The 67,943-nt window shown below is 55.8% G+C and overlaps 4 protein-coding genes across 8 annotated transcripts in view; 3 read left to right on the top strand and 1 right to left on the bottom strand.

The window, feature by feature from the left end:
• Positions 1-6,033, top strand: part of LOC144948451 (G-protein-signaling modulator 2-like) — a 47,051-nt gene extending 41,018 nt beyond the window's left edge. For all 5 annotated transcript variants that reach the window (XM_078877936.1, XM_078877937.1, XM_078877938.1 and 2 more), the window contains 3 exons: positions 1,647-1,812; positions 2,612-2,925; positions 3,589-6,033. In XM_078877936.1, the coding sequence (XP_078734062.1) occupies positions 1,647-1,812; positions 2,612-2,925; positions 3,589-3,744 (636 nt within the window). In that variant the 3' untranslated portion in view covers positions 3,745-6,033. The remainder of the gene's footprint in view (positions 1-1,646; positions 1,813-2,611; positions 2,926-3,588) is intronic.
• Positions 6,034-8,913: 2,880 nt separating this feature from the next.
• Positions 8,914-22,733, top strand: PMPCA (peptidase, mitochondrial processing subunit alpha). Its single transcript, XM_078877932.1, has 14 exons — positions 8,914-9,013; positions 10,707-10,909; positions 12,150-12,229; positions 12,675-12,757; positions 13,289-13,383; positions 13,901-14,001; positions 14,538-14,721; positions 15,023-15,102; positions 16,275-16,367; positions 16,579-16,697; positions 17,491-17,581; positions 18,066-18,128; positions 18,974-19,118; positions 19,762-22,733. Exons 1-14 carry the CDS (start codon positions 8,952-8,954, stop codon positions 19,929-19,931), a joined length of 1,569 nt encoding a protein of 522 aa, XP_078734058.1. The 5' UTR covers positions 8,914-8,951; the 3' UTR covers positions 19,932-22,733.
• A 1,958-nt stretch (positions 22,734-24,691) lies between these two features.
• SURF4 (surfeit 4) lies at positions 24,692-35,401 on the bottom strand. The gene is made up of 5 exons (XM_078877933.1): positions 35,179-35,401; positions 31,499-31,685; positions 30,619-30,739; positions 29,836-30,022; positions 24,692-28,838 (listed from the first exon to the last, which is right to left on the bottom strand). Exons 1-5 carry the CDS (start codon positions 35,227-35,229, stop codon positions 28,572-28,574), a joined length of 813 nt encoding a protein of 270 aa, XP_078734059.1. The 5' UTR covers positions 35,230-35,401; the 3' UTR covers positions 24,692-28,571.
• A 10,803-nt stretch (positions 35,402-46,204) lies between these two features.
• On the top strand, positions 46,205-67,873 carry LOC144948349 (uncharacterized). Its single transcript, XM_078877776.1, has 14 exons — positions 46,205-46,564; positions 49,562-50,406; positions 52,596-53,610; positions 54,902-55,033; positions 55,405-55,509; positions 56,326-56,541; positions 56,682-56,852; positions 57,036-57,218; positions 57,415-57,555; positions 58,131-58,238; positions 61,294-61,414; positions 63,851-63,978; positions 64,562-64,632; positions 64,922-67,873. Exons 2-14 carry the CDS (start codon positions 50,198-50,200, stop codon positions 65,286-65,288), a joined length of 2,967 nt encoding a protein of 988 aa, XP_078733902.1. The 5' UTR covers positions 46,205-46,564; positions 49,562-50,197; the 3' UTR covers positions 65,289-67,873.
• Positions 67,874-67,943: the final 70 nt, after the last annotated feature.

Below are 67,943 nucleotides of genomic sequence, written 5' to 3'. Positions count from 1 at the left end.
GCGCTCGTCTGCGAGAGATCCCGATCGCTCGGCGAAGCAGAGGTCGACCTTTTTGTTAATTTGTTCGTGAGGACGCTTGCACACTTGTAACGACACGTTCCGCGCTGCTAATGGTTTAATAGCCAATCGCTTGCTGCTGCTGCTGCTGCTGCCTCGAATTCAGATTGTTCAGTGTTAATTGCGTCAACGCGATAACGAGCATCGCAAGATTTTAGTTAAATAGTTCGTCAGGGGTGATCTTATTGCTGTCCCCGCCCGCTTGAAAGGTAAGTGGTTTTTAAGGATTTAAAATGTTTGCAACTCGATATGTGCTCATGCATTAGAGTGTTTGGGGCTGAGCGTTGGCGCAGTGGTTAGCACACTGCGCTCTGAACCTAACAACCCGAGTTAGATTTTCTGCCACCGTTAACATCGGTGATGGATGGCATCTGAACCAATCCTGGGTCCTGTCTTCACCAAGCCGCTCCGCCCGGCGCGATGAAGGTTGGTCAGACAATCGCCATGACCGACACGGCATGGGGAAGCCTCCTTCACCCAGCAGTGGATTGACAAAGGAATGTGATTTTTATAACGATCTTCTTGGGGTGTTAACGCGGCCGTGGCTAATTCGGCCATGCAGGCGCGAACTCGGCGAGGACACGGTGGATTTATTCCGCGGGTAAGCACGCGTCCACCAGGGTTGGGGGGGGCATTTTGGGCGTGTGCGTGCGTGCGAAAGGCAGGAACGCATGAGCGTGTTAAGCGAGCGTGCGAGTGTGTAAGTGAGCGAGCGTGCGAGTGTGCAAAAGTCTGAGTGGGTGAGCACGTGAGCAAGCGAGTGAGCGATCGAACGAGAGAACACGTGAGTACTCGAGCGAAGGAGCGAGTGTGTGAGTGGGAAAGAATCTTGAGTGAGTGAGGGGTGAAGTGAGTGGGTGAGCACATGAGCAAGCGAGAGAGTGCGCGAGCGATCGAACGAGAGAGTGCGCGAGCGATCGAACGAGAGAGTGCGCGAGCGATCGAACGAGAGAGTGCGCGAGCGATCGAACGAGAGAGTGCGCGAGCGATCGAACGAGAGAGTGCGCGAGCGATCGAACGAGAGAGTGCGCGAGCGATCGAACGAGAGAGTGCGCGAGCGATCGAACGAGAGAGTGCGCGAGCGATCGAACGAGAGAGTGCGCGAGCGATCGAACGAGAGAGTGCGCGAGCGATCGAACGAGAGAGTGCGCGAGCGATCGAACGAGAGAGTGCGCGAGCGATCGAACGAGAGAGTGCGCGAGCGATCGAACGAGAGAGTGCGCGAGCGATCGAACGAGAGAGTGCGCGAGCGATCGAACGAGCGAGTGCGCGAGCGATCGAACGAGAGAGTGCGCGAGCGATCGAACGAGCGAGTGCGCGAGCGATCGAACGAGCGAGTGCGCGAGCGATCGAACGAGCGAGTGCGCGAGCGATCGAACGAGCGAGTGCGCGAGCGATCGAACGAGCGAGTGCGCGAGCGATCGAACGAGCGAGTGCGCGAGCGATCGAACGAGCGAGTGCGCGAGCGATCGAACGAGCGAGTGCGCGAGCGATCGAACGAGCGAGTGCGCGAGCGATCGAACGAGCGAGTGAGGGAGCGATCGAACGAGCGAGTGAGGGAGCGACCGTGCCTGCTCGCCCGCCCCCAGGTGGACCCTGACCTTGTGGACGACGACGGGTTCTTCGACCTGCTCAGCCGCTTCCAGGGAAACCGCATGGATGACCAGCGCTGCTCGCTGGGGCCCGACTACAACGGCGGCGAGGGGGCCGGGGCTCGTGGGCCCTCCACACCACCACTGGCCGACCGGCGAGCCGGTAAGTGTGTGCTATGTGTTGATGGGTGATTGTGAGCTGCGTGTTGATCGGTGAGCCGGTGATTGTGAGCTGTGTGTCAATGGGTGAGCCGGTGATTGTGAGCTGTGTTAATTGGTGAGTGTGGGCTTGTGTTGATGGGTGAGCCGGTGAGTGTGTGCTGTGTGCTGATCGGTGAGCCGGTGATTGTGAGCTGTGTTAATTGGTGATTGTGTGCTGTGTGTGGATCGGTGAGCCGGTGAGTGAGATGTGTTGATTGGCGAGTGTGGGCTGTGTATTGATCGGTGAGCCGGTGATTGTGGGCAGTGTGTTGCCTGAGTGCTCGCATCACTGCTGGCGCAAGAGCCTCCTCTAGAAGGAGCGCGAACGAACCCCACATCAGATATTTGGCCTACGACTCCGTCAGACACCTTGGAAGAGGAGGGAGTACCCATGGTTTACCCCACCACCCACGACCTTCAGCCTGTGATCCCCCCATTTACATTGCTGGGTGGACAGAGGCGGGTGGGGATTTAAGAAATTTGCACCGTGGTTTCAGCTACCGCGCCAGTGAATGGAATCGAACCGGCAACCTCTGGATTGCAAGCCCAGTGTGAAAGCCATCACTCCACGGCAGCGTCCAGTATTACATTAACTATAAATAGGTCACCGTGTGTGATTGCATAGTTTATAGTTATTGTGGATCGTTACCTGGGTAACAATCGAGGGATCTGTCTGTCCGCCCATCCCTCCATCCGTCCCTTCGTCTGCCGCGGTGCCATCTACCGCCACCGCCACCACCACCGCCGCCGTCACGCGACAGGCGCGCGTGCCCTCGTGGCGTCGCCGCAGACGGAGGAGTTCCTCGATCTCCTCGCGTGCTCCCAGAGCCGCCGCATCGACGACCAGCGCGCCAGCGTATCCGACCTGCCGGGCCTGCGCCTCACGCCCAACAACAGCGGCGCCGTCTCGGGGCGTCTCGCCGCCGCCGCCGCGCCTGCCGCCCCACGCGGCGTGGACGGCGCCGCCGCCGCGGCCGCGGCCGCCGCGAGGGCCGGGGCTCTGGCCGCCGCCGCCGCCGCCATCTCTCACGAGCACGAGGACGAGGACTTCTTCGACATGCTCGTGCGCTGCCAGGTGGGGGGCTGCTGGCGCCGTGGTCGCAGCGCCGTCTGTCCGTGCGGCCGCGCGTGATTCAAACGATTTGCGCGTTTGGCGTGCACGCCGGTCGCGTAGCGCGAGGTTCTCGTCCAGGAAGGTGCTGCTGTGTTTCACCGACCGTGGTAGTTTCACGGGCGATGTTGCTGTGTTTCCTCATTAAGTAATTTGTGGGAAATCTTCCAAATTTGGACCACGATGCCGGCACACGACGGTCCTACTTTTTTTCGATTAGTGCCACGGGATTTTTTATTACATCAATACACCCGGCAGCGTTAACCAGGGCAGCCGCGGGGGGGGGCTCGAACCGCGGCGAACGCGCTCCCGCTCGGCGAGTGTTGTCGCACCTGATGGGCCGGGACCCGGCTCTCTCTTGTCGCCAGAAGTCGCAACCGGGTACCCGTACCCTATCCGATACCCGGCTACCCGGCCGGGTATGGGTACGGGTAGCCGTTTGCGACCCTGGTGCGGCCGGGTACGGGTACGGGTAGGCCGTGAGTCACTGGTGAGTAACCGTTTGTCACTCATTTCGGGTAGGGTACGGGTAGGGAACGGGTACGGGTACCCATTTGCGACCCTGGTGCGGCCGGGTACGGGTAAGGAATCAAAACCCGTTTGCGACCTCTGCTTGTCGCCCCGCAGAGCTCGCGCATGGACGACCAGCGGTGCGTGGCGCCGGCACCGATGCCGCGCGGCCCCACGGTCCCGGACGAGGACTTCATCAGCCTCATCCAGAGGGTGCAGGCGCGGCGCCTCGACGAGCAGAGGGTGGCGCCGCCGCCAGATCTCCGCGAGTAGCGGGGACCACGGCAAGACGGGGCGCCGTGCAGAAAACGAAACGCGCGCGATTTTCAGAACGTCGGTGCTGCCGTCAACTGCACTTCTTTACTCGTGAACATTTGGAAATTCCCGTGGCGACGGAAAGCGCGTTATTCTACGGGCGTCGCTGGTTTGTTTTTTACTCGCAAACGGAACGCGCCACGTCCTGACGCCTCAACGCATTCCCCGATTCTCCCGCCTTGTGCGGTCAGCCCTTGCAATTAGGTGTGAAGTTGCCACGTGGTGTTTTTAAAATAATATTTTCGGTCATCTAATCTTCGTTGACAGGAAAGATGAACGCTAAAGGTGCAGCCCTGCAATGTGTTGCTCTCGCCACTGCTGGCGGAAGGGCCTCCGCTAAGAGGGATTTGTAGAGATCACCACTCAAGGGTATTTGGCCTGCTCTTCCACACAATGGCCAGACATTTTGGAACAGTTGCGAGTAGCCGTACTTTACCCCACCTACGTGACCTGTCAATCGATAGCTGCCGTTCATGGTTAAAATGTTCTTTTTAAACTAACACATTTTAGCACGTGTTTTTTTCACCTCACCATTAACCTCTAAAAGGGAGAGGGGGGGGGTGTAGGTTCTTGTGAGCGAGCAGTGTGTCTGTCCGCTGAGTCGATGCGCTTGAAGCTGGTCAGCTGGCCGGAGAGGTGAATTGGAGAAGCCGCACATCAACACTGGACCATGACAGTCATTCCCTCCGTCAAGTGAATTCCTGTGCCGAGCTCAATGAGTGGGGGAGATGCGTGCGTGTTACTGACGTGCGACGATTCATGCCAGTCCCAGAAATTGCTCCGAGCAACGCGGATGCTTCTGCTGCACTTGTGAGCGTTCAGTCCCTCTTGACTGGCACGTTTGAGCGATGCTGCATAGCGAAATCCACCTCTTAAGCAGAAGAGAGAGAGATATTAATGAGCCATCCTTGCGCATTGTTGTCGACCGGAAGACAGTCGTCATATTGTTGAATGCCAATTTTCGGTGTAGATTTTCTGTCCAACAAACACCCTCAGAATGGTTGTTTTGTAAAACTTCAGAACTGCGATGTGGATTAGGCAAACCAATGTACGCTTGGTGGAGACCTGTGCAGGATGGGGTTGGGGCCAGTTACAGAGAGAGACAGGCATTGCTGTGTTCTCCACGAGTGCGGTGACCCAAGGGGAAGACCTACGATCAGGTCGTGGGCAATATTGCCCAGGCGGATCTTGGAGGTCATCTCTGCAGCAGCTTGTGGGACCTGGCATAGGGGAGAGAGCGAGGAGGAGGAGGGGGTGCGGTAGTGTAGCGGTTAAACGCGCTGTGCTACGAACCCGGCGACCTGAGTTCGATTCCCGCTCACGGCGAACACCAGTGACGATTAAACTGGTCATGGATCTCCCCTAGGTCAAATGAGTACCTGGTGAGCTGTGTCAACATCGCCACTGGGGAGACAAAGGCGGCCAGGCGTGATGTTGGCCACCCCACCCCCTCGTGTGCCGTGCCGGTCTTGATAGGTGCTCGCCAACCGCACTTGCCCCAACAGCTTGTTAAGGCTTTGGGGGGGGGGGATCTTTGTCTTTGGTAGCAGCCGCTCCGAGCACGATGACTTTTCGAACGATAATTATTCTAGATCGGCTTGGCGTGTTTGCATTTAGTTTAAGTTCCGCTCGGTGTACGACAAGCTGAGCGAGTTTTTATTTTATTTCGGAATTTCTTAAGAAAAGAAAAATGCAAAACAAGTTGATGTGAAAGGATGGTGGGGGGGGGGCACTTTTAATGGTAATTGTGGACTGTTTGGGCCTTGATCGACCCACGATGCACTACTGAATAAGATTATCTCCCCACGGGTGCTGCGTATTTGATGACCGCACCGTTATTTTTGTACGGACGTGTATTTTTTTGTTTTTTTTATTCATTTCAAACGACGTGACAAACATTTTAGTTGCCGTAGTTTCTCATTTCTGCCCCCCGTGCGTACGATTCCCCTGCTGTGAACTTTACCGTAACTTGTAGACTCGCGTATTTAGCCGTGTAAATAGCATTTTTTAAATGTCAGAACCGCTTCGCGTTTCTGTATTTCTCGTTCAGAATCGGTTCTGTTCCGTTTGTAGAATTCTAGTTTGGTCGGTGTTAACGTGAATGTTTTTTGTTTTTCTCCACACGCGTTACTTTCTAAAAAAAAATACTGCCGCGGTTTTCTCGTTCTGCCGCCTTCACGGTACCGTTAGGTGACTAAAGAAAGCATTTCTGTTTTGACATTTCAAATGTTTTGCATTAAAGAAAACAAAAACGCTAACAAAAAAACGCGTGACTCCTGTATGATAAAAAATAAGAATAGATTTTACACTTTCTAGCAATAAAACCGGTGTTAAGATATTCAAACACCAAATATAAACCTTTTGCAAGGATTCAAATCTGCATGGACCACACATTTTACTTGTGGTGAATATGCAAACAAACGTGTTCTGTCCCTGCTCTGTCAATCACGATTCATTGCCCGTTGTCAATCTACTGCTGGATGGGGGCCCGGGGTTGGGAAGGCCGCCTCCCCACGCTGTGTCAAGCCACGGGTGGTGGGCGTTGTTTGACCATACTTGACCACGCGGATCGGCAGGGTGGAACTGAGGCTCGGAACGATCCGGAATGACCGCGGCGGGAGTGAAAATCAGAACCCACGATACTACGTCGTTCCAATTCCTGTCACACCATACGGTTTACCCCGTATTCTTGTCAAGGGAAATGTATTTTTCAGGTCCATACGGCGGACAGCCGTTTCAATACGGCGCTTTCTCGGATGAGCGTTGAGATAAGGGACACAGGGTGTCCAATCAGAGGTCTGAATTGGTCTGTAATAAGGTAGGGCACTGGTAAGGGGTTGACAGGTATGTTATAGACTACACTACTATACACTACACGACTATACACCACTGCTGTACCCATAGCTGTCAACCCATACGGTTTACCCCGTATTCTTGTACAGGGAAATTGAGTTTTCAGGTCCATACGGCGTGCAGCCGTTTCAATACGGGCAACAAATATAAAAAATGTGTCTTATTTGTTTGTGTTTCTTCCTTGTGATGGGACTTTGCAGGATGAACATTGCTATTTATACGGGCACGGGGTGACCAGTAATGTCTGAATTGGTCTAATAATGTAGCGCACTGATAAGGTTTTGACAGGTAATGTAGTAGTGTATAGTGTAGCGTATCGTCGGACAGGAGCTGGTGTGGGGGGGGCCAGGGAGTTATCCCTTCGTGACGTTCATTCCCCCGTGACTTTCATTCCCCCATGATTCATTCCCCTTCTCCAGCCCTGCTGCTGCGTGCTCTTTGGTGGAGACCCAGGAGCGGGTTGCAAGTGTGCGGACTTCTTTCGCGCCGTACGCAGCCAACTCGAGGTTGCGTTTGGAACATCGCACGGCCACCCGATTGTTCGCCGTGTCCGGGAAACTTAGACAACGGTCGAATGTAAATGTTGTCAATCGGTGCGTCAGGAGGGTCCTGCCGTGGAGTTGCTGGCCACGTGGAAGAGAACCCAGGGTTAAAACCGGTTCAAAAAATGGTTAAAACCGGTTCAAGAGTGGAGCAAACTCCTTCCCGAGCAGTACGAGTCGGCAACCACCGTGCTCTTGGTTCTTTCGGTAAAGTCATGTAGAAGGGAAATAAAAGAATAAAAATTAACGTCGCGAGAATAGTTGTTTTATTTTTATTATTTTATTATTTCCCTTCTACATGACTTTACCGAAAACCAAAAATAGGAATCCCTGCAGTCACGAACGCTTTAAACACATTCCTGCGGAGGGAGCTGGTAGGAACGTTGGGTTGCTCGGTCAATGGCCAGGGTCAACGGCGGCGTGGTGTATTCCGCAAATATTGCCCGACTGTGAGGGCGGGCACAAGCCGGCGTGAGTAGGTTAAACGTTGAGTTTTATAAGGGCACCACGGGGTGACCAGCCCCTCCCCACCCAGCCCACCCCTTCCAGCCCCACCCTCCCCTCCCCACCCAGCCCCTCTCCACCCAGCCCCTCCTCACCCAGCCCCTCCCCACCCTCCCCTCTCCACTCAGCCCCGCCCTCCCCACCCAGCCCCTCTCTGCACGACGGACACACTAATGACTAATCCCCTGTGGGCTGGTGTAACCAGGTTCCTACCAGCAATATAAATGTCACCACCCCGTGCTGTGACTGCCACCTGCAGGAGCCTCCACTGCCCTGCGAGGTCGTCACGAGTGGTCGCTCGCTGTTGTCAAGACGCGATCGAGTGCCGATCCCGGTGAAGGAGGAGACCCGCTTCATTATTCACACGAATCATGATCTATTATCCACTGCTGGATGAGGGCTTTAAAAGCCGCGGTCATACGACTCGATACCTCCCACGCAATAGTTTCAAGTTTCATTTCAAGTTCATTTATTAGGTGTAGCCCTGTGAGTCATTCGGCTCTTGAATCGGGTGCAACCGCAACAAACAAAAACATGAACAAAAAACATCTTAAAGTGACTAAGTGCAAACAGAAAATCCGAGAAAAGACAGCAACATATTGCTGAAAAATCACCGTACACCAACGCTGTGTGCAAAAATCCCAGTGGGATGCAAGTCAAACAACAACAACCACAAGACAACTGAGATTAAGGCCATCAGTCTAACTCTGTACTACAACCGAAATTTACCGCGAGTCGATTTCGTATAAAACGACTTGCAACCAATTGGCGGCCACTTCCGTCCTTAATATTGAGACCACGGCGATGGTGGACAGGCGTGATGGATCACTTCTCATGATCGTGAAGGTCGATCGCAGCAACTGCCTTTTGGTGACGGGGAAATGCCTTCATCCAGCAGTGGATTGACCATGGCAAGCAAGAATTGATGGCGGCGAAGCGTCCCCACGTAAGATGGCCGCCCACTACCCGAGTTAAGTGACGCCCCCCCCACGTAAGATGGACGCCCACTAGCCGAATTTGTGACGCCCTCGCTCCCCCCCCCCCCCTTTGTAAGATGGCCGCCTGTTAACCGAGTGTAACGCTCCCCACGTAAGATGGCCGCCTGTTCACCGAATATGACCTCCCACACAAGATGGACGCGTGTTAACCAAGCTTAAGTGACGCCCCCCCACGTAAGATGGCCGCCCGCTCGCCGAGTTTTAGTGACGCGCCGTGACGTCACGCACCCCCCCTCTCCTCTCCCCCCACCCTCAACCAGGCCGGGCAATGATGGCGGCGCGCTGTGGGATCGCGGGAGGTCGCGTGGGCTCGTGGTGGAGAAACAGGAGGTACCCCCCCCACCCCCCGTCTCCTCCTCTTCTCTCTCACCTCCTCTCTCCTTCCTCTCACGTCTCTCTCCCCTCTCAACAACATCGCGAGCTCGGCTCAGGAGGCCGACGGTTAAACGCCCGCACCATCGGCAGGAGAGGCACGTGTGTCGTGAGGGGGGGGGGTCACCGCAGTGGCGGGTGGCGCAAAGGCGAGACCCGTCACGTGAACTGATCCACGCGGGCCTCCGCCTAGGTCGACTCAGCCTCAGATGAACACTAGTGTTACTGTACCAGGCGGCCGTGCGTGGGGCTGGCCACCCCACCGCTCCCCATTTGCTCTTTTGGCTTTAAGAGGCGGTCCTGTTTGGGGCTCTAGGGGAGAGCTTTGCTGTTGTACTGCAACTGCGTCCTCGCCCCGGGTAAACAAGTCTGTTATTTGCATTACCGGCTGAGAAAAACCGGTTTGGCTCGCATTAATATAAATGTCTAGATTTTAAAATAACCACGTTTTAACTTTTGTACCTGCCATGGTGTGGTGATAATCGGCAACTCCGAATTTAAAATCCTCATGCTGCCTTGCCTCTGTGTGGTGGGGTAAAGTGTGAGTACGTCCACCTCTCCATAGCTGTCAACCCATACACGGTTCACCCCGTATTATTGTGCAGGGAAATCTAGTAGGACAATGTTTTGTCTTATTTGTTTGTGTTTCTCGCTTGTGATGACACTTTGTGGGATGAACGTTGCGATTTATAGGAGTGAGCAATAAGGGCTGAATTGGTCTGTAATAAGATATGGCACTGATATGTATGTAGCAGTGTGTAGTGTATCATGTAGTGTATAGTGAAGTGTATAGTGTAGTGTATAGCAAGGCCGTAATTATAATATATTCAAATATGCTCAAAATATCCCCCCCCCCATATATTGCTCTCTTGCCCCAATGATGCAGAGCCACTGTGAGATGCACGCCAGATTGTTTTATTTTAAAGAGGCGTTTCCGATATAACCGGGTCTCGGCGTGGGTACACTGAGGTGGGCACGCTTTTGCCCAGTCTGCCTGCATTACAGCTCCGTTGTTGCATTAATTCCTCCATAAAATGTTTAGCGAGGATTAAGTTAACGTCGTCATTGTCGTCGTTTCACTTGTGGAAAGGTTACAATGGTGGTTGTTCTATGGATGGGAGCGTTCCCCACCATGTGAATGTGGAACATCCACCACTGACTCAGTTCTGCTGAAAAAGCTGAGCACGGGCCAAGCCTGAACTGATGTAAAAAGACATCAGCCGGGTCACGCTGGGAGTGGCTTGTAGGGGTAGGTTTCCCTCCTTCAGAGCATTTTTAAAGGGGCTCAAGTCGATTACGTCATCGGTCACGTGGCTCAGCCGTGGATCGAGCGGCACGAATCCTGATTGGGGTTAGCTCAGCCCACTATCCCTCCTGGGTCGATAAAGCGAGTACCGCCTTGTGGGAGAAGTCAACGGTGGTCGTCCCATGGATAGACTCGCCCACACCATGAGTTATTCAGAATTTCCACCACTTGCTCGGCGTTGTAAACAGGAGATGAGCATCGCCTCAATGCTCTCTTGAGTTGGAGATCACTTGGAATTTGTTTATTCCGACAAGTTTTAGCCGATTAACTGAACTCCCCCCAGCCGTACTCAGAGTGAATGTTTCGACGTTAAAGTCTTGCCCCTGTGACCGCCCCCTTTTCCAGGTACGGCCTCGGCTTCAGGCGCAGCTTCTGCGAGGGCAGCGGCCACTCCGGGGCGCCCCTCACGCAGCCGCTGCCAGGGCTGCCCCTCCCCGTGTATGCCCAGGTGACGGGCAACGAGACGTACGACACACACGTCACCACGTTGGGCAACGGACTCAGGGTCGCGTCTCAGCACAAGTTCGGCAAGTTCTGCACAGTGGGAGGTGAGAGAGCCGTGCATTCAAGCGTCCGCGAAATACCGGGGTGAATTTCGGCGTGCGGTGACCCGGTTTATATCCGTTTTCCTTGACACAAACCGGTTGTATCAAGCGTGGGAGCATGGGAGTGAGACAAATATACCCCGTGTAGCCTTGCAGACTTTTGGGGGCAAGTGCTGTTAGCGAGCACCTATGAAGGCCGGCACGGCACACGAGGGGGTGGGTTGGCAGCACCACGCTCGGCCGCCTTTGTCTCCCACAGTGACGATGTTCACACACCACACCAGGTACTCTTTTGAGGCTGAGTCGACCTCGGGGAGGCCCAGGACTGGTTCAGATATATTCGTCACTGGTGTTGGCCATGAGCGAGAATCGAACTCGGGTCGCCGGGTTCGTAGCGCAGTGCCCTGACCGTTGCGCCCAATGGCGGAGCCAAGATTTTCAGGTAGGGGGGGCAACCCCTCCAGCAATGAAACATGATAGAGGAGTTGTTAGTAAGTAAGGACTTGTCCCTTGGCGCAGCCATCGATCGAGGGTCGAATTCGAACCGTGTGTGATCGGCATCGCGCTCACTGAAGGTGTTTGCCTTCAGGGAAGTTGTGCACTGTATACGCAACTGCGCACAATTCTGTGAGTCACTTATAACTGCTTTGCCGTTACTTATTGCCAATTATGGACTCAGACTATTGTCCTGTCATCTCATAGAGTCCCTGGCACGTAATAATATGCTACACAGTGGCAGTGGGGGTCGCAAAATGCTGATTCATTACTAATAAACCCCAATTATGGATTTCGATCGGATAATTGGGGGGCATGTGCCACCCCACCCCCCCCACTGGCTCCGCCACACCCAAAATTGTGTACATGTTGAACCCTTTCGTCAATCCACTGCTGGATGACGGTCGCTTCTCGTCCGTGTGAGCGGTGGGGGTTATTTGACCATATTCTGCATGGGTTTGTGACCTCGCTGCTCTGCCCACTGCTGCCAAATAGCATAACCTCGTAAGCAGCAGCCGATAACAGCTGTTTTTTTGTTTTATGCCAACCCCCCATCCCAGTACTAGCCAGGCTCGAACCTGCTTGGCTTCCGAGTGTGATGGTGTTGGACTTGCTCCGGATGATTTGGTCTTCAGCGGGGTTGTCGTCATCTGAACCACCGTGACATCATTGTCCCACCAGCAGGGACGAGCGCTTGTATTTGTTGTGCTCAACTTCCAGTGATCTTCGATTTTCTTTTGTTCTGCAGTTTTGGTGAATTCCGGATCGCGACACGAAGTGAAATATCCTAGCGGAATCTCCCACTTCTTGGAAAAGCTTGCGTTCTCTGTAAGTTCATCACGGTGGTGCGCGGGTGTGCCGCTGGTTTCCGTTCACGCCGGGAGTGTTGGCGCGGTGGTTAGCGCCTTACTGTGTTACGAACGCAGCCACGGGGTTACACTCCCAGCCACGGTTAACATCAGTGGTGAGTGACACCTGAAGCTGTCCTGGCTTTCTCTTAGATTGACTCAACATGAAATGATTACCCACTGTATTATGTAAACGACAGCACTGCCAAAACCAAAGGCGGCCGGGCGTGGCGCTGGCAACACCACCCCCACTGTGAGCCATGCCAGCCTTCATAGCTACAGAACTCGCCCCGTCAGTCTCCGTTGAAGACTAAAAATGTATGACAGTGGGCTGCTTTGTCTTTGCACGCGAGCTAATTAATTTCAGGGAATGGCGGAGAGAATTGATGGGCAATTGCGATCCCTGCGTTTCCCCCGTTTCTCAGTCCACAGCCCGGTATGGGAGCCGCGATGAAATCCTTCACATGCTGGAAAAGCACGGCGGCATCTGTGACTGCCAGACCTCCAGGTGTGTACGACGACCCCCCCCCCCCCTCAAACACTAAACTCCATCGTCATCGCAAACGCATCAGCATTATGAATAACCGCGTGTATCCTATTCCATTTTCTTCACGCTCGAGATTGCCCCCCCCCCCCCTTGCCGTGTTTCCTGGTTGCCGGTACACTGGGCAGGCCGTGATCCACTGGGGACATTTTAGAGCAATGGTTGCCGGCAACCATCAATGGTTTGCCGCAGTAATTCCCACCGTAAAAATCCCGTTGCCCAAAATCGCAACAAATCTGAACGCAGCTCCCTCCGTGGACGCATGGTTGTTGGTTGGTTTCGTGCAGAAATGTTGTGGCTTAAACGTGAGATGTTGCTGCAAATGATTGTCTGAGCCGAGTTGAGCCTCATGAATGGCACGAATAACTTGGGTGAGGCTGCTCCGCCCACTTGTTGTCCGAGACAACAGTGGTGCTCTATTACAGACTGAGACAGCATTGCCCCTGCGTTCGCGTCGATTGAGACAACATTGTTGTCTGCGCTCGCCGTTCCCAGGGACACGACGATGTACGCCGTGTCGGTGGACTCGAGCGGACTGGAGACGGTCGTGAGCCTCCTGTCGGATGTCATCCTGCAACCGCGATTCACAGGTTTGTCCTCGTGTGCGCTCGTCGCACGCTACGCCCGGCTGGGTCTCCTCTCTCTCCGTCTCTCCCCCGGTGCTGTGTCCAGCCACCTCCCCGCACCACAGAAACATCATTCCCCCACCCCTTGCTTTCTTCTTACGCGTTGCCTGGCCTTGAGGAGGCCGGGTGGCTCAGTGGTCAGAGCCTCTGGGTTTGAATCCCGTGATTAAACTGGGTTCTCGAGTGCAGTGAGTTGATGGTGTCAAACCCGTTACCAGTGACTTACATGGAGAATCAGTCTCGCAAAGAGACATCCAGACTTGGAGTGAGACCCCCACAGACTTACCAATGACTGCACAACAAACCCTATAACGTTACATTTGGTTCTGCACTTTGGATAAATTAAGTGGCTTTGATGCACTGCTGGTGAAATATTTCCAAGGACAACGGACGGTGGAGAGTGTCTCGTAATCTGTGCGAGATTTTCCCCCGAACTTGTCGGTGATGGTGTCTGCGTGTCGGCTGTGCGCGTGGCCTCCAGACGAGGAGTTGGAGATGACGAAGACGACGATCGGCTTCGAGCTGGAGGACCTGGCCTTGCGGCCGGACCCGGAGCCGCTCCTCACGGAGATGATCCACGCGGTTCGTGTCTCACGGGCATCGTCGGCATTGTTTGGCACCGTGATCCAATCTTGCCATCGCCACACACTGTCAACGCGATGTTTACGTACCCGCTGTCTCTTGTCCACGCACCACAAACGCACACCAACACACAGGCACGTTCGCCACAAAGTTTGTGGTGATGTCACCGCAGTGCTTGTGCCAGGCTAGGTGCACTATCACAAAAAAAGTACGGAAGGCTCGCTGCTGGCAGGAGCTCACAGGAAAGATCCAGGTGTTATGAGTTGACTGAGATGACTGGCCAATGCACCACCTGTGCCAACTTGCTGCACTTTAGCCGCCCGGCGCTCTGCTTGTTGTTGTGAGCGTCGCTCCTCCGCCCTCCATTGTTGTTGGTGATCAACTGCCTCCCGACTGCCTGGGAGCATCCTTCACGAGCCTCCTCGACAGAGGGCCGATCCTGTGACCATCCCCCCACCCCCGCTGTGTGTCATCCGTGTGCGTGTAACGACCGTTGACGCGCTGCCGCACACGCCCTCTCTTCTGCGCTGGCGCAGGCGGCGTTTCGCGAGAACACGGTGGGGCTCGCCCGGTACAGCCCCGCCGAGAGCCTGCCCCTCATCGACCGCCCCATGCTGCACGACTTCCTGCGCAGCCACTACTCGCCAGATCGCATGGTGCTGGCCGGCGTGGGCGTCGACCACAGCACGCTGGTCCAGTACGCTGAGCGCCACCTGCAGGGTACGGACGAGGACGCGGGATGGCGCCGGTCGGGGGAGGGGGGTTTTGCTCGGGAGCGTCTCGCATCTCGTCTGTTCCGGTGCCCCGCTGCCGTCTGGTCGAGGGGGGACCCGCAGTGGCAGCTGTCTCTGTGTGGCGCACGGTGTACGCGGAGTGTAAACATCAGCATTGGGCAAAGGCGGCCGGGCGTGGTGCTGGCAACCCGCCAACCCCTCCTGTGCCGCGTCGCTCACTCATGGCACCTGTCCCAACAGTGTGTTAAAGGCTACACGGGGGATCTTTGTCTTTGTGCATGTGGCAGGCGTGACCCCGGTGTGGGGCGCGGGGAAAGGCGTAGACCCGGACCGCTCGGTGGCACAGTACACGGGCGGACAGATGAAGGTGAGTGGTCGATCCACTGCTGGTTGAAGGCCTCGCCAAGCCATCGTCGCCTCGCGATGATGCAGCAGCGATCCGCCTGGTTGCCACGCGCAAGCCGATTTCAACGCTCGCTCCTCCACGGCGGACGTCCTCTTGGGCACGTTCCGTCCTTTGACTGCCAGTCCTTAGCGATTCTCGACGCCTTAGCGACACCTTCTGCACAAGCCCACTTAACACTCCACAGGATATCTGCTTTGCGTTCGTTCCCTGGTCCATACAATCAACCCTCAATGCAATTCCACGCAACTCTCCACGCTTCTTCATGCCGGTTTCAGATGTTCCCCATTTTGTCAACATAAGCTTGGAGAAGCCGGTTTAATCACGGGTGGCTGAAAACCCGGATTCGAGCTCAGGAGTTTATCATCATCAGCTCTGAACTGTGAGCGACCCGGCGACATTTCTGGAGCCTGAGTTCCTGATCATCGCGGAGACGCGGCGTTCATGACGACTTGCATTTCTTTAGTCTTTTAGCGGCTCTGTGTGCTCCGCCATTGAATAGGCTGCGTCGTACGCATCGCTAACCTTGGAGGCATTCCTAACCCACGCCTCAAACCACTGTGGTTTTTTTTAAATTTATGAATAGCATTTCTACACCCGGGGCATAAACACGCACGGACACACGCAGATGACCAATGTGACACGGAGCAATGAGCGCAACCTTGGGCGTGCCCCTGGTGCACTGTGTAACCATGACACAGTTGCTTATGCTCTGATTTCTATTTGCTTCAATGGTGTACTATATTTTATTTTGATTGTCTTTTTCGTGACCCAGGTCTCTTTTGCCAATGAGACGCTCTCCTGGTCCCTTGAGTTCTCACGACCTAGTAAACAGAATCAACGTTACCCCTGCACTTTGTACATATGCTTGGTGGTGCAGTGATTGGCACATTGAGCTGTAATAAGCTCGACATCCCCAGTGTCATGCCCGGCTGCGGCTAACATCAGCGGCGAGTGATATCCAAACCGATCCCGGGCACTCCCCTAGGTCGACTCAGCCTTAAAACTAGTACCCTGGGGGCGGCATGCGGTGCAAAAACATCCGCGCCGGCTTGCGTAGGCCGCACGCTTTAACGGCACTTTCCCCGACCGTCTGTGAAGGCTACACGGGGGACCTTTGTCTTTGTGTCTCGCAGGAGGTGAAGGACATGTCCAACGTGAGCATGGGCCCCACGCCCATCCCCGAGCTCACCTACGTCGTCATCGGTCTGGAGAGCTGCTCCTTCCTGGTGAGCGCCGCCCTGCTCGCTTGAGCCGTCGAGGCATTGGCGCTCATTTCCTATTTACAGCCCTCGGCCCATTGGTGGCAATTCCACGTTTTTATAACGGGGGGACGAGGCCACCCACAGGACCAGCACCGTTGACTTAACCCCCCCCCCTCCCGTTTTCCACCCACCACCACCGCCGCCGCCACCTCCCTCGCGCGTGTGCCGGGCGCAGGAGGACGACTTCGTGCCGTTTGCGGTGCTGAACATGATGATGGGGGGCGGCGGCTCCTTCTCAGCCGGGGGGCCCGGCAAGGGCATGTTCACGCGCCTCTACCTCAACGTGCTCAACAGGTGTGAGTGCGCGCGCGCGCCGGCGTGCTTCGCCTGCGATGGCAGCAACTGAATGAGTGGCGGCCGCGAGTTAACCTCCCCAAACGATCGGCCCGTTTGGTGTTTGGCGCCGTCGCGCACGCCTCTCGCGGAGGCGCTGTGCTTCGCCGACGGGCATAGCCCGCCGGAGTTTCACGGTTGGATGGACCCACGCCGCTTGCGCCTGGCTGTGGCGAGCATTGAGCTTACGCGGCTGGTGGGCAGTTTTCATATTTGAGCCTCATTTGCAAGAGCGACCTGTGGCATCAGTCTTAAGGGTGGAGGGCGATTGCTGCTGCCGCTGCAAGAGCCCAAATTGGGTCGTAACTTGCGGTGACATTTTCTAACCTGATCAATTTGTCTTCTTGGTTCTTTCGGTAAAGTCACGTAGAAGGGAAGTAATAAAATAAAAAAAATTAAACATAATAAAATATTTAATTTTATTATGTTTAAAATAATAAAAATAAAACATAATTAAATATTTAATCTTATTATGTTTTATTTTTATTACTTCCCTTCTACGTGACTTTACCGAAAGAACCAAGAAGATGAATCCCTGCAGTCACGAAAGCTTTACATCAAAATTTGATCAATTTGGATGGGGATTACTGGCGCACAACGGCCTACTCTTGCGAAGGACGTCGGGAGGTCTTAAACGTTCCACCGTGACGCAGACTGCACGTTGCAGTGTTATTTCCATTACTGCTACGGTGAACACGCAGCGAGTTCGAATCGCGAGCATCTGTAGCGAGCGTGGCATGGCACTGTGTTGCAGGTTTCACTGGATGTACTCGGCCACGTCCTACCACTTCAGCTACGAGGACACCGGCCTCTTCTGCATCCACGCCAGCGCCGACCCGCGTCAGGTGACCACCGCCACCACCATCTCCTCCACTGCCGCCACCGCGTGCCGCACGCTCGCCCGTCGCTCCCGTCCCGCTTCGCCGCCTGTCCCCCGCGGCCTGCCTCTGCGTCAGCTTCGAGGAGTCCAAACAAGGCTGGAGCGTGGCCGGGAGTTTTGTCACAACTATCGGCGCGCGCGCATGCATCCGTGACCAAACTGGGCGGACGTGTGCCCGATCGTTTGTTAGGTCACGGGAGATCAGCAGGGTAGTGCTGGGGTGAGTGACCGCCCTGCAAGCCGGGTCCGTTGTAGGCGAACGCGGAGCTACGCCGTGGGCAGCTGTGGGCAGCAGAGGGCAGCAGAGGGCAGTGCGGCAACATCTGTTCTGTGCTCCCCCCACCTTCGCCAGCCCGCGTTGACCAGCGTGGTGAAGTATGGTCAGATAACGCCTGTGACCCGCAAGCCGTGGGAATGAATGTGACGATGTGCGTGTGTGGTCCCCGCAGGTGAAGGAGATGGTTGAGATCATCACTCGGGAGTTTGTGCTCATGGCAGGAAACGTCGGAGAGGTGAGTTCGGAGTGCCCCTCGACCCATCACGTAGCGTCGTAGCTCTGCACCCTTGGGGCAGCGCTGAGGCGTTGTTGAGAAGAGGCTGTCGGACTATTGACGAGTCCATGCCCTGGTCACACAAGATGCTGCTGCGGCCGTTTGGCTCTGCGTGGCCGGTTCGCCGGAGGTCGCAAACGGGTTTTGATTCCTTACTCGTACCCGGCCGCACCAGGGTCGCAAACGGGTACCCGTACCCTACCCGATACCCGGCTACCCGTATCTGGCCGGGTATCGGGTAGGGTACGGGTATCGGGTACCCGATTGTGACCTCTGGGATGAAGCCATGTTGCAGGAGCGGGTGGGTTGATTCTAGGAACTTGAATTGTGAGAAGAGACAAGACGTTGGGAAATGAGTGACAAACGGTGACTCACCAGTGACTCACGGCCTACCCGTACCCGGCCGCACTAGGGTCGCAAACGGGTACCCGTACCCAGCCGGGTACGGGTAGCCGGGTATCGGGTACGGGTATCGGGTAGGGTACGGGTATCGGGTACCCGGTTGCGACCTCGCTTCTCCCACGCCTGACATCCCACTCTGTTACTGTGTTCTTCCCATTGATGTCGATGATAACAATGATGAGGCTGAAGGTAATGGTTATTAACATTATTATGATTTAGCATGTTTACCCAGAAAAGCCTCGAGTCTCATGACTATTTTTGGAGGGTCCTGCCAAGTTTGCACAGTACGGGGGGAGATGATTGCAATGGATATTCCAATTGAGCAGTTGAGATGATTGCTGATGAAAGTGATGCTGACGACGACGAAGACTCCGATGGATAACGATCCTCGCGTGCTGGTGCAGGCGGAGCTGGACAGGGCCAAGACGCAGCTGCGCTCGATGCTCATGATGAACCTGGAGTCTCGCCCCGTCATCTTCGAGGACGTGGGCCGCCAGGTGCTGTCGACGGGGCAGCGCAAGCTGCCGCACGAGCTCTGCACGATGATCGGTGAGTGGCGCAGAGGCGGTTAGCGGTGCCCCGCCCGCAACGGAAAGATAAACGGGCAGTGGTCTGTCGGTCACGGTGCGTTAATGGTGGGGGGAGGGGGGGCGGTTTGAGCTCGCGGTGGAGTCCCTATGCGAGCCACCAACCCCAAGCCCCCAGGTTGTAATGTCACGCTCCTTTGGAAAAGCCTCACTCAGTCGTCTTTTTCATGATGGTCCTGGCAAGTCTTCGCAGTCGCAGGCAATGTTGTTGTTGCTATGCCTAATGGCAATTTAGTGAACGTATGCGAGCGCGGTGAGGTGCAACCCATCAAGCTACGTGCAGGCACGTGTGTGTAAGTATTTGTAGCGCACGTGTGCTTTTGCGTGCATCTGTGCCCGCGGTTACACGCGCGTCGCTTTGGGCGCGTTACCGTGTGCAACGCTTCGCTACACACGCGCGTCGAAGCGTGCGCTCGTTGACGTGTGCGCTCATTCACGTGTGCGCTCATTCACGTGTGCGCTCATTCACGTGTGCGCTCATTCACTTGTACGCTCATTCACGTGTGCGCTCATTCACGTGTGCGCTCATTCACGTGTGCGCTCATTCACGTGTGCGCTCATTCACGTGTGCGCTCATTCACGCGCCGCTGTGCTTTGTCGTACAGAGGCTGTGACGGCGCAGGACGTGCAGCGCGTGGCGCGCCGCATGCTCTCCGGAAAGCCGGCCGTGGCGGCGCTGGGCGACCTGTCCGAGCTGCCCCCCTACGAGCATATCCAGCAGGCGCTCGCCTCCAAGGATGGCCGCCTGCCCTACTCCTTCCGCCTCTTCCGGTAGTGGCGGAGAGAGGGGGCTCCGCGGCCCGACCCCGCCGGTGCTGCTCGTGTCCCGCTTGGACCGGTGGGGTGCGGGGAAGTGCCGCTGTCATGGTGGCGCGCACAACGGCTCGCTCGCCGGTGAGCTAAAGACGTTTGTTGTTAGGGGCGGCGACGGGAACGGGGGTGGGGAAACGGGCGGCACGTGGGCCGCCAACAGATCACTCATTTGGGATCGTAGACCGCAGCAATCGTCACCCCCTGCTGCGAAACCGCTATAAGCGGTGTGCGTAGCGAGCCACGACGCATTGTGTTACCGTGCGTGCGATTACAGGTTCACGATTGTTTAGTGCCCCGTGCCATCGGCTGTCGAGCTTAAAGTGGAAGACCGAGCGAGCTCCAGAGCGTGCCGCGGAGTGAAAGGGTTGAAGCACTGCCACCTGCAGGACGCGCGGAGTGAGAATGCACGCGGGAATCACCGAGGGATGCGTGCCCTCGCGTGCGCACTATGGGCGCGGTGAAGAGCGGCGTGCACGCGGCAACGTGGTTTTACACGGCGATCGAATGCCGAAGCTGTGCGTACACGAGCGTGTGAAATCAGCTGGTGAGCCAGCCGATTTTTAACTGTACACGCACAGATGTGATTTTGCTGAGCGCACAGCAGGACTGGGAGGCATTTGGCTCCCGGACCTGGTTTGGGTTCCCACGCGATTTAAATCGTCTACTTTCGGCCCACAAAGGCTTGGCTTGTCGTGAAGGCTTTCGGGCGGCACCTGGGCCTCCGCCTCGTGTTTCTATGTCGTTTTTCTCCCAAACGTAGTCCACTTGTGCTGTCGGACATCGCGTCATGGATTTTACGGGATTCCCGTTCAGAACTCTTGGTCAGAAGTTGCCGTTGCAGAACTACTTCTCCACCCCTCGGCACAAGAGGTGCCCAATCACATGCCCTGCAGTGAGTTTAGCATGGAACAAAAAATGCTTCAATTTTCAGAGCAGGACCACCTTAAATGAAGTGAAAAAAATAAATGATTTATTTTTGCTGGGCAGTCACCGGTGACCAGGCCTGCAACTATCAAGTCCGTTCGACTTGGGAATCAGGTTTCATCACTGGCGGCTGAAACCGGGATTCTATTGTAATGTTAAATGATTAGCTCATTAAGTTTGGGTCAATAATGTTGGTGAATTAAATTTTTGTTTTCAAATATAATTTTCCTCTTCTTACTGCTTGGCGTGGTACTGCTGGAGCCGCCGTGGTTGCTCTGCAGTTGTGTCGTGGGACTGGAAGTGAGAACACAACAACGCAACGCGTTCATTCAGCACGGAGGCTTTCACAGCCAATGGTACGAGTCACCGTTGACTTTTGCATTAAGCCCCCTTCACGATTCGGCAAAATCTGTCATTAGCAACCGACCACCACTACCCCACTGACTCCGAATTTCTGCATCTTGTCCTGATGATGCTTGATGCAGTCGCAAGCAAATAACGTCACATCCTCTTTAAGTCACTGCTGAAACGATAAGAATCGGAGCATCCTTACAATGCTTGTACACCACGTGACAAACATTGGCTCCGTCAGGTGATGGGGGGAGGGGTATTACGACACAGCAAAAAAAGCAATGAAGAATAAATTTCACGTGTTTTGTTGTAACAAACAATTCCCATACTCTGCGTGGGCGAGTTTGCTCGTTTGTTGCTGCAACGAAAGGAAGCGTTCGGAACGCGATGCGTTGGTACGGTCGCACGTTCGTTAATGTGTTAAGCGTGCAGGCCGACGTGGTGTGGCAGCTGTAAATGTGTGAAAACAGTGTTTGTGCGTCGCGTTTCCGTTGCGTTAGGGTTTAGTTTTAAGGCTGCAGGAACGTTTGATTCGATGTCGGGATATTAACGTTGTAGCTCGTGATCTTATTTTGTACCCGCCCTTGGCTTACGCTTGTGTTTTGTTTTTTTTAAACGTTCTTTTACTGGAATACAAAGGAGACGGTTACACGCAGGAAGCCGTATTTGCAATCTGACATTGGGTGCCGAAACGAGTACAAAAAAACGTGGGCCAGACATCGTGCTTTTGAAGCTGTTGCCGCGTCATCACCGGAGCTCAGTCGCTCGCGAACTTCAAATCGGCGTGGCTATCTGCACCAGCTCTTAGGCCAGCAGCGTGGCTATGCCGTGCCTATGCAGGTGGTGGCAGTCCACTGAGGCCCATGGGGGTTGAAGGGGCCTGGGTGCTGGGCTATTAAGGGGGGTAGATTGGACAGGAGGGTGGGGGGGGCCCATTTAATTCCTTGAATCCAGAGCCCAGACTACAGAGTCCAGTCACCCCACTTTACCAAGCAGTACGTGTGTATAAACATGCGAGGGCACAGCGTGGAAGAGTAGGCCACATGCTCTCGAGCAGGGTTCGTGATGGGTCCGACGTGATCTCGTGGTCAAACATGTTTGGGAACGGCTACTTTTAAAGGATGTTTGAAACCGTTGGTAATTGAGTTGTCGCACCGTATGTAGCGGGGGAAGGACAAAAAACTAAACACAGAAAGAAGTTCTAAAGAAATTAGTTTGTCAATCTAGATAATTTAAAAGTCCATAGTTCCAATGGCTTCCTAAAATCGGAAGGAAGAGCGTTCCAGATAACCACAGAATCGCATCTAAAAGCGCGATGTGGCGACTCTCTTTAATTGCAGTGTCTGTCAGTTACAATTTCATGAAGCGTCACTGCCCGTTTGTGCGTTCACTTTGTGTTGTTGCCAGCACGATGTGTGTGTGATGTACATGCACACAAAGCTGTTTTGTGCGGCATGTGGAGAAAAATCAACATTAAAAGGAAAGAAACACCAACATTGTTTGTCAGCTTCGTCCTGTTCTTTTGTCAATAATAAAACGTAAAACATGCACAATTTCTCAAACAAACTAAAGTTTGAGTATGACCTCAATCTGAATCTTTATTTTACTGTAAGAATCCGGTGAGCTATAAAGCTGTGCGTCGGGTGGAGGAGGGTGTACGACACACATTTTACTTAACACGATATGACCCAAAACTCAATTAACCAATCATTGGTCCGAAGCATCCAAGGTGTTAAGGTCAAGTTCTTGTTGGGTCTGTGCAGGAGGTCACAGCCGCTACAGCACAGCATGCCATAGGTGGGGGAGGGTGGTTAGGAATAGCGAACCTCGTTACCAGCAGCGCTCCGACCGGCCATGACAATCGGACGTGTAAAGAGCTCGTCATCAGGCGACCGGATGGCCTAGAGGTCAGAGACCATTGAGCTGGAACCGCTTGAGTTCGAATCCGAGTTCCAGCCACCTGTGATGAAGCCTAAAGTCTCAAATGTAGCGAGTTGGTGGACTCAGCCGAGATCAGCAATTACTGCACAAAAATAAATCCGCATTAAATGTAGTGCTGCACTCAATTTGGGAAATTTCCAGCACTGGGAATTTAAAGTACATGCGACGGATAATACTGTGACGGCGGGTGGGAAAATGCTGCCGACAGCTGCATGGATCAGTGGTCTCACTTGGAGGTATCTCAGAGGGAGCTCTGTGATATCCACTTCTGCAGGACTTTCGATAGCACGAAGGGGGTTGCACGGCTCTGCGAGAGATCAAAATAAGCACTTTGTATTATGCCCCGACTCGGATAACACATCAGTAATAAAACTGGGGGAATAAAAAAAGACATGTCAAAGACCTTGTGATTGCAACCATTTAGTGCCCTCAACGGCACAAGCGTTGGTTCGCATCTCGTGTCCACAGCGTGCGCACCCACAAACAGCGGAAACTCAATCCATCCCGTTTCTCAGCGCGCAAGAAAACACGCGGTTACGCCCCCGAGTGCCTCCACACCACGCCAATCACAGCCGCCGCCTCCGCAGCAGACAAGCGACAACTTGGGTTAACCGCTAAAATCTCGCCGGCGACGATGATACACTTTGCACGTCGGAGCGTGCGCGACGGGTGCCTGTGTGCCCTAGTTTCTTTTAGTCCGTGTTGCCAGAGCAGCATCTGGTACCGCGGTGTGGTTGGCAATGGTGAGCGAGACCAGTCTCTGTACGCAGCCAATTTAAGTGGATTTTGGCTTGCAATGCTCGGCGTTCTTTGGGATGCAATTTAACCGCAATGACACAATTGAAAACGAAATTATTATTGTAAAATAACCATAGCTTTGCCATCATCTCCAGGTGGTTGCCAAACAAGTGAAATGCTCTGCAATCTGGGCCAATGGATTGAAACTGCAAGAGAATGTTCTTCCCAGGCTCGTCACTGCATCGCACGTGTTCAGATGCCCTTCTGCGGCTGTCTGGAACACTTCCGATATGAGGAAGCCACTGGAGTTATGCACTTTTAAATCACCTATAATAAAAGCTCATTTCTTTAGAACTGCTTTTTGTTTATAGCTTGACCTTCCCCCCCCCCGCACCTCTGAGTAGCATGGCTGGCTACGTACGGCGCGAAAGAAGTTCTACACACAAGCTTGTCGCGAACAATGCAACGGGTTTCGTTCTTTGCATTTCACGTTGCCGCGACGTTAGCAAGCCAGCAATCCACGAGCGTGGCCAACTCCAGTGACACTGAGCGAGGGTTATGTTGTGCGTTACGCAAACTCCGTTTTAAGTGACACGCGCCACGGTATCCCAATGTAAACACCGTATTGTTGCACTGGAGGGCACAAGCTGGCTCGTGTTTGCCAAACCGTAGCTCAGTCAAGTCAGCTGACGTGCGACCTGGCAGCAGGGCACGTGTTTACTCTCCACTCTCCAAACACAGGATTTATTGCAGCAAAATAAGAAAATGTTAAATCCAAACGAAGTGAAACTTTATTAAAACCAACATCTCCCGTCCGCAAGTCAACGCCGTCTTTGACAAACCGTCGGCGTTGCGAAGCGCACGCGTTGAACTGCAATTATCTTTCCCGTGGTGCATGCGGAGTGTTAGATTGCAGTTAGATTTAAAGGTTGTTGATGTATTCGTGTGGCGAGTCTCGCTGCGTTAGCGGCACGAACAGGCGGCCGCTTGTTTTAACCGTATGAAAACGTTGCTACTGCCCAGGCTTTCGCGGGGGCCGAGCCGTACGGCTCTTCCGATGTGTTTTTGGCTCGGGCCGCCCGTTTTCAGCTCACGAAGAAAGCTCCCCCCGGCACGCGTGTGGCGAAACGTCGGACCGCGTGCCGGACGCCGCACAGTGCCACCCAAAAACCACATCGGAGATCTGAAGCATATAATGAACACACGAGCAGCAGCAGCAGCTACAGTACACGCTGCGCTATCCGAGCACATTGAACGTGGAAACATCCCCGCGTGGGATGGAGGTTCATTTGAACCCGTTTAACGTCGCAGCAAGTTAACAGCGCCCTGCGGTTCGTTTTACAGACGGTCCTCAGGGCACAAAAGATAATAAGCCGTGGCACTACATCGACTCGAAATTGATTCGCTTTCACATCCAGTTATCGTCGAGATGAACCACAGCTGCGGTGGCGCCGATCCACTGCTCGTTGATATTTCACCGCGGCAAAATTTTGATTTCTGCTTCGTATCAACAATCCACAGCTGAGCGCAAAACACGGAACGTTTTCCTTGGACTCGATTGCAGACGTTTACATTGTGGATATTTTTTGATCGTCACGTCGGTTTTATTCACAGCGAGGCTAAAAGTTAATGTTTGGCTATTTCTGGCTGAAAATCAGTTATGTTACGAGGATTTTGGAAGTAAACAAACGTTAGTTGTTACATTTTAGCATGACCCATCCCCTTTGTATGACACCCGCTGGTTAGGTGACCTATCCCCTCTGTCTCCCATAGGTTTGTTGTTCAATACTGATCACAATCATCCTCTGGAGCCGTGTGCGAGCAGTGGGCACATGCGGCAGGTTTGTGGTCACGTGTGCGCACAGGTCTGGGAACAAAAAGGGAACCAATGTCCTCCTGGAAAGTCATCAATGACGTTACACAATCGCCGCTCCATTTCGTTACGGGCAACGATTCGCAATTCCAATCCATTTATTTACTGCAAATCGACAGAGCCCGCAGAAGATTATGGGATCAACGCTGTCTACTGCTGTGAACATTTTTGAGTGGAATTGCAAAATCACCAGCCCAAGATTATCTTCCCGAATCATCACCATGATCATCAGCCATGGTCAAGACCTCCCCAAGCCACCACCGCCGCTGCAATGTAATAAATACCGGTTTGAATTAGTCCAGCGTCTAAACGCCACGCTTGCGCAAGTTGGCGGTGGGACGTCGTGCTCTTCAAGACACCGTCGCTTCCAAGAGGGATTTTTTTTGAAAGATTTCACCACGACGAACCAGACGGGTCATATTGCAGCATGGCCGTCAGCTTCCCGGTCTCTCCTGTTGAACTTTCAGAAAAACGGAACGTCACGCATCACGGACGCTCGCAAAGGAACCAAAGCTGGGCATCGGCCTCTCTCATCATTTTGTGGAAGGACCGTGGGGAGCCTTGCGACAACGGACATGATTTTTGAAGGTGGGAAACCCCTAGATTCCATGCCCAGCGTGACACAGCTGACGAGGCCGATAATGTCACAGGCCGCGGCCATCACCTCCCGGGGTCCTCTATTTCTCAACTATATTGGTGGTGTCCAATTAAGCCGCGGTTATCGGACCGAAAACCAGCAAAGTAATCGATGACTTTAGATTACTGGATGAGGGCTTGGCTCTTGTGTGGATTGACGTGCCAGGCAAGGGTGTGCGAGCATGACAACTGCACATCACTGCGAGGCTCCTGAAGTTGCAAACATGTATTAGTACCCATTCAAAAAAAAACACCGCTTTGGTCATTACCACCTTCTTGTCACGTAAAAATATATAATCCCAACGGTTGGGGAAATTGCCCTCGATTTCACAGCAGTGGTGAAAGTGAGTTTCCGTCACGGCGAGCACCACTGGCAGCAGGCCCCCCCCCACCCCCCTGATTTATTTAAGTCGTGTTCATATTTAGTTGCTTAGTATTTCTCGGCACTGTTAAACCGTGCACGAGTTCTGTGCCGTGGTCCGTACGGTTGCTATTAAGTCATTGGTATGAAACGAATGGCACCAGGTGAAGCTTCTCAAGACAAAGGTTAATAAAGAAAAATACGAAGCTCTGAAAGCATAAATACTATTTCATTCACTTGAAATAATAGCGCAGGACACCACCGGGATAAATGCAGGACTTTGTGAACTTGAAAAACGTTTTTTTCTTTCTATTAAGGCTTACTTTGTCCCTAGACGCAACACTTTTTTCAAACTTTGATTTCGGAAGGATGGCTGCGATATTCGGGCCGGCGCGTAAACATGTCGCACAGCTCCTGGCAGGAGGTGGAGATTGAGAACACAAAACTGCGGTGGGATTTCGCGGCCACGCTGCCACCCGTAGTGGTCCGCTGGTCGGTTGGTACCGCGTGCCCGCTACTCAGCTCTTCTCTATTCTTCCAGCTCAATTGAGTCCCCCCCAGGAGAAGCTCCCAACGTCGGACGTTGCAACACGCGGCACGAGCCGAGAGGGCACATCGGAGCGATCAACAGAGAGCACTCTGCTGCGATCCAGAGGGCCGGGCGGCATGACAACATTGTGGTTCTGGGGTAATTCTGCATCTTGCGTAAACAAGGTGGCTCTTACACTTCATGTCAGATTGGCATTCCTTGCAAGCTGAAGTGGGATGGGCTAAGAGGATTGGAGCTTCGTTTGCTTCGAAAACAAATTCTTTATTGTTCCAGAACACATGACAGTATTTAAGTACCGAGGTGTGAATTTGGTAAACGATCACAGACATCGCATTGACGCAAGTTACGACCATGTAATCTTCTTATAAACGGAAATGGAATTTGATGATATGAAGCATTTAAAATACTGGGGGGACCTTCACATTTGCAAGCCAGTGCTTTACAGAGGAATAAAACGTCTTACCCCAAAATATCCGGCCCATGCCCAATCCTCCAAACCAAACCCACTACCCGGATTCAACGCAACACTGTCCCAGCGTGGCTCGTGTGGAAATAAACATCGAGGACATCGCCCGACGTAGAGTCGGTGCGTCTCTCTCGCTCGCCTCCAAACAGAAACGTCGGCGGCGCGCGATGCCCACCCAAAGGAGGCAACGTTCTCCGAACTCGCCCAACGCTTTCAACGCGGACAGCTAAAACATCGAACGATCATCGTAACGTCACAAAGGGGCAGCTAACGGAGCGGTTGGGCTGCCGACTTACTGACTCGTTAAGGCATCTCGGGGTGGGGGGGAGGGGGGAGAATAGACGCAAGCACGGAGAAATTACGCCGCACGTGCAGACAAACAAACGTGAGCCGGGCCAGGTTTTCCCCAGACGCCCTCAAACTTATTTTGATTTCTTGCGGCCAATAACGGATAAAACACCCGACTACGGCAGAGCGCTGCCGTCGTCTAGAAGCGTCGCGTTTACCGCCAGGACGTGCGCCCGTCGCGGGCGTTTCTCTTCGGGCGCTGCGGAAAACGTGAGCGAGCTCATCGTGCCGCAGTAGCGGCGGCGGCAGCGGGCACCGCTCCTGAACGTGTCCACCGAGAGAACGTGCGGCGGCGTGTGGCCACACGCACGAGCGAATGAGCGGGAGGGCGAGCGGGAGGGCGAGCGAGCGGGCGGGCAAGCGAACCGCAAGAGCGGTCGCGCGCCCATCTTTCGCCGCCATCGCCGTCGCCGCTCACCACTTCTTCTTGTGCGCGTCCATGGACACGCCGCCGGGCCCCAACGCGACCAGCAGCAGCAGGCCGCCGATGACCGACTGCGTCTGGAAAAAGTCGTACTTCATGTAGTCGTGCATGGCCTTGTTGCTGGACACGGTCCAGAAGGGGTGCATGTAGACGTTCATGGCGAGCAGCCACAGCACCAGCGTGAGCGCCGCCAGCTTGGTCTTGAAGCCCACGGCCACCAGCAGCATGAGGGCCGTGCCCACCAGATCCTGCACGATCTGGGGGGGGGGGGGGGGCGTGGGATCGGTCGACAGGCGGAGGTCAGGGAGGGCGTGCGACGATGCATCGGTTAAAATACATTTTCTCACAACGCACACATCTTCTTGGTTCTTTCGGTAAAGTCACGTAGAATGGAAATAATAAAATAATAAAAATAAAACATAATAAAATAATTCTCACGACGTTTCGGCCACAACGCAAGCAGCCGTCCTCAGGTGAAGAACACGGTGTTCATTCAGACGCTGTCTTTCTGACAGACCTGTTCTTCACCTGAGGATGGCTGCTTGCGTTGTGGCCGAAATGTCGTGATAATTATTTTATTATGTGAAATTTTTATTATTTTATTATTTCCCTTCTACGTGACTTTACCGAAAGAACCAAGAAGATGAATCCCGTCATTTGCGTAAGCAGCCGTGCTGTTCGGCCAATGGCGTAGCCAACGAGTGTGCAGGCGGTGCAACTGCACTGGCGCCCACTGGCCAGAGGGGTCTGGTCGCGGGGCTGTAACGAGCAGGGAAACTGGACAGGGTGGGATGGCCCATTTTAATTCCTTGCACCAGGGCCCATGTCAACCATGCAATGCAACTCAGTGCGGCCTTTACATTTTGCCAAAGAGCAAATGCATTTAAACATGTTAGTGCAAAGTGTGGAAGAATTGATAAAATACCATGAAGAGGGGCTCAATAAGGCTCCCTCTAGTCCAGGCCCTTCCACTAGCAGTGGAGTGAGCAAGCAATTGCAGGGCTGCACCTTCACTTTGTACAAGAAGGGTGGGGTAGTGTGGAAGTGCAGAGGCAGTGCAGTCCGTGTGGTTGGTTATCAATTCAGTAGACCCAAGTTTGATTCTTGGCCACGGTCAAAATAAGTCACCGAACTCCCGCTTGACAATTACACCGCGCCGAACAACCAAGAGCTCTCACATCTACGTGCTCGCAGCTTGGCGCAGCCGGAAGAACCCTTGGGACACAAACAGGGAACGCGAGGGAATGGACGTACGGAGAAGAAGCTGGCCTCGAAGTTGAGCAGGGTCATGAACATGAGTGTGAGCAGCACGCGACCTCCCAGCTGCATGTATTGCTTGGGTGAGTTCTCGCCCATGGTGGGCACCCCCGCGAACATGCTGCGTCCGTCCGAGCGGTTCTCCGCCAGCAGCAGCAGCAGCCCCCCGCCCAGCGCCAGGTTCCTGGTCACACGGCGGCAAAGGCGAGAGAGAGAGGAGTCTCTTTGGTACGGCATTCGAAAAAGCAACGGATAGGGTGCAAAACTGTGCGTGTGGCGAGCCTAACAGAGAGAGGGAGGGTCCCCGTTGCCTTTCAACATAGGGCAGTCCGGCATTGGTTAAAGCGAACCGGACTATGCCGACGAAACACTGAATGTGGAAACCGGAGTTTTTGCTTGCGTAGAACCAATGCTGCTGAAAAGATGTTTGGCAAAGGGGTTGTGATAAAAACAAGAAAAATGCACGTACAGAAATAAATATGGGAACGTGGCGTTAGATTTTTAAGGGCAGCGCGAGGACATGCCGAGGTTAGGTGGGGGACACGGGACCACACTCAAGAAAAATAAATAAAGGCGCCAGGAACGAAGATGCGAAAGAGGAGGCAGAGGATTGGAGTCCTGAAGGGGAAATATTTGGCGGGAACTTCTAAAATATTTCAGCAAGTTCAGGGAGAGAGGTATAGAAGGGGGTGTGCGTGGTGGTGTACGTGGTGGGGTGAATAAATGCTTGTCCAGAGCACTTCCGTCGTGTGACACTCAACAAGCGTTGACATCGCGTACCTCATCAGGAAATGTGCGTCCCACAGTATGTTGTAGGCGAGCGTCTGCAGGGCGATGATCACAAAGAGTCCGTAGCAGGCGTACGACACGAAGTTTCTGCTGAGCACGAGCACGCAGCCACCTTTAAAAAGAAACACGGCATCGGTGGTGTCAGGTCACACCGCCTCCGCCACGGCGCTTGCGACTAATCCCCAACGCCGCGAACCCGCCGGCCCCATTCTCTTATGTAAGCGCGAGCAATATTTAGCAGAGGACGCGCTATTTACGTTTCACACGGAAGGCTCGTCCCTGGTTGAGAGCTGAAGCACCTATCACTGAAACAAACGTCCGGTTTAGCTGAGAATTCTGGCGAGTGATGACACGGGGCAAGCAGCCTATCACGCTCAAAGCTAGCGCACAAACTCGTCAGATGTTGGAACGTAAGCGAGGTTGAACCAGAACCGCGCTTGGATGTGCGATTTACTGGACATCTGTGAAAAAGAGCCGTTTAGCTCATCGGATTCCTCCAGTATAAATAAAGGTTCTGACCATGACGCAAACAGGTTCTGTAAGTTGCAGGACTACGTGGTAGACGTCAGAGTAAAGTGCCGCAAAAACCTATTCGTACGCTCCCACGTCTACGCTCACCATATTAACAAACCCACACAGACCAGTGGTGGTGACATTCCCCTGCACGGAGAAGAAACCGAAATTAGTCCCTGGAATTCATTTCAACTTTTTCTCCCCTCCCCCCCTTTAACTCAGTTCCTATCGTCCCGTCTCTCCCCGCCACCAACCATCACCATCACCACCACCACCACCACAGACGGCACTGCAGCCACCACCGCAGCCGCTACCGCATCATCGCCGTCGTCAGCAGGGCGCCGCCCGGTCCGCTTACTGAGCTGCCCGACGAGGTTGATGAAGACGAAGAGCGAGGCGAGCACGAAGCCGGCGCCCCACATGCGGTCGATGTAGTCCCTCTGCAGGCTCCACTGGAACCACATGCGCACGCCATCCTCCAGGAAGGTGCTCACCAGGCAGAGCCGTGCCAGGTGCGGGAGGTAGTGCTTCGTTACCCTCAGGAACTGCGCGCGTGGCAGGAGAGAGACGAGGTGGTGCCCTCCTCCTTCAAACCATTTCTCTCCGCGCGTCACCGCGAGATTTTTTTGCTTTGATATTAAAGGACGCCGGCCAACGTCGGGGTGGGTGAGTGGGTGGGGGGAAGCTCAAGAGACGCATTCATCTCACACCGTGGGAGTGAGAATTATTGTGCCATGTATGTGGTGTATTACCTGGCATGAGCTAACCGCCCGGAATGCGCCCCGCTTTCTTTAAGATCTCGGAAGCCGGGCGGATTTGAGCGCGCTTATTCGCTTGGATGGGCGACCACCATGCGCGGCAGGTGTTATAGGCTGCTACGGGGCTACGTGCAGAGCACAGCAGCAAAATCCATTATTGTACCGTACTTCCACCTTCCCACATCTGAGCTCTCCAACTTCACCGACCCTCACCGACTAGCGTGGTTAAGTACGATTAAACAGCCCCTACAAACCCGCGTGATTTTGGGGAGGCTGCGAGGTTGCCAGGATATTGCAGTGTAGCAAATGGAGACGACAAAAATGGATGGTGATGCCATCTCCATGGACGTTTGAGTATTATCCTCTCATATGCAGGAGTTTGCTCCAGGTACAGTACTGCACAGTTTCCTTGCCCATGTAAAACCATTCTCAAATGGAATTGGCTGAACACCGAAATGCAAGACCCTCCTGTAAAAGGATCTTCAGGTAACGTTTTTCTGGATATATGGTTGAGATATTTGCCAAAGATCCCACTTAAATGTAGTCATGGACCGCCTGCACGTACACAAGGACTATGACGGCGAATCAGAAAGCAATTTTAAATCGTAATTTAAAAACAACATTCGTGAACGCTATGCTTATACAGCTGTAGATTACATGTCATCCTCAGGAGTTTTCGTATTAATGTTCCCTGTGTGCATGCAATATGGCTTAAAGCACACAGCACACTCAACAAAAAGGGCAGTGTGATGAACTATTGATGCATAAGTAAATAGCAGTCCGGCCACCAGATGGGTTATCTGATATTCTGGTCCATAGCAACAACACTGGCCAGACAGGTGAAAGTTCTGTTTGCAAAGTGCCAGGCAATTGGTCTTCAGCAAGTACACCCATGGCGCAGACGATGCCTCACGTTGTTACACATCAACATGCCATTATCTCTGGATTATGCACCAGATTTGCAGACTGCAAATGTACAAGCACATTTACAACCATTCTTTCTATCCACTGCTGGACGAGGAGCTCCCCAAGCCGTGTGGGGATTCGACCACGCTTCACCACGCTGGCCTGTGCCGGTTGAAGGAATGGCGAGCACAGAAATGCAGCAGAGCCATGGATTTTGCTGCACCGATAGTCCTCTGCTGCCCACCACATAGCCCCACAAGCTCTGTGGCAACCTGGTTTGTGCACGGTGCACACCCATCCAAGCACTGCTCATACTCAACACCTGCTTAGCTCTTCCAAGGTCTGATGAGGTTGGTCGCATTCCAGGTGATTTGGCCTTAGGCTTTACTGCTAACAGTCGCAGTTAACTGTATTTATTTTCGATTTAAAGCTTTAGTGACTGCAGGAATTCATCTTCTTGGTTCTTTTGGTAAAGTCACGTATAAGGGAAATAATAACAGCGTCTTTCCGACAGACCTTCTACGTGACTTTACCGAAAGAACCAAGAAGATGTTTTTATTTTACCATCATAACTGAGAATCACCAGCCATTACAAGTGCCAAAAGGATAGCGATGTGCTTCTTATAAATATCCGCACACATATAATCTACAGTCCTATATTCCAATAAGTGATTTTAAATACAATTATATTTTATGTTCTGAGATGTAAGGAGAAATGACTCATCCAGCCTTAGGTCTTTCTCTACGGATAAAAATGACCATACGACTGATTAATAAGAATGAAACCACTACAAGAAACGACGCTGTATGTGGAAAGCGTTTTAACACGTGTGCAAATGCCACGCACCCAGCCATATGGTAACAGGAAAGGCAAACTCCCATGCCCCCATGAGTGTTCACTTCATTCACTCAATGAGTAATTCATTCCCGTTTCGACTTTTAGTTAAGCCAATTATTTTTTATTTTTAAACCAAAATGTATCCCGATTGAGCCATTGCAATGGTGCCATTATTTTGTCTCACACAGCATTGCATCCTTTACCGTAAGATTTCGGCCCGCAGAAGCGAGTGACCTCTGGTCCCCACACATCAAAGGGAAGCATTCTCCCCCAACCATAACCCTTGGAGAGTAATGTTCATCGCATGTACAAACCCATATATTATTTCCAGACGTGGAATTTATTAGGAGTGCAGACCCAAACTTAATTGCGATGACATACATGTCAACCACTTATCAGTGCCCTACTTTACTACACACCAATTCGGACTTTATTGGTCACCCCGTGTCCTTACAAATCTCAACGTTCAACCTATAAAGTCCCATCACACGGGAGATACACAAACAGACGCATTTTTAAAAACTCACTTCCCCTGTACAAGAATACGGGTAAACCATACGGGTTGACATGCATGCGATGGTCGTGTTTTGTGCGCAGTCATTAGTGACCGGGCCTGAGGACACATTCTCTCTCACACACTTCTCGAGAAGATCGTTTCATCCGAGGCGACTCAAACCCCGGATTCGAACCGGGGTTAGGGAACTTAAGGGGTTCTCTGGCCCAGCGCTCCCATCTCCTGAGACACGCGCACACCTCAAGACGAGATAGAGGAATGGCCTTAACATTTCCTCTCGCCCCACATCGGTTGGCACCGTTTTACATTCAAGGAGAATGAATGCACGTCGCTGGGTGGGAGATTATCTGGTTTTAAAGTCAGCGTTTACAGGCCCGAGCCGGTGGGTGGTAATTCCACATGCCTATGGCGGGTCTTATCTATAGGTCAACCAACTGTTGACTTTCCAACACAAGTTGTTGTTCTTTTAGAAGTTGAGAAGACTGAGCTGAACGCGCATTGAGTTTAAAACGTCTCCAGATGGAACGGCGTCAATTAATCACTGAACGGGCCCCAATTTCGTCAGATTTCAACAGCTAAGCAGAGGCTGAGTTGCACTTGGGAGGGAGATCGTCGCCTAATGGAGCGCGGGTGTTGGTTGGAGGCTTGACGTCAGTACGGCGATGGATTCGTGAATCCATCTGTGCAGCGCTGCGTGCGTTTGTGCCCTCATGCAAATGAATGAGTAGTGGGCAGCAGAGGGCAGTGCAGCGTAATCAACTGTTGCGCCGTTACGGGACTCTACCTGAATGCTCCCCCCGCCTTCACCAACACCACACGGACCAGCGTGGTGAAGTATGGTCAAACGAGCCCTCGATGCGGCCGTGGGGAGGACGCTATCGACCCAGATAGACAATGGCCGACGACTGTTGAAACCCCAACGTTGACTCCGTGAAGCAAAGATGCGAACCGGGGAGCCCAAATCTGCGAGTGTAGAAGCAGGCACGAGGAGGTTGATGGGGATGCTGATGAACTCCTTTTACCTGGTCAGCCACGTCCTCAGCGCGGGACATCACGTCCGCGTTGCCCTGCATCTCTGCACTCGTCTCGAGCAGCAGCAGCAGCGGCGAAGACGACGACTACGACGGCGACGCACGCTCGAGGAGTCTCTCTCAGCACCGCTCCCGGGACCCCTTTCCTCGACTTCACAAGCAGCCTCGGGGGGGGAGGGAGGGAGGGAGGGCAGCAAGCGGCAACGCTTCGCCTAAGGAGAGAGGTAATGTAACAGGCGCTGTCCGAAACAACGAAGCCGCGTCCGCCATCTTACGTGAGGCAAGCGTCCCCATACTGAACCATAGCAAGGGGGCGTGGCTCGATGACGTCACCGCGCGTCGCCCCGTGGGGTTGGTGGTAGAAGTTGGTCTACCCGGATCAAGATGGCCGCCGTGTTGTTCCCGTCTCAATTTGTACGGCGGTCTTCGCGGCCATTGTGAGTGAGCGGGTGGGGGGGGTGGGGGAGGGGTGGGGGAGGGGCACGTGGACGAGGGAATCGGGAGGCGCCACGTCGGGTGTCGTGATGACGTCATCGCGCCGACTCAGTTTTGAATGACATCATTTTCAAATAGGGTTTTGCGGGCAAGCCCGGTGGTATGACGTCACAAATGGTATAATATGGTGACGTCACGGTAAGTGTCAGCGACAATGACGTCGCTGAGTCAAAAAAATAACATGACGATTGCCGCGTCGGCAGTGTTGCGCAACCACGGACAGCAACGCACTCGATACTATGAAGGGCCATTGCCCGGAACGTCACGTATCTTACATGTATACATTACACGTGTGGAGGTTGAAGGCAGCGCAATTGATGTATGTTGTTGAGTTTATCGATACATTGTTATGGGGAGCGGTGGCGATTCCCGCTCACGGCCAACACCGGTGGCGATTATCTGAACCGGTCATCGGCTTCCCCTAGGTCGACTCAGCCTCAAATGAGTAGTATTGGGGAGACAAAGGGGCTGGGTGGGGAGGGTGCGGCTGGGTGGGGCTGGGTGGGGAGGGGCTGGTCACCCCGTGGTGCCCTTATAAAACTCAACGTTTAACCTACTCACGCCGGCTTGTGCCCGCCCTCACAGTCGGACATATTTGCGGAATACACCACGCCGCCGTTGACCCTGGCCATTGACCGAGCAACCCAAAGTTCCTACCAGCTCCCTCCGCAGGACAATGTGTTCATCGATCACGACGTTTCGATCGCAACACAAGCAACCGTCATTAGGTGCGAAACAAACACAAGAAGGAAGGACTGCTGACTAATATTAAAGGCCTCACGGGGAATTTCTCTGTCACTGTGATGCTGCTAAGCCCCCTTCACTGCCATCTGCTGGGTTACTGTGGACTCCCAATTATTTTGCGTGACAAAATAATTGGGGGCTGATTTCGATTTAAAGCTTTCGTGACTACAGGGATTCATCTTCTTGGTTATTTCGGTAAAGTCACGTAGAATTGAAATAATAAAATAATAAAAATAAAACAATAAAATAAAATAATAATATAATAATATTATTAAATAAAAAATATGTTATTATTTCAATTCTACGTGACTTTACCGAAAGAACCAAGAAGATGAATTGGGGGCTGGTTACGCGCATCGCACCGTGGACATAATCATTCATTACGGGTGTTTTATTCGAATTATAATTAATTAGTTAATCCGATTTTTTTTAAAGTTGTTAAGCCAGTTGCCCAGGATTGGGCAACTTTTCACCCAGGCAACTGGACAAGCGAGTGTCTCTAACCTCACGTTAAAAATAACAATGACGAATTTAAGCGTCACAACAACATATAAACTGTTTAGAAATCAAAATGTAAACTCTCGTTGAAACTATACAGGGCACTGATCCGGCGGTGCCCAACCAGGTTGCTTTAAAAAAATGTATTTTAAAGAAATACCACGAGCAGCTGCTGAACGCCGCTAGGGAAATGTTTGCAATTTTAAAAGCAGCCCAGGTCTCGAACCCCATCGACCTGGGTGAGCGGTTCGGAAGATAAATGTTCCCTGCAGCCGGGTGTATTGTTGTTGTTGTTGCCGTAACCATGATCCCACATCTTATACTCTTAGCTTTTTTCGGTAAAGTCACGTAGGTAAAAAATAAAATTAATAAAAGTAAAATAAAAAATCACGACGTTTCGGAGGCAACACAAGCTTCCGTCTTCAGGTGGAACCGTCACAGCACGATTGCTGTGCCCCTCGCCACCACCACCACCACACCGCATGGTGGTTGTGCGGCCCTCATCCAACAGTGGATTGACAAAACTGTCCGAATACGTACACGTACAATATCACTGTTTGTGGCCTGAATCTGAACTCAAATAGTTAAATGGTAGAACTAGGCATGCGGACAGCGTGCGGTCGTCACATTCTGCTGTGCGATCCCCTTCCTCGACCACCCAGTGGTGTCTCATCTGAGTGGGGGGTGGAGAGATGGTGGAGTGTCTAGCAAACGGAGTTATGAACCCGGCAACCCATTTCCGGGCACGGCTAACACCAGTGGCGAATGATATCTGAGCGGGTCTCGTTGCCCGTAACTCAATTCACGAGCCCGCACTAGCGAGCGTGGTGAAGTATGGTCAAACATGGCCATCATGGCATTGGGAGGACTTCATCCAGCAGTGTATTGACAAAGGGTTGTACATTGCGCTCGTATGCTTATTATTATTGAATTGAGTGATCGCATCGTGGGGGTGTAATGGTATTTAGCCAGAGCCACACCTTGAACTTTGGGTGAAGAGCCATCGGCCACTTTGAATGCCAACCGACTATCCAAAATGGGTTCTGCCATCATAAGTCGTTGGGGCGTGGGCATATTCAGATATTAAGTATTTTTTTTTTACTTTTGTACATTTCAATCAATATTTTTTCTCCAGTTTTATCCAGATTGTATCACAATTGTCGTGTCATGAGAATAAGATTCTGTTGTTGTGATCTCTAGCAGAGCAATGTGAGCCGTCGTGTTAGAGAACAGACCCGTGCAGGAAGTGTATGTCACAGAGCCACTTCTGAGATTCATTAACGTGACGTATGAGTCAGCACCTTCCCCACTCTCAGTGCTGGATTTTGTTGTCTCCCTTGAAATTAAATGCGGAATAAAAATGTCACGTGATTCATTTTGGTAGGTACAATTAAACTATTAAACGAATTTTTTATTTTTTTTATTTTACCAGGTCAGGCCCACTGAGCTATTTAGCTATTTTTCAAAATCGACATGGCCACAAATGATAGCTCAACGAAGAGGCTCATCGTTTTGAAATTTATAGCAGCTAAATATACTTTAAACGCATGTTTCTAAATGTGGAGGGGAAAGCCAGAGGACCCGGAGAAAAATCCACGTGGGCACGGGGAGAGAGGCATGCACACTCCAAATATACAGCAGGCGTCAGGCTCGGGATCGAACTCACGACCTCATGTATCCCAAGCGAGGTAGTTAACATCTCACCACCGTGCCGCCCAAAGGTGACCGAGCTGAGGCCGTCAGCTCACTCCACGCAGGTGGCTGGAACCTGGTTTCGAACTCACGCTTTCAACGATGCTGGCTCACAGTGAGTGCACTTACATCTGAGCCAAATACACACCAAGAGACGAGACTCCTAATGGATTTTCATTCTAGATTGGTTGGCGATGTCCCACATTTAAATAGGATGTGCTTGGGGTTAAGTAGTTTAACCAGACACACCAGATTTGGTCTATTTTTAAAGTTTAATTTCACTCTGGCTCGCTGTGCCTAATTACTTGCAGTGTCGCCGTGGGTGTCTGTCGGTGGGTGTGCATCTGGGGAGCGGTAGTGCAGCGGTTATCGCGCTGTGCTGCGGACCCAGTGATCCGAGTTCGATTCTGGCTCACGGCCAACACCAGTAACGAATTATCTGAGCCGGTTCTGGGCCTCCCCTGGGTCGACTCAGCCTCAAATGAGTACCTTGTGCCATGAGCAAACATCGCCACTTGGGAGACAAAGGAGACTGGGCGTGGTGCGTTTGTATGGATGTTGAACTTCTTTCGCACCGTGCGTAGCCAACCACACTAATCGGAGGTGCGGTGCGAAGGACAGCAAACTCGAATCGAACCGGCGACCCTCTGGATCGCAGGTCCAGTGTTCAGGCAATTGCAGGGCTGCGCCTTTTACCCGTCGCTCGGGAGCTGGAGGGGTCACCCTCCTGCAGACTCCTCGCCCCCATTCAACCTACGCCCGACCGCTGCCGAGCCGGGTGGTCGGGATTCGGGGATGTCACGGGCGCGGTGCACATCCCAGCGACCGCGCCGGTCAATACGCAGCCAGGGGGCCCTCTGGGGGAGCTCTTTGGGCACCGGTCGTCATTTCTAGATTTGAAGCTTTCGTGACTGCAAGGATTCACATTCTTAGGTTTTTTCGGTAAAGTCACGTAGGTAAATTTTTTTAATTAATAAAAGTAAATTAAAAATAGAATAATTATTTTTTTTATAAGTTAATAAAAGTAAAATAGAAATAAAATAATTATTTTTTATTTTTACTTTTATTAATTTAATTTTTTTTATCTACGTGACTTTACCGAAAAAACCTAAGAATATACCGGTCGTCATGCCAATGCGGTGCGGACACTATTAGGCTCCGGTCGACCAAGTCAAGGGCAAGGCGTTCGCAGTTCCGCCCGTTTTGTGTCAATCCACTGCTGGATTGACGGCTTCTTCTCGACCCCCTTTGCTTCTTCTCATTTTGTTTTCGCAAGCAAAAAAAGCGACGCTAAAATTTCGATTTAAAGCTTTCGTGACTGCAGGGATTCATCTTCTTGGTTCTTTCGGTAAAGTTACGTAGAAGTGAAATAATAAAATAATAAAAATTAAACATTATAAAATACAATTCTCACGACGTTTCGGCCACAACGCAAGCAGCCAAATATGCAAATTCCTTTGTCATAGCGCCCTTCCTCCCCTAACCCAGCTTAAATATACGCTGCCAAGCTTGGTGGTGTTCATTCAGACGCTGTCTTTCCGACAGACCTGTTCTTCACCTGAGGACGGCTGCTTGCGTTGTAGCCGAAACGTCGTGAGAATTGTATTTTATTATGTTTTATTTGTATTATTTTATTATTTCCCTTCTACGTGACTTTACCGAAAGAACCAAGAAGAAGAAGAAAGCGACGTTTGTCTGCGTTAAGCGTTGGCAGCCAGCCGTCCCCGTCACTGACGGTGAATGGAGGGGGTGGAGTTTGTTTGATGACATAAAATAACTGGCAGGTGCTTTTATTTTCTTTGTGGGGCAGTAGTGTCACCAACAAACACAAAGATACCTCCTTGTAGCCTCAACTAAACTTTCGGGACAGGTGCTGGTCTGGAGTAGCACCTATGAAGGCCGGCACGGCAAACGAGGAGCTGGGTGGCCAGCACCCAGTGGCAATGTTCACACATGGCACGAGCTAGTCATTTGAGGCTGAGTCGACCTAGGGCAGGCCCAGAACAAGTTCATATATTCCCCACTGCTGCGCTACGCACCAACCTACTGCAGTCTGCCAGACAACCCGCAAAGCGCCGAGAAAGTCCGGGCCCTGCCTGGCCTCACACGCCTGGGTGGCAGAGTCCTGCATGTGGCCGGGCCTCGCCGTCATCCTGTTTCAAACGATCGCGGACACACACATTCATTAAAATCAAATACAACGAAAAGCGCAATGCCGCTTCGGCGAATTATTTTCGAGCAAATGCGTTACATTAATGCAATTAGGTCGTCTCGTTTAATCACCAAACTTGAATGACATGTCATCCGCGCCAAGCACTGTGTGTGTGTGTGCGCGCGCGTGTTTTGGATACAGCATTTGTGAATCCCACAGTCGCGTTTGTTTTAGAGAAGTCACAAAACCACGACGGACTGGTCTTGCCTCTGCCACGTCACGTGGGCGAGGTGCGGCCGGTTCGGCCAGCGCCACTGGGCAGGCGAGGTCATGCAGGGTTGGACAAGGACCGTCCCCTTGTGTGAGACTCGTTGCTCACCCCGTGGCAACGGAGCCCACATTTATTTATTGGCAACGAAATATCAGCGCGTCCGTGTGACACATTTTGTTTTTAAAGCAACCTGTGTGGGCACCGCCTGATCAGTGCCCTGGATAGTTTGAGAACAATTAATGAGAGTTTAGCATAGCTTGCTTTTAAATTTACGTCGCGACAATGACTCATCAACTAATTTTAAGTAACAATCGCCACAGTGGTGCGATTGTGACCATGCAACTCAAGCTATGGACCACGTAGTAAACCCATAGATACACATCGGCATACACAGAGACTCACTGGAGATACATAGGGGCTTATAGAGACATGTAGAGACACATATAGACCCTTGTTCTTGGTTCTTTCGGTAAAGTCACGTAGAATGGAAATAATAAAATAATAAAAATAAAACATAATAAAATAATTCTCACGACGTTTCGGCCACAACGCAAGCAGCCGTCCTCAGGTGGAGAGCAGGTCTGTCGAGTAGACAGAGTCAGAATTATTTTATTATGTTTTATTATTATTTTATTATTTCCATTCTACGTGACTTTACCGAAAGAACCAAGAAGATGAATCCCTGCAGTCACGAAAGCTTTAAATCGAAACATATAGACCCATCGAGACTCATAGAGAAACACAGATACCCATAGAGACCCATAGAGATACATGCAAGACAATCCACAGCAGTGCGATTGTGGTCATGCAACTCAAGCTATGCACCACGCAGCGAACCACTGCGGTCTGCGTTCATTCAACTGCGGAATCCCTCTCGTCGTGAATTTACCGAGTAAAGCCTCGGTGGGTGTTTAAGACTAATTCAGTTTGGTTTGTGACGCTTAGCCCTTCTTAGAATTGCACCCCAAACACTCATTCAAATTGGACAGCCCTTTGTCAATCCACTGTTGTAAGAAGGCCTTCTCCCCATGCTGTGTCAGTCTTGAGAGTTGTTTTGACCATACTTCACCACGCTGGTCATTGCGGGTCAGTGTAGTCGGGTTGGGGTGGGGGAGCAGGACCAGTTCAAATGTCACTCGCCACTGATGTTGGCCGTGGCCGGGAATCGATCCCACGTCTCCGATTTGAAACCATTGCACCACCACTCTCAATTTGTACATTAGAGACGGTGATGATTATTGTTTGTTACTCTACCCAGGAGCACTTTGGCACAGAGCCACGGTCGCATGAAGGTTGTCAAGTCAGATTCCAGTGGGGGGTTATCGTTCAGCCTCATCGTGCCTCTGCGGTCATTAAAATACATCACTTACGTAGAAAGTTAACTTTGGTTGTCTAATTAAAACACCGCTGGCACCATCAACGGAGATGAGCAATCCGTAAAGCGTTTTGTGATCACGGGATGAGATTTGCCTGCCTGTACGTGCGCGCAGGAACACGTGCTCCTCGCTTATCCAGCGAAGCCTCGGTGAGGCTTCAGCACTCCCCATTCGAGAGGGGTCCTGCAACCGGCATGTTTGGCCAATCAACTAACGCGTCTTCTCAGACAACGTCCACGTTAACACCGCTCACGTCTTCGCGAGATATATATATATATTTATTTTAAAATTAATCTAAACTAGCTCGCGGGTTTCTCATTTCTTTGTTGTTGCTTCGTGCGTAAAAGAGAGAGGGGTGGGTGGGTGGTGGTGGTGGTTGGGGGGGAATGTCTTTCATGTCCTTCTCCGCGCTCTGTCGCTCCGCTCCATGGAATTCGCCCGAGTGGCAATGACGGTCGAGTCGGGACACGCAGCGTCGTCTCGGGGGCAGGGAACGAACGAACAGGGGGGTGGGGGGGGGGGTTGGCCGATACGACGCGGCGGTGAGAAATGTGCGTGACTGACACCGCCCGCTCAGTCGTTATTGGATTTGAAATGGCCACGAGCGCATACCTGGTGTCGACGATTGCGTGATGTTACATTTGTGTATCACTTTACAGAAAATATGCTTTTACAGGGGCAAAACAATAATCTCGCAATTGAAGGCTGCGTGCCGTGCGCTTTCATGACCCTGCTATGAAAGTTGATTACCACTGATTCCGAAACGCTACAGTGAGCGCGCTGCGCTACGAACCCGGGCAACCCTAAGTTCGATTCCCAACCACGGTTAACATCAGTGGCGAGCGAAATCTGAACCGGGAACGGAATCACAGGCACGGATTATTCCGAGTCTCGACTGAATGTCGTCGCCCAATTGCTCAAATGGGCAGCACACGTCATGAGAACAGCTGAGAAAAAACTGGACCACTGTGAGAAAACAGCTTAGTAGCGCGTCGGATTCCTCCAGGATAAATATAGATTCTGAAAACTCCGGAGTGTAGAGCCAGGAGAGAAGGGAAGAGAAGCAGAGAGAGAGAGAGAGACCGCGGGAGAGATGGCAGCAGCAAGCGAGACGACATCACGGAGTTGAGAGGTCACGCTAGGACAGGAGCAGCTAGGGAGAGTACGACTACCACTTTTTATTTGACCAGGTAAGGCCCACTGAGCTGTATAGCCCTTTTTCAGAAGCGACCTGGCCGCAAATGATCGCTCAACGACATTTATAGCAGCCACATACTCTAAAACGCACGTTTTTATTTATTTTTGGAAGTAAAAACCGGTGGACCCGGAGAACAATCCACGCGACCACGGGGAGAACACGCAAACTCAAAGTATACAGGCGTCAGGGTTGGGATGGAACCCACGACCTCCTGTATACCAGACGAGGTAGTTAACATCTCCTCGCCACCGTGCCCCACAAAGGTGACCGGCTCACGACACGCAGGTGTTTGGAACCACAGAAACGGCAGCTCTCAGGCTTTTCGACTTCAGCAATGTCCCCATCGTTGTTTTAGAATAAACGTTGGAGCTGGGCTACTGCATCTGTAATTATTGTCTTGTTTAAAAAAAATAACCTTTGACCGCTCCTCACTTGTATCGACCAGGTGCCAAGCACACTCTGAGCGCGTCAATGTTTACGAGTTCAGTTGGCCCGGGCCAATCATCGCACTCCGTCTACTCACGTGCACTTGCTCGCCAGGTGCTCATCATCATCATCAGCCATGGTCAGTCCACTGCTGGATGAACGCACCCCACGAGGCAGCACGCCGGACTTGCAATCCAGAGGCGGCGGGCTCAATTCTATCTCCCGGCGCGGCAGTTGAAACCACGGGGCACATTTCTCTTAAATCCACCCCCCCCACGCGCCGCTCACCTCCGCGTGTGTACCGCGCAGTGTGTCAATGGGTGGACAAATGAGTCGTGTGTATTGGGTGACCCGGGTCAGCCTTGCAAGCGAGACTCGGGCTGGCCGATTGACATCTCACCCCGTTGGACAAGATTCACTTGAACTCGATGGGTAGGTCGCCGTGTGGTTGGCTACGCTCACACCTTGCAGGTCGTCTGGCTAGCATGGAGGAGTAGGCCAAAAACACCTGGGGAGGGGGGTGGGCACTCCAGAGCTCTCACTCGTGATGGCCCCTTCTGCCAGCAGTGGCGTGAGCGAGCAATTGCGGGGCTGCTCCTTCACCTTTTTATTTCCGTTTGAGATTTCAGAAATGAGGCACGAGCTGCGTGTGGTGTGTGTATGGGTGTGTGTGTGTGTGTATGGGTGTGTGTGTGTGTGTGTGTATGGGTGTGTGTGTGTATGGGTGTGTGTGTGTGTATGGGTGTGTGTGTGTGTATGGGTGTGTGTGTGTGTATGGGGGTGTGTGTGTGTATGGGTGTGTGTGTGTGTATGGGGGTGTGTGTGTATGGGGGTGTGTGTGTATGGGGTGTGTGTGTATGGGGTGTGTGTGTATGGGGTGTGTGTGTATGGGGTGTGTGTATGGGTGTGTGTGTGACACGCACTCTGTGTCAGCAGCCCGGGTTACTCGTTAACCGCGCAGGTTACTCATTAACCCGGACAGGTTCAATATGGGCCAAGGGAAAGCGACTGTCGGACAAATAAACTTGCAGCAGGCACGTGACGAGGGCCGTCACACTCTCGCTCGTCATCATACTCCACTGGACGTGTTCCCCTCGCTCTATGCGGGTTCGGTTCGTGCGATGTCGCGTATTTGCGGCGAAACCCAGTTCTGCGCAAATGTTCGCTATACCCTCTCGTGCTATAGGGAGTCACTCAAATGCGGGAAACATTTCATGTGGACAAAGTTTGACTGGCTGGTTGGCTGTCTGTAGGGAGGTAAGGGGTTGATCCATGGCTCAACAACGGTCACCCGCGTGGCTGTGGATGATATAAGCAATGGAATAATGAAACAGGCAAATACATCTCCTCCTGCCCTTGCCTCTCCCTCCACATCAAAATTCAAGCGTTTTGTCAGTCTGTTTTACACATCCCATCATCCACATTGCACGGCATTCTCTGAGTGATTTGTGTTACATTTTGTTTCGGCAGCGCCCTGTGGAATTCCCACCACCGCTTGGCTCAGCGAGGGCGGTGCATCGACCGTCCTCGTGGTTCATCACGACCACCGCACTCACGACTCCACCACTCCCCTCCCTGTAGCTCACAACAGTGGCTGTCTAATTCCAGGAGCCTGCCAGTAGCAGCCGCACACACACACACCGCGCACACAACTGGAAATTCAAGTTTCTCGCAGCCGCAGTCACGACGGTGCTCGCTCGGGCCATCACGGGGCGATGAGCTGCGGGTTGTACCATCGGCACAATAACCGCAGGTGGCCCCACGTGACTCCCTCCCCCTCCAACGCACAACTCGGGATCGATGTCTGTGTCCTGGATCAACAGCGGCCACCCCCCCCCCCCCAACTGCCCGGTTTACAAATATCGATCGCAGTGAAATTCCATTTGTGCCCGTCCGTCCTCTGCCTGGCTCGCCCTGGCCCCGAGTGCGTGGCGATTCGCGTTCCTCCTCCTCCTCCACCCCACTCGCCACTTACCCTCCTCCCCAACCCAGCTCCGTGGACCCGGTTACAGCCGTGGGCTGGCTGCGTGGAGTGTCGCTGGCAGAGGCTGTAAGGTGAGATCAGTGAGGCCAACCCCCCCCCCCCCCCAAGTCGCCAGCCTACAGCCGGCTGCGTCCACATCGAACAGGCGTGGTGGGTACAGTTTGGGGTGCGGCAGGGTTTGACTGTGGCTGTGTGGTTAGTGATGGTGGGTTTGGTGGCTTGGTGGTTGTGATGGTCCTTTAAGAGGAATGACGACGGAATGCGGCTTTGCCGTCTTCAAGGGACAGGCGTGCCGCTGGCATTCGCACACTCGTGGTGACACTTGGGAGGTGGGGTGTGTGTGTGTGGGGGGGCATTCTGGCTAGAGGAGGAGCCACCACCACCACCACCTCCTCCACAGGTGGACCGCATTGTCGGAACGAGGGGCGGGCGCGACTGCTCGCTGCTGTCCATGCGGCACGGGGCTGCGAGTTCACTCCGGCGGTGTGTGGGGAGTGGTCGCAAAGTGCCACTCGGGGCCCGTCCACTCAAACGAAACTTGGTGAGAGCAAAGAGCGAACAACTGGAGCAAGCAGCGGCAATGCGAAGTGCGACTGGCTGTGGATGAGTGAGGAGCCCGTGAAGCGAGCGAGCGAGCGAGCGAGCGAGGACGAGGGGTTGGGGTGGATGTCTCCGGCCAGCCGAGCTCGGTTCTGCGTCCACCGTGACAGGTCCAGCCCGTGACGGCGTCCCGTCGGACAGGGTCGCTCGGCTGACTTCTTGTAAGGCTCTGTGAGCAATGCGGAGCAGCAGGGTATGGTAGTAAGTGTTGGGTTCGAGAGGTGAGTGCCGCGGGTCGGTTGTTTGCTCGCCGTGCGCTGTGGAGGAGTTCGCCGACGTTTGAGACTTTTGCCTCGTCTGCGGAGATGGGGCATCACCAACAGGTGTGTGTGTGTCTATGTGTGTGTGTGTCTGTGTTCTCCCGTGTGTGTGTGTGTTCTCACCAACAGGCGTGTGTGTCTGTGTGTGTGTGTGTGTCTGTGTGTTCTCCCGTGTGTGTGTGTCTCTGTGTTCTCCCGTGTGTGTGTCTGTGTGTCCTCTCGTGTGTGTGTCTGTGTGTCCTCTCGTGTGTGTGTCTGTGTGTACTCCCGTGTGTGTGTGTCTCTGTGTTCTCCCGTGTGTGTGTCTGTGTGTCCTCTCGTGTGTGTGTCTGTGTGTCCTCTCGTGTGTGTGTCTGTGTGTACTCCCGTGTGTGTGTGTCTCTGTGTTCTCCCGTGTGTGTGTGTCTGTGTGTTCTCACCAACAGGTGTGTGTGTATGTCTGTGTGTTCTCCCGTGTGTGTGTGTCTGTGTGTCTGTGTGTGTCTGTGTGTGTGTGTCTGTGTTCTCCCGTGTGTGTGTGTCTGTGTGTACTCCTGTGTGTTCTCCCGTGTGTGTGTGTGTGTCCGTGTGTTCCCTCGTGTGCCGTGCCGGCCTTCAAAGGTGCTACTCGCTCACAACACTTGCCCCAACAGTCTGTTCAGGCTGTACGCGGGATCTTTGTCTTTATCTGCGTTAGTCTGACTGTATCCTTGCCATTCTCTCTGCGTGTCTGTGTGGGGAGCGGTCGTGTAGTGGTTAGCGCGCTGCGCCGTGAACCCGGAGAGCCGGTTCTGGGCCTCCCCCTAGGTCGACTCGGCCTCAAATTAGTACCCGGTGCTGTGTGTAAAACGTCAGCGCCGGGGAGACAAAGGCAGCCGAGCGTGGTGTAAGTTTATTTAACTAATTTCGCACCGAATGTAGCCACCCACCCACCACCCCCTCGTGTGTCATGCCGGCCTTCATAGATGCTGCTTCTGCTGCTGCTGCTCGCTAACAGCACTTGCCCCGACAGTCTGTGAAAGGGGCCTTCACCGGGGATCTGTGCATGTCGCGTGAACTCAGAACGCACGTGTCGCTTCCCTGCGAAAGCGACACCTCTGTTCAGCCCGGCGCGCTGTTCGGCTGCTGCTGCTGCCCGGCTCCGCCACGTGGCGCGTCCGGGTTGCCTGGCGCCGGGTAACCCAATTCAGTTGCTGAAGGAACATTTTGGGTGGTTGTTGTTGTTGTGTCCGCATGGAGTCCCGACGTTTCGGCGCCGAGGCGCGCTGCGTCGGGCACTCCACGCGGTCGCCGTTCACCTCAAGGGCAGCCGTACGCAGAGGGAGTGCCGACGACTGTCTCGTCTGCGTGCGTGCGGTGCAAAAGCGACTTTCTGTGTTGGGAATACGTTGAGGTCCGTTTACGCGTGAACTCGGTTTACGCGTGTGCGCGGTTTACGCGTGAGCTCGGTTTTCGCGTGAACTCGGTGCACGTGTGAGCGCGCGATTTACGCGTGAACTGGGTTTACGCGTGAGCTCGGTTTTCGCGTGAACTCGGTTTTCGCGTGAACTCGGTAAATTCGGTGAACGCGTGAACGCGCGGTTTACGCGTGAAGCACAAAGTGCCGGTTCGGCCTCTCCACTCGCGTTCACCGCCCTACAGTGCACAACTGTTAATCCGCCCCCCCCCCGTGCCCCTCCAGCTCCGTGTGGCCGCCACGTCGCAGGTTGACTTGCGGATTAACGCGTCCACGCGCGGCTGCGAGCTTTCGGACACACGGGGGGCGGGTTGATGCCGTGCCCTTGCCGAGGGTACAGTCATCCCACCGTGCACGCGGAGACGCAAACAACATGCGGGCACGCCAAAGTCCCGGGATGGGGTGTGTGTAGGCAACGTGTTCCGCACGCGGTTGGGTTGAAACCGCGCGAGCCGATCGATCATCGCCCGCTGTGCCAACGCCGCGGGACCCCCGTGGCGACCGCGGCGGCCTCGCTGGAGGGTCTGGCCCCACCGATGGCCACGGCTCCATTGACTCGGCTGTTGGCGAGCGAGTTTGCCTGCCGGCACGCTCTCTGGCTCTCTCTCTCTCGCTCGCTCTCGCCCTGGTTGTTGTTGGCAGAGGTCTCGGGGCGTGAATGACGACGCCTCGGAGGGGCAGAGAGACCTCGGCCACGTCGTCTTCTCCCCGGCTACCGGCAAATATTTGGCGTGCGCCCGACCGTGCGACCCGGCGGAGTCGTCGGGCTGGCGAGAGAGTTGCCGGCAGCGGCGTGCCGGCAACGCGAATCGTTCAGAGCGTCAGAGTCGTTGGTTCGGGGGGGGGAGGCAACGTTCGTTTCGCGGAAATTATTTTGACCCGCTATTGATTTGTGTCCGCGTAGTCATTTCGATTTTCCTTCTCGTAACGTCGGTTGTTTTTTTTGTTGCTCCGATTTCTATTTGCTTCATCGCCGCCGTGCTTTGTATGTTTTATGTTGTTGGCCTTTGCACGTTTTGTGCCCGCCCAGGTCACTCGTGCGTGTGAGATGCCTGCTCTGGTCTCTTGGGTTTCTCCCCTGGTTCAACAAAAGTCACTTAAACTTCGGCCCTTGTGCCGGGAAAACTTCTTCAACGGTTTTGTTTTGCTTACAGGTTTTGTTGAAATCTTATTGGATGTCGTGCGCGGGTTTAGTAATATGCATCGTGTGCGTGTGCTGTGTGTGTGTGTGTGTTTCTTACAGACTTCCTTCGCTCTGAATCCCAGCAAGGCAACGTGGTGCTAATATTTACGACGCGGCCTTTCAGCTCGCGCACAAAGCAATACAATTTATTGACCACCAATTGAGAGGTGGGATTGCATTCCCCCTCCGAACATTCCGCACCAGCGCTCAACGCTGAATTACAACGCCAACCCCCAAAGGGACCAGGAACTGAGAGGGAGCAAGCGTGGCAGCGAGAGGCACAAGCAAACCGAGATTAAGCATAGGGCCCCAAGCAGCTCAAGGGGGTGAGGGCAGGTGGGCAATCCAGGCTTCGCTGGAATTAAAATCCTAATAAACAACACGAGATAGTTAACGTTACACGCCAATTCCTCTCCTGCCCCTTGTTGTTGCGGGTCTCTCATCTCGCTGCGTCTCTGTCTCTCTCTGTACCTCGCCTGGCATCTCAGTCTCTTCTCAAAATTTCGCTCCACCTGTTTCTCGCCTTCACATTCCCTTGACTCGCCACACGCTTTCCACCGCTTCCCACCGGGGTCTCCCAAATGGGCCCGCAGCGGCATTGGGCACCGACGCAGGCCTAGCTCGCCCGCAAAAAGCCTTCCTGGGGCCACGGACTACCAGCAGTGCTCGGCGAGGAGCGACGGATCGACGCCGGCAATGGCGGACGGGGGCGGCCGTTGCCGCATCTGCAGCTTGGAGCTGCGCGGGAGCCAGCGCCGCTGGATCTTCGGCGGGGAGAGCGCGACGGGCCGCCCGGGCCTCCGCGTCATCCTCTCGCACCTCCTGGGCCAGGAGCTGGCGCGCGGAGATGGCCGCGGGGAGTTTGCGTGCGGGAAGTGCGCCTTCTCCCTCGAGCGCGTCTACAGGTGCGCTGCTGCTGTTGCTGCTGCCACCATCACCGCTGCCCTCCGGCCGGGTTTATCGGCGTTATTCTCCCGCGCGGGTTTCCGTGGTTGTGCTGCTGCTGCCGCTGCTGCACAGCTCTCTTTTGGATCGTACCGACGTTTCGCACCACACCCCAGGCGGGAGCTGGCTCGGAATTGAATGCGCGCGTCCGGCGCGCGTGTGCGGCGAAAACGCCGGACGTCGTGCCGACGCCACGCGGTACGACCCGTGGCCCACGGGAGAGCTGCGGACGGTTCTCTGCTCACGTGGGGTTTGGTGAGCGAGCGAGCCAGCCGGTGACGACTTCAAGAGTAGCCTCATGGTAGAGATGTGACACGTGGCCCGCGAATGCTTGAAGCGGGCAGTGACGTTACTACGTGGTGCGCAGTTTGATATATAGACTTACTAAGACATTTCATAGACATGCATAGAGACCCGTAGACTTACAAGGACATTTCAAAGACCAGCATAGAGACCGATAGACTCACAGGGACATGTGATAGACCAGCATAGAGACCCATAGACTCACAGGGACATGTGATAGACTTGCATAGAGACACATAGACTTACAAAGACATGTCACAGACTTGCATAGACACCCATAGACTCACAAGGACATACCATAGACTTGCATAGAGACACATAGACTCACAAGGACATGTCATCAACTTCCAAAGAGACCCATCTACTCACCCGGAGACCCATAGCCTTAAGCGGTCTGCGTGGGGCGGTGGGCATTTGCATGTGGCCCATGCCTTGAGCACCTCCGCGCGGGATGCCGCGCGGAGGTGGTGAGCGGCGAGCGGGGAGTGAGGCTGCCGTGGTGGCGGCGACGGCGTCCACCGAAACCCTCGGGGCTCTGCCGGTCGCTCCGTGCGCATCTCCCGTCCCGGGGCGTGGCGATGGCTGAGACGCATGCCGCTTCTAAACGTGGGGTCGGTGCATCGCGTAGTGCTGGGATCTGCGCGTGTGCGCACAAGGACAATTCGGCCTCAAATGAGTACCTGGTGCGGTGTGCAGTACACATCGTCACTGGGGAGACAAAGGTGGCCAGGCGTGGTGCTCCCCACCCACCCACCACCTCGTGTTCTGTGCCGGCCTTCATAGGTGCAGCTCGCTAACAGCACTTGCCCCAACAGTCTGTTAAGGTTACACGGGAGACGAGGGGGGGGGGGAATCTTCGTGTTTGGCATCCACCTAATCAAGAGTTTGGCTTGAGTAGCCGGTACGTGGATTGCCACCTCCAAGGGTAGAAAAAACAACAACCCCGAAACCAGAGGAGGGAAGGCCAACGAGCGAGCGTCGTTGTCTTGAGTGTTGCGTTGTTCATCATTATCAGCACCAGCCATGATCAATCCACTGCTGGATGAGGGCCTCCCACAGGTGTATTATTAACATTATGATGCGACTGACAAAAAAATTACTTTTAATGTACGGGGGAAGATTTGTAGCTTTACCAGGACAGTAGCGGCTGCCTCCTCAACCAGAGGGACAAACCTGGGGGGAAACACCCAGGACCGTAGGCAGTACAACAAAGTGGGTTTCTGTCCTCCCCCTGTTCTGCGTGGGTTTCCTCCTGGGTTCCTTCCATAGCTGAAAACCCACAGACGACAGTGTTACTGGCATTGGCCACATATCCCAATGCTATGAAAACATTTTCCGTGCAAATTATTCCATCGGGATCGTACGTAGCGGCAGCGGCAGGAGCAACAACAGCAGCAGCAGCATGATCCCTCCCCTCCCTCCCACCCGCCACTGTGGAAAACTCGGTAGGACCCCCCCCCCCCCCCAGAACATCAGTTGTTGAGGCTCGGTGAGACTCTCCGGGCTAAGCGAGGGTTCACGTCTGTTTTCGTTCAACCCCGGCGAGAACTCGAGAGGGCATGATGGGAGTCTCATTGGCAGCAGCAGGGACGTGGACTGCCAGCGACAGAAGTTGAGTACGGTAATGAAAGCGAATAGAAATCTGCGCGAAAATAAAACTTTGTCGGAGGGGGAAAACAATTATGGAAAGTATTGCGCAAGGCGGCTGGAGATGGATTATGTTTCGCCTGATCGCAGCACGTTTGTGTGTACGTTGGACTTCGTTTGCACCGTGTACGTAGCGTCGTTATTGGAGACGCCGCTAATGACGACGCGTGGTCATGCACGTGGTGCGCGCGCACCGCAGGTACGACGGCGTGATGAACCGCGTGAAGGCGCTGTCCATCGAGCGCATGCAGAAGCTGGCGACGGAGCGTGACAAGCTGGCGCAGTGCGTGCTCTTCCAGTACGGCCGCTCGAACCCGGGCCAGGGCCGGCCCGGCGGGGCCCGGCAGCGCTCGCTGGACGCGAGCCGCGTCGCGTACAACGAGCTGCTGCAGGACGACGCCGCCTTCTCCGAGTACGAGAGCTGGTCCGAGCGCGGCGGCGGCGGCGGGGGCGACGGCGGCAGCTCCTGCTCCTACTCCTTCGCCTCGACGCCGCTCAAGAGCGCGCCGGGAGGCCGCGGCCCGCCCCGCCACGGCCCCGCTTCGGGCCGCTCCACGCCCAGCGGCTGCGGCGCCGACGCCATGCGCCGGTGCGTCAGCGTGGACTCGCTGCGCGTGCCGGACGCGCGCTACGAGTCCGTGTGCAAGGTCCCGCGCAAGGTGGCGGCCGGCATGGGCGCCCGGTCGCCCTGGTCCGTGTCGCGCTCTGTCAGCGTCGGGGGCGGCAGCGTCGGCACCTCCTCCGCGGCGAGACGGAGCCGCGGCGTGGGCCCGGGCTCCCTCGGCAGGCGGGGGTGGGGGGCGGTTGGTTCCATCGGCTCGTCCGTGTCCCTGGGGTCCCTGGCGTCCTTCGGCGCCGTGCCCGCGCTGTCGATCGCCGAGGAGGAGGAGGATGGCGACTGCGAGGACGCGGTGGACAGCGTGAGCGTCTTCTCGGCCCGCTCGCCCGTGTCGCCTCCGCCGCCGCCTTCGCCGGCGCTCGCCCGTTCCCTGCAGCTGGTGCGCAGCATCGGCGTCCGCGGCCTCCGCGCCCCCAAGGGCAGCGGGATCCCCACGCCGTCGCGGCGGGGGGGCGGCGGCGGCGGCGGCTCGGCCCGGACGCGTAGCGAGCGCAGTGAGCGCAGCACGCCGCGTGGCAGCCCCCGCCGCGAGGAGGCGCCGGAGCTCTCGGAGGGCGACGCCGTCGGAGCGGAGGAGCGCGGCGCTTGCCGTGAGGTACGGCGCGAGCTGCGTTTGTTTCACGTTCGGGAGCCACCGGCGCCCTGTGGTGACCTGCGGGGTCGCGGCGGGGGTGGATCTGGCTCGGCAGGGATGGGCGGTTTAAAAAATACATTTTTATTTAATTTTATTTGTTTGAAGCAGTGGGCAAGATTTTATTTTTAAATGCCATCCATCCAACAGGTGGTTAACACAGAGCTGCAAATTATTTTAATAAATATATTTGTCAGTGAATTATAAAAGCCAAAGAATATATGCAATAGTTTTTGATGTCGCTCTTATCCTCCAGATTTTGAGAAAGGCCCCACGTTTCAGTCTCAGTTATGCTTCGCTGCTGAAATTAATATTTCATAGCCGTGTATTTGCCACGTCACCACCGCGGAGTGCCACGCGGCGCCGCGTGTGATGCTCCGTGTGCCCCCGTTGCCCGGCCAATGCCCTTTTAATTCTGCCCTAAGCTGGGTGCGTACCCAGCCACGGCGCGACCCCATTTCACGGCGTTGCCGCATTCTCGCGAATAGAACGGCACCTTCACCGGGGCTTCGGGACGAATGTGCAAGCCTGCAAAATGATGGTGACTGGGTGACGACAATGACGACGATGATGTTGATGATGTTGATGATGATGATGTTGATGATGTTGATGATGTTGATGATTGCGATTTAAAGCTTTCGTGACTGCAGGGATTCATCTTCTTGGTTCTTTTGGTAAAGTCACGTAGAAGGGAAATAATAAAATAATAATAATAATACAATTCTCAAGACGAAAGACAGCATCTTTCCGACATACCTGTTCTTCACCTGAGGACGGCTGCTTGCGTTGTGGCAGAAATGTCGTGAGAATTGTATTTTATTATGTTTTATTTGTATTATTTTATTATTTCCCTTCTACATGACTTTACCGAAAGAACCAAGAAGATGTCGATGATGATAGAGAGGAACAATTCTAATAAAGGCGCCACCACACCGCCCAATCACCAGGCTCACGTAGAGACCCACAGACTCGGGTAGAGACCCGCAGACTCGCATAGCAAGTCACGAGTGTCTCATCTCATGGAGTGACTTGTCCTTGCCATAGGAATATGGAAATCCCACCACCTGTCTCAGGCACACCGCCACGGATGAGCACCACCCAGAGTTAGTTAGCGCAGGGAGAGGCCTTCAACGGCCGCCCTCTCCCGCTCGCCGCAGTCACACACGGCTACCGCTCACGCGTCTCTCTCTCTCTCCCACTCGCCGCAGTCACACACGGCTACCGCTCACGCGTCTCTCTCCCGCGCGCCGCACAGGATGTTGGCCAGCAGCTGGAGCGGATGACGCGGCAGCGGGAGGAGAGCGGGGCGGCCACGCGGACCGGGGACCTCGAGCGGAGCCTGGCGAGCGCCGTCGGCGAGCCGAGCCTCCGCGAGCGCCTCCTGGAGGTGCCGCCACTCCCCCGCTCCCGCACCCGTGTGCCGCTCGATGCGACCGTTCACGGTTTTGATTTGCGTGCGGCTCTGCGGCGCGCGGCGGCGCGCGCGGAGATCGCGACCGTGCCACGCAGCGACGGCCACTCCCCTTCACCCACATTCCACAGTGTCCCCAGTTCGATTTCACGTCCCGGGCGCGGCGGTTGAAACAACGGTGCCGGTTCCTTAAATCCGCCCGGCAGTAGAAATGTTTACGCCGCGGTGAGTCGGTCGGCAGGTCGCGTGCGGTGGGGTAGAGTGTGGGTACCCCCGCCGGAGGTTCTTCCTGCGCCGGTGGCGGCCGCTTTGTCTTGCACGGCGGTGACGGTGAGCGGGGCCCGCAGGACTGCGCGAGGATGGCGGAGGAGAGAGCGGCGGGCGACGAGGACTCGGGCCACCTCGTCACGCGACTCAAGGACAGGATGTCGGAAGGACGCTCCGCTCCCGTGGTGAGTCTTCAACCCCTGTGACTGGCCATCCCTTTGCAAACCGCACGCAAACCCAGCGGTGACACGGGGGGTGCGACGGGAGGGGGGGGGATACCTTTAGCAGACAACAGTCTGGGCAAAGGCCACTGTTCCCTGCTGTGATCTCCCTCCTATGATGTCGCTGCTATAATCTCCCTCCTATGATGTCTCTGCCTATATCATATTTATTCCTCTTTCTCCCGACGCTCTGGACGAATGTCCCACCGCCGTCGAGCGATCGTGAGCGCCAGCGATGGGCTTGAGGAGGCCTGCATCCAGCAGTTGATAGATAATGGCTGTCGATGAAGGTTAATTATGAGTTTGGCACGGCCGGCTGCGACTGTCATTAGACGCGCAATCAGAGCCGTGGGAGACTTTTCAGTCACGGGCGTGGGTCGGCGCCGCCCATCCTTCTCCCCACGTTGTGCGGAGTCAGCGGTGGTTTTTCCCAAGAATAGGACAGACTCGTCCCCGCCACGGGAACGTGGAGTTCCACCATTGGCTCACTGCCAGACGGGGGCGAGTGCCGGCTTGTCTTGGTGGAAGGTAAAGGGCGCAGCCCCTGCAATTGCTCGCTAGCGCTACTGCCGACCGACGGGTCTCCGCTAGAGGGTGCGTTGGCCTACTCTTCCACGCCGGCCGGGTGTCCTGTAAGAGTACCCACACTTTACCCCACCACCACGACGACCACCGCACTGGAGCTGCCGATCGTAGACTCGCCGTGGTGTGGCCATCGGCGCTGCCGGGGTGGACGGAGGCCTTTCCCTGACCCACATTTGAACCGTTGCCGTGTTTCAGACCTCCGAGACACGAGACGGTCCGTCGGATCGTCCTCGTGCGCGGGGGACAGACGGACGGGAGGAGAGGGGCGGGAGGGAGGAGAGGGCCGGGAGGGAGGAGAGGGACGGGAAGGATGAGAAGGAGCTGCTGTGTCTGAGGGAGGCTCTGGAGGAGAAGGACACGGACATCCGCCGGCTTTGCAGCGTCCTCTCCAGCAACGAGTCCACCATCGCGGTGAGCGACCGGGAATCTCACCGGAGCGCCGTGCGGCACGACCGCGGCAGCTTTGCGTTTACCGAGCGGCGGCGGTGGTGGGCGGCACCGCGTGCCACGGTGCGCCACGCGCGTCACGGTGCCCCCGTTGTCGTACGCAGAGCCTGGACACGGTGCTCAAGCAGAAGGACGAGGAGCTGAAGCGATCGAGCGACGCGTTCCTGGAGATGATCGACGGCTTGCAGAGCAGCCACGCGCGCGCCGCCCGGCAGAAGGACGCCCTCATCGCGGAGATGGAGCAGGCGCTGCGCAGGAAGCTCCGCGACACGGAGGTGCGGAAGGCCTCCATCCCTTCCCTCTCTGAGATTGTTTACCGCGGCGCGCAACGCCGTGGACGTTAGAGAACCCGTGACGTCGTTCGCAAAGAGCAGGCCGCAGCGTGCCGTCGGCGTCGGGGTTGGTCCACGTTTGAAAAAAAAAAAAAAGTCACGCCGCCAAATTCCACGTTCGTCCAGGAGCTGCTCAGGAGCAGGTCGAGCGGCGGGGACGAGGCCTTGGCGGAGGCGACGGAGCGCTGCGTGGAGCAGCAGCGCCAACTGCAGCAGGCCCTCGTCGACAGAACGCGGGAGCTCTCCGAGCACCAGGAGGAGGTGGAGAGGACGCTCCGGCTGGTCGTGGACAAGGAGCGCCTGCTCAAGGTGCGGCGCCGCCGCGACCCCCGTGACCCCCGCGACCCCCGCGACCCCCGCGACCCCCGCGACCCCCGCGACCCCCATGCCGTTTCCGTCGCGCCGTTGACGCGGGGCGGCCGCTACCGTCGGCGGGAGCCGCCGCGCGTTCCGTGACGTTGACCCCCCCCCCCCCGTGGCCGTCGCCGTGCCGATCTCTCCACAGGAGAAGACGGAAGCCACCTCGACGGCGGAGGGCGAGCTGAGGGCCGAGATCGAGCGGCTCAAGCGCAGCGCGGTCCAATCTCCGCGCGGAGCAGGGGCGGGCGACGCTGCTCGGGCGGTGCCTGGAGACACAGAGGCCCCAGTGAGTCCCCACTTGTCACCCGTGTCACCCGCCCCACGCCTGCCACCCGTGTCACCCGCCCCACCTGTCACCCGTGTCACCCGCCCCACACCTGCCACCCGTGTCACCCGCGCCAACTGTGTCACCCGTGTCACCCGCCCCACGCCTGCCACCCACGCCACCTGTGCTACCTGTGCCGCCGCTGAGCGCTCCACTCTGGCATCTTCTCGTCATCACTGTGATCGGCAGCAGCCATGAGCTCTCCACCGATGATGCTGATATTGCTGCTCATGATGCCGATGATGGTAAGGGTGCTGCTGCTGCTGCTGCTGATTATGATGGCGCTAATGATATGGGTTTCGCAGCAGCTGCTGCTGCTCATGGCAATGATGAGGATAATGCGAAGCGAATGATAATGATGATGCTGCCGCTCGTGATGCTGACGATGACAATGATGTCACTCGTCATGATGAGGATGCTGATAAAGACACTGTTGCTAACGACGACGAGGATGTCGCAGCGGCTTCCCGTGATAATGATGATGACGCTGATGACGAAGCTGCCACTGACGATGATGCACGTGCTAAATTCGGCAGGAGAGGCCTCACCAAGGAGGCCGGGATGGAGGCGGTGTCGACACGAAGCTCGTGGCTGAGAACGTGGCGCTGAAGGCCCAGCTCGCCCAGAAGGAGAAGCTCCTCCAGGTGAGAGCCGTCTCGCTCCGTTTGGGCTGCACGGGCCATATCTGGCTGTCTCTGGCTGTCTCTGGCTGTATCTGGCCGTCTCTGGCTGTATCTGGCTGTCTCTGACTGTCTCTGGCTGTCTCTGGCCGTCTCTGGCTGTCTCTGGCTGTCTCTGGCTGTCTCTGGCCGTCTCTGGCTGTCTCTGGCTGTCTCTGGCTGTCTCTGGCCGTCTCTGGCTATCTCTGGCTGTCTCTGGCCGTCTCTGGCCGTATCTGGCCGTCTCTGGCCGTCTCTGGCTGTCTCTGGCTGTCTCTGGCTGTCTCGGGCCGTCTCTGGCTGTCTCTGGCTGTCTCGGGCCGTCTCTGGCTGTATCTGGCTGTCTCTGGCTGTCTCTGGCCGTCTCTGGCCGTCTCTGGCCGTCTCTGGCTGTCTCTGGCCGTCTCTGGCTGTCTCTGACTGTCTCTGGCTGTCTCTGGCCGTCTCTGGCTGTCTCTGGCTGTCTCTGGCCGTCTCTGGCCGTATCTGGCTGTCTCTGGCTGTCTCTGGCTGTCTCTGGCTGTCTCGGGCCGTCTTGGTCCGTCTTGGTCCGTCTCCCATCGTAACGTTTAGTTCAGCGCTGCGACGATTCACTGTGGGCAGCAGAACATAGTGGCAGTGCTGCAAAATGTATCGTTATTATTACGATTCCGTGTATTTACCAAGGGAGGCTTCACTGAGTCTCAAGACTCTATTTCAGGAGGGTCCTGCCCAGTTTTCGCTTGGGAGGGTGATGCTGCTGCTGCTTTTGTAGTTTGCGATCCCAATTGAGTAATTTGCAGGGTGATTTCTTCAGCATTGGGATGTTGTTTGGGCCAATAACAGTGACATTGTGCGGTTTGTTTCGCGATGGGAAGAAGCCAGAGAACCGGGAGGAAACCCACGCAGAAGAGGGGGGGAGAACGAACCAACTCCACACAGAAAGGCAGGCGCCCGAGTCAGAGATCGAACCCGGGCCGTTGTTGATGTGAGGCACGAGCAGTACCGCTGCGATGGCGCCCAGCGACCCGCCGCAGTTGCCAGAACGCACCCCATGACGGCAGCGGGGCGACCGAACTTCCGGGGGACGCAATTGTCAGAGCAGCACACGCAAAGCGACAACATCGCCAAACGAGCGGCGACGCCGTCGAAGTAACGGCGCCGCGTCCGACGCCCCCAAACCACCACCCCGCCGTTTTGTGGTCGACACTGAGGCACCGATCGCTCGCACGGACGGCAACGCCCAGTCACAGCGACGTTCTGACACTCGAGGGATGCGCCCCAGGAGTTGGGTGAGGAATGGGCTCCGGCATTCTTACCAAACCGAGGCCCGGCGTCGTCTAGCTTGGAGCACTCCAAGCTAGACGACGCTGCACGATTTCCTCATTGCGCCCAACCCAATGGCCGTGTCCTCTCGGGCGCATTAGGGGACGGGTCGATGGCGCGCGGAGGGCATTCATCCAGCGATGGATTGACAACGGCTGACGGTGATCGAGTGAGTTGGTGCAGTGTCCCGGGTGCTGCATTGACACTTTGAAGCTTGTGAGTCACAAGGCCTGGTGTTGGGGATTCACTCAGCCCACCATCTTTTAATTAACACGACTTAGCGGCGAGTCAACAGCGATAATCCTACGCACGTCAGTGGAAGTGCGCAGTGTAAATTTGGGTCATCTGGGGTTTAGAGGTGAGGGACGCGGGGCGGTGAGGGGTGGGGGGAGGTGAGGGGCATGGTGAGGGGCGTGGGGAGGTGAGGGACGCAGGGAGGTGAGGGGTGGGGGGAGGTGAGGGAAGAAGGGAGGTGAGGGGTGTGGGGAGGTGAGGGGGTGGGGGGAGGTGAGGGGCGTGGGGAGGTGAGGGACGCAGGGAGGTGAGGGGTGGGGGGAGGTGAGGGGCGTGGGGAGGTGAGGGGCGTGGGGAGGTGAGGGAAGCAGGGAGGTGAGGGGTGGGGGGAGGTGAGGGGCGTGGGGAGGTGAGGGGTGTGGGGAGGTGAGGGAAGCAGGGAGGTGAGGGGTGGGGGGAGGTGAGGGGCGTGGGGAGGTGAGGGGTGTGGGGAGGTGAGGGAAGCAGGGAGGTGAGGGGTGGGGGGAGGTGAGGGGCGTGGGGAGGTGAGGGGTGTGGGGAGGTGAGGGAAGCAGGGAGGTGAGGGGTGGGGGGGAGGTGAGGGGCGTGGGGAGGTGAGGGGTGTGGGGAGGTGAGGGAAGCAGGGAGGTGAGGTGTGGGGGGAGGTGAGGGGCGTGGGGAGGTGAGGGAAGCAGGGAGGTGAGGGGTGGGGGGGAGGTGAGGGACTTGGGGAGGTGAGGGGTGTGGTGAGGTGAGGGGTGGGGGTGGGGGGAGGTGAGGGGCTTTGGAGCTATAAATCTATTTTTTTCACAAAGATGTCCAGCCAGGGGCGGGGTAAGAACGCTACAACAGCGAACGGTACAAAAACACGATAGGAGTGCAAAGTACAAGGGTGACACTGGTGCACGAGGCCTACTCTTTTTCCGAACGACGTCACGGGATCTGTAGTGGCACCCACAGTGAAAACGGACGGTGCGGTGCGCGTGTATATATAGTTTCTATGGTCTTGGTCGCTACGCCCCCCCGCGGCATTAGGCAGGGGGCGTCCGCCGGCTCGAGCCGCCAACCTCCGCGAGAAGCGGCGAGCGAGCGACCGCTCGGCCTTCCGTGAAAGAGGCCATCGGTGCACAAACCACGCAGAGCTTCTCACGCCGTGCGGTGTCGTGTGCCTTCGTGTGTCGCGTATCTCGCGTGTCTCGTGCCGGATGTCGTGTGTCGTGTGTAGGTGTGTCGCACATCTCGCATGACGCGTATGTCACGTCTCGTGTGTCGTGTGTCGCGTGTGTTGAGTAGCATATCTCGCGTCTCACGTCGTGTGTCGTGTGTCACGTGTTGCGTGTCGTATCTCGCATGTCGTGTCACGTGTCTCGCGTCTCGTGTGTCGCTTGTCGTGTGTCTCGCGTGTCGCGTGCCGTATGTCGTGTGTCACGTGTGTTGAGTGGCATATCTCGCGTCTCGTGTCTCCGCGTCTCATGTGTCGTGTGCCGTGTGCTCCGGGCAGGAGCTCGTGGGAGAGGGCAGCAGGAACGGAGGCCACGGCCGCTACGACTACGACGATGACGACGCTCACCACCACCTCCTCCTCCTCGACGACGACATAGACGACGATGAGGGGGATGACGGTGAGACGCACGGCGTGCCGGGCCGCCCGCGTGGCGAGTTCACGTTGGGAGCTGCGGATTTCGGCGCGGGGTAAATAATAAAAACGCTCTGCCCTCGCGAGCAGGGAGACGAGCGGATTACCCCGTGCGTGCGTGCTCACCTCCCCCCGCCCCTCACCTCCCCACACTCCTCACCTCCCCACGTGCCTCACCTTCCCACCCCCCCCTCACCTCCCCACGCCCCTCACCTCCCCACACTCCTCACCTCCCCACGCCCCTCACCTCCCCACGTCCCCCCGTCCCTCACCTCCCCACGCCCCTCACCTCCCCACGCCCCTCACCTCCCCACCTCCCCACGCCCCTCAACCTCCCCACCTCCCCACGCCCCTCACCTCCCCACACTCCTCACCTCCCCACGCCCCTCACCTCCCCACCTCCCCACGCCCTTCACCCTCCCCACGCCCCTCACCTCCACACCTCCCCACGCCCCTCACCTCCCCCACGCCCCTCACCTCCCCACGCCCCTCACCTCCCCACGCCCCTCACCTCCCCACGCCCCTCACCTCCCACCTCCCCCCGTCCCTCATCACCTCCCCACCGCCCCTCACCTCCCCACGCTCCTCACCTCCCCACCTCCCACGCCCCTCACCTCCCCACGCCCCTCACCTCCCCACGCCCCTCACCTCCCCACGCCCCTCACCCCCCACGCCCCTCACCTCCCCACTTCCCCCCGTCCCTCACCTCCCCCACGCCCCTCACCTCCCCACACTCCTCACCTCCCCACGCCCCTCACCTCCCCACCTCCCCCCGTCCCTCACCTCCCCCACGCCCCTCACCTCCCCACGCCCCTCACCTCCCCCACACTCCTCACCTCCCCACGCCCCTCACCTCCCCACCTCCCCACGCCCCTCACCTCCCCACCTCCCCACGCCCCTCACCTCCCCACCTCCCCACGCCCCTCACCTCCCCACCTCCCCCCGTCCCTCACCTCCCCACGCCCCTCACCTCCCCACACTCCTCACCTCCCCACGCCCATCACCTCCCCACCTCCCCCCGTCCCTCACCTCCCCACGCCCCTCACCTCTCCACGCCCCTCACCTCCCCACCTCCCCACCTCCCCACGCCCCTCACCTCCCCACCTCCCCACGCCCCTCACCTCCCCACCTCCCCACGCCCCTCACCTCCCCACACTCCTCACCTCCCCACGCCCCTCACCTCCCCACCTCCACACACGCCCCTCACCTCCCCACGCCCCTCACCTCCCCACCTCCCCACGCCCCTCACCTCCCCACACTCCTCACCTCCCCACCTCCCCACGCCCCTCACCTCCCCACGCCCCTCACCTCCCCACACCCCCCCTCACCTCCCCACGCCCCTCACCTCCCCCACGCCCCTCACCTCCCCACGCTCCTCACCTCCCCACCGCCCCTCACCTCCCCACGCCCCTCACCTCCCCACGCCCCTCACCTCCCTCACGCCCCTCACCTCCCCACGCCCCTCACCTCCCCACGCCCCTCACCTCCCCACGCTCCCTCACCTCCCCACGCCCCTCACCTCCCCACGCCCCTCACCTCCCCACGCCCCTCACCTCCCCACGCCCCTCACCTCTCCCACCGCCCCTCACCTCCCCACGCTCCTCACCTCCCCACGCCCCTCACCTCCCCACGCCCTCACCTCCCTCACCTCCCCACGCCCCTCACCTCCCCACGCTCCTCACCTCCCCACGCCCCTCACCTCCCCACGCCCCTCACCTCCCTCACCTCCCCACGCCCCTCACCTCCCCACGCCCCTCACCTCCCCACGCTCCTCACCTCCCACACGCCCCTCACCTCCCCACGCCCCTCACCTCCCTCACCTCCCCACCCCCCCTCACCTCCCCACGCTCCTCACCTCCCCACGCCCCTCACCTCCCCACGCCCCCTCACCTCCCCACCCCCCTCACCTCGCTCACCTCTCCACGCCCCTCACCTCCCCACGCCCCTCACCTCCCCACGCCCCTCACCTCCCCACGCTCCTCACCTCCCCACGCCCCCTCACCTCCCTCACCTCCCCACCCCCCCTCACCCTCCCCACGCTCCTCACCTCCCCCACGCCCCTCACCTCCCTCACCTCCCCACACCCCCCCTCACCTCCCCACGCTCCTCACCTCCCCACGCCCCTCACCTCCCCACGCCCCCTCACCTCCCCACCCCCCTCACCTCGCTCACCTCCCACGCCCCTCACCTCCCCACGCCCCTCACCTCCCCACACCCCTCACCTCCCCATGCCCCTCACCTCCCCACGCCCCTCACCTCCCCACGCCCCTCACCTCCCCCACGCCCCTCGCTCACCTCCCCACGCCCCTCACCTCCCCACGCCCCTCACCTCCCCACGTCCCTCACCTCCCCACGCTCGCCCCAAACAGTCTGTTGAGGCTTACACGATGCCGTTGCGTGCCCCCCCCCCCTCCCGGTCAAGATTTGCTGCCGGAGTTCCCTCGGTTTGCCACTCGCTCCCCTCCACTGGGGTCCGCCACCGGAGAGCGAAGCGACGCGGACACGAGTCGCCCACCCGCGGCGGCCTTCAGCAACGGTCTCGAGGCCAAGGTACCGCTGGCTACCGACACCAAACATAAAACATTTTATTTTATTTTAGCAGGTGCAAGGCCCCGCTTGAGCTATCTCTGGCTCTTTTTTTTTTAAGAAAGCCACCTGGGCTGCCACAAATGATAGCTTTTAAACGAAATGGCGGCTTGCCATCGCGTCAAAATGGCGGCCGAGTAGTGGAAATAATGGAAACGCGTGACGTTGATTCTAAACCTGGAGGGAAAACACGGAGGGCCCGGAGGAAAATCCACGCGACCACGGGGAGACAGAGAGAGAGAGAAACACGCAGACTCCAAATATACAGCAGCAGGCGTCAGGGTCGGGATCGAACCCACGACATCCTGGTAGCCAACACGTCGTCACCGTCGGCAACAACTAGCGGGGGCCGCCCGTCACCGAGGTGCGGCGACGATCGCACCGTTACCCACCCGGTGTCGCCGTGTTGCAGCTTCACGCTTTGAGAAGTCCCAGTCGCCTTGCGGCGTCGCCAGGGGGCAGAACGGACGTCGCGGTCGGTCTCCGCTCTTCTAGAGCGCTCGCTTAACAACACGGGGGATCTTTGTTTTGTCCGCGTGTCGTTTAGAAGGCCGCGGGCTCGGACGGTGATGGCGGACGGCAGCAGTCGCCCCCCACGGCCGTGTCCACTTCCGCCAGGTGAGTTCAGAAGTCGGCGCGTAGCGATAGAGTCGTGGACTGAGAGTGGCTGGAATTGATTATTACTATTATTACTATACTACAACGTGTTACATCTTTATTGGTTCTTTCGGCAAAGTCACGTAGAATATTTCCCTTCTACGCGACTTTACCGAAAGAACCAAGAATATGAATCCCTGCAGTCACGGAAGCTTTAAATCGAAATCGTTGTGTGAGGGGCATTCCTCGGGGTTGCCCTGCGACGCACCGCATGCCCCGCCGCGCCGTCACCTCTCTCGCTCCCCCGCAGCGCTGCGGCCTTGACCAAGCAGCCCAAGCAGCCCGCTAAGCAGAGGCCCTCCAAGGGCCGCCAAGCCGGGCCTCCCCCAGCCCCCGAGGCAGGGCCCCACCAAGAAGAGGGCGGCGATGGCGGCGGGCGGCGGAGCCTCGAGCCACAACGGCAAGAAGGCCGCCACGCCGCGCCAGGACGAGTGAAGGCCGCCGCGGCCGTGGGGCGCGGCCGCCGTCCGGACGTGGAAGCCCTCCTCGTCCTCCTCGTCGTCGTCGGCCGTGGTCTCTCCACTGCCGGATGTGAAGGCCTCCCGAAAATCGTCTCTCTCGATCCCACGATGCGATGGCCCCACCTCGCTCCTGATCTCATCCCTCTCTGTTCTTGAAGTCGCAAAGTCAGGGTCCAATTCGTCACCGGCCAGGTTCTGTCCACTGCTGGATGAAGGCGCCTCCCCAGGCCGGCGCCATCCGTCGCGATGCTGCGATGCGACGCCCCCAACCGAGCACCCGCGCACGAGCCGGTTTCATCGTTCCATCTCCTTGGAGGAACGTCGTCTACGGACGCGCTCCATTCCTTCCACCGCGCGGCGTTTTTAACGCCTTCCATGTTACGGGAGCACCGAAATAACCTGTGGGCGCTCTCCTCGCACTGCCTGCCGAAGACTAACATGCACACACCCACACGCACGCACATGCACGCACACACACGCACACACTCGCACGCACGCACACACTCGGGAGATCAACAGAACGACACGGAGCAAGTTTTGCACATTTAGAATGATGCTTCACGGGGGGCAATAATTTCCCTTTGCACTCTCTCTTCGCTGCGAACCTCATCGACGGAACTTGGAAACTGCCGCGTGCAGAGCGCCGAGTGGGCTTCGTCGGGGTTTGCTGACGGGAACGCTCTCGTTCCCCTCTCCTTCTGCTGTCAAACAGAATCCCAATCACCCTGTGGACTCGCTTGACCTTGGCGGCGCGGGTGTCGCGGGTTGTCGCGGGTGGTGTGGGTTGTCGTGGGTGGAACGGGTGACATGGATGGAATGGGTGGCGCGGGTGGAACGGGCCCTTGCGGCAAGTGCGTGCCGTGTCCGTGCCGCGCTGATTTTAGAGGTCCCCTTGTTGACGTGCTCACTGCCTCTCGTGCATCCCTCTCGATGGCGCGTGCTGGGTCTCCGCGGGTTCCAGTCCGACCCGACGGGGTCTCTGAGGTACAGGCGGACACGTGACGTTGTACTGCACTCAAGCGGCTGTGCTGGGTGACCGTTGTTCTTGGAGTATGAGGTTCCGTGCTGATGCACCCCTCACACTGCTCCAGGAGCAGACTTCTCTTTAGTCACAGACACGTGTCGTCAGCGTCAATCCTCATCTGCGAGGAGGCGATGACGCTGTGATCACGTGAGCGATGTGATTTTGACAGCGCTGCTCTCCTCTCAGCCATTCACAGGGGGGAGGCGGAGGGGGTCTCCGAGCGATTTAGGTGACAGCATCTCAACGCGTTCCATCGGGCACCCCCAGTGGCAGCAGCAGCAGCAGCTGTCCCTGCGTGGCACCAGGTGACTCGGCACGTGGCCTGCGAGCGGGCGCCAGTCGGCTGCCAGTAGGGGGCGATGACAGCCGCTGTGCGATCCCAATTGAGCGCTGGTGTCGCGGTTCGAGCGCGCGCTCCGAACCCGGCAAGCCGAGTTCGATTCCCGCCCACGGCCCACCAACGCCAGCGACCCCTATTTATCTGAACCGGTCCTGAGCCTCCCCTAGGTCGACTCGGCCTCAAACGGAGTACCTCATACGTTGCGTAAACATCGCCGGCGGGCGTGGTGCTGGCCACCCGCCCCCCTCGTGCGCCGTGCCGGCCTTTGTAGGTGCTGCCACTCTCTCTCGGCACTTGCCCCAACAGTCTGTTACAGCCTATACAGGGCGGGGCGGGGGGGGGGTCTTTGTCTTCGGTCGCGATTGACGTGGGTCGAACGGCGATTTTGCAGGTCTCGTCTCGAGGCAGAGGTCGCAACCGGGTACCCTATACCCGTACCCTACCCGATACCCGGCTACCCGTACCCGGCCGGGTACGGGTAGCCGTTTGCAACCCTGGTGCGGCCGGGTATGGTTACGGGTAGACCGTGAGTCACTGGTGAGTAACTGTTTGTCACTCATTTCTCAACGTCTTGTCTCTTCTCACAATTCAAGTTCCTAGAATCAACCCACCCGCGCCTGCAACATGGCTTCATCCCAGAGGTCGCAATCAGGTACCCGATACCCGTACCCTACCCGTACCCGGCCGGGTATGGGTAGGGTACGGGTACGGCCGGGTAAGGGTACCCGTTTGCGACCCTGGTGCGGCCGGGTACGGGTAAGGAATCAAAACCCGTTTGCGACCTCTGTCTCGAGGTGCCTGAGACGCCGTGTCCCCCCCCCCCCCCGAGCGTTTCCTCGTCGTGTGGTTGGGAGTGCAAGCCCGGTCGTGAAACCACGGCGCAAGTGACTGAAATCCTCCTCGCCCTCCCTCCGTGCCCACTGCCACCGCCTCGCCTCCATCCACCCAGCAGTATAAATGGGTGAGGACGCAGTCAAGATGACGGGTGGGGTAAAGTGTGGGTAGTCACACGTCGTCTCCCAAGAACGCGCGGCCAGTGTGAAAGATTTGGTCCAAACAACAACAACAACAAAAATGCCTCCTTTCCGTAAGCGCGGATCCGGCAGCGGCGACGCGGGCGAGCACTTGCGGGGCTGCGCTTTGCCTCTCGCGCGTCCGCACGAGTCCTGCACTGGGACACGCGGACTCGGCGTCGCTCTCTCTCTCTGCGTCCACGTAGAAGACGTCGCCTGCCGAACACCAACAGGGCACTGCGTGTTGTGTTTTTTTTTTCTTCCGTCAATGGTTTTTTGCAAAAATTTGGTCGACTTGCACCATCATCCTGACACCACCACCGATGGATGGCTGTGGCGTGGCATGGCAAGTTGACAACTCTACCGTGGGGGGTGGGGGGGCGGGGGGGGTGTGGGGGCGGGGACAGAGGGGGGGGCGTTTGTTTTTAAATGAC

The sequence above is a fragment of the Lampetra fluviatilis genome, chromosome 49 (genome assembly GCF_964198595.1).
Source record: "Lampetra fluviatilis chromosome 49, kcLamFluv1.1, whole genome shotgun sequence".
Lineage (NCBI taxonomy): Eukaryota > Metazoa > Chordata > Hyperoartia > Petromyzontiformes > Petromyzontidae > Lampetra > Lampetra fluviatilis.
This window is presented reverse-complemented; position numbering and strand designations above follow the sequence as displayed.

Coding starts and splice junctions, on each gene's coding strand:
- SURF4 (XM_078877933.1), bottom strand. CDS start 35,229: ATGCAGGGCAACGCGGACGTGATGTCCCGCGCTGAGGACGTGGCTGAC. Junction 31,686..35,178: donor CTGAGGACGTGGCTGACCAG/GTAAAAGGAGTT, acceptor CCACGCGCGCAG/TTCCTGAGGGTAACGAAGCA. Junction 30,023..30,618: donor GACGCACATTTCCTGATGAG/GTACGCGATGTC, acceptor CCGTGTGACCAG/GAACCTGGCGCTGGGCGGGG.
- LOC144948349 (XM_078877776.1), top strand. CDS start 50,198: ATGGCGGACGGGGGCGGCCGTTGCCGCATCTGCAGCTTGGAGCTGCGC. Junction 55,034..55,404: donor TCCGCGAGCGCCTCCTGGAG/GTGCCGCCACTC, acceptor CGGGGCCCGCAG/GACTGCGCGAGGATGGCGGA. Junction 58,239..61,293: donor AGAAGGAGAAGCTCCTCCAG/GTGAGAGCCGTC, acceptor TGCTCCGGGCAG/GAGCTCGTGGGAGAGGGCAG.
- PMPCA (XM_078877932.1), top strand. CDS start 8,952: ATGATGGCGGCGCGCTGTGGGATCGCGGGAGGTCGCGTGGGCTCGTGG. Junction 9,014..10,706: donor TCGTGGTGGAGAAACAGGAG/GTACCCCCCCCA, acceptor CCCCTTTTCCAG/GTACGGCCTCGGCTTCAGGC. Junction 14,002..14,537: donor TCACGGAGATGATCCACGCG/GTTCGTGTCTCA, acceptor GCGCTGGCGCAG/GCGGCGTTTCGCGAGAACAC.